The sequence below is a fragment of the Hordeum vulgare genome, chromosome 7H (assembly GCF_904849725.1).
Source record: "Hordeum vulgare subsp. vulgare chromosome 7H, MorexV3_pseudomolecules_assembly, whole genome shotgun sequence".
Lineage (NCBI taxonomy): Eukaryota > Viridiplantae > Streptophyta > Magnoliopsida > Poales > Poaceae > Hordeum > Hordeum vulgare.
In genome coordinates, this window is record NC_058524.1 from 166977883 (window position 1) to 167049971 (window position 72089).

Sequence of the window (72089 nt, forward strand, 5' to 3'; positions counted from 1 at the left end):
GGAGAAACTGACAAACTTTGTTGACAGCAAAGGATATATCAGGCCTTGTTAGAGTAAGATACTGAAGAGCCCCAACTAGGCTTCGATACCTGGTGCTATCTGTTGGAAATATGCCCTAGAGGCAATAATAAATTAGTTATTATTATATTTCTTAGTTCATGATAATCGTTTATTATCCATGCTATAATTGTATTGATTGGAAACACAATACTTGTGTGGATACATAGATAAAACACTGTCCATAGTAAGCCTCTAGTTGACTAGCTCGTTGATCAAAGATGGTCAAGGTTTCCTGGCCATAGGAAAGTGTTGTCACTTGATAACGGGATCACATCATTAGGAGAATCATGTGATGGACTAGACCCAAACTAATAGACGTAGCATGTTGATCGTGTCATTTTGTTGCTACTGTTTTCTGCGTGTCAAGTATTTATTCCTATGACCATGAGATCATATAACTCACTGACACCGGAGGAATGCTTTGTGTGTATCAAACGTCGCAACGTAACTGGGTGACTATAAAGATGCTCTACAGGTATCTTCGAAGGTGTTAGTTGAGTTAGTATGGATCAAGACTGGGATTTGTCACTCCGTGTGACGGAGAGGTATCTCGGGGCCCACTCGGTAATACAACATCACACACAAGCCTTGCAAGCAATGTAACTTAGTGTAAGTTGTGGGATCTTGTATTACGGAACGAGTAAAGATACTTGCCGGTAAACGAGATTGAAATAGGTATACGGATACTGACGATCGAATCTCGGGCAAGTAACATACCGAAGGACAAAGGGAATGACATACGGGATTATACGAATCCTTGGCACTGAGGTTCAAACGATAAGATCTTCGTAGAATATGTAGGATCCAATATGGGCATCCAGGTCCCGCTATTGGATATTGACCGAGGAATCTCTCGGGTCATGTCTACATAGTTCTCGAACCCGCAGGGTCTGCACACTTAAGGTTCGACATTGTTTTATGCGTATTTGAGTTATATGGTTGGTTACCGAATGTTGTTCGGAGTCCCGGATGAGATCACGGACGTCACGAGGGTTTCCGGAATGGTCCGGAAACGAAGATTGATATATAGGATGACCTCATTTGATTACCGGAAGGTTTTCGGAGTTACCAGGAATGTACCGGGAATGATGAATGGGTTCCGGGAGTTCACCGGGGGGGGCAACCCACCCCGGGGAAGCCCATAGGCCTTGGGGGAGACACACCAGCCCTTAGTGGGCTGGTGGGACAGCCCACAAGTGCCCTATGCGCCAAGGAGAAGAAAATCAAGAGAGAAAGAAAAAAAAAGGAGGAGGTGGGAAGGAAGGGGGACTCCCTCCCACCAAACCTAGTCCAACTCGGTTTGGGGGGGAGAGTCCTCCCCCTTGGCTCGGCCGACCCCCTTGAGGGTCCTTGGACCCCAAGGCAAGGCCCCCTCCCTCCCACCTATATATACGGAGGTTTTAGGGCTGATTTGAGACGACTTTTCCACGATAGCCCGACCACATACCTCCACGGTTTTTCCTCTAGATCGCGTTTCTGCGGAGCTCGGGCGGAGCCCTGGTGAGACAAGGTCATCACCAACCTCCGGAGCATCGTCACGCTGCCGGAGAACTCTTCTACCCCTCTGTCTCTCTTGTTGGATCAAGAAGGCCGAGATCATCGTCGAGCTGTACGTGTGCTGAACGCGGAGGTGTTGTCCGTTCGGTACTAGATCGTGGGACTGATCGCGGGATTGTTCGCGGGGCGGATCGAGGGACGTGAGGACGTTCCACTACATCAACCGCGTTCTCTAACGCTTCTGCTGTACGGTCTACAAGGGTACGTAGATCACTCATCCCCTCTCGTAGATGGACATCACCATGATAGGTCTTCGTGCGCGTAGGAAAATTTTTGTTTCCCATGCGACGTTTCCCAACAGAGGCATCATGAGCTAGGTTCATGCATAGATGTCTTCTCGAGTAGAACACAAAAGTTTTTGTGGGCGGTGATGTGCGTTTTGCTACCCTCCTTAGTCTTTTCTTGATTCCGCGGTATTGTTGGATTGAAGCGGCTTGGACCGACATTACTCGTACGCTTACGAGAGACTGGTTTCATCGTTACGAGTAACCCCCTTTGCTCAAAGATGACTCGCAAGTGACGGTTTCTCCAACTTTAGTTGAATCGGATTTGACCGAGGAGGTCCTTGGATGAGGTTAAATAGCAACTCATATATCTCCGTTGTGGTGTTTGCGTAAGTAAGATGCGATCCTACTAGATGCCCTTGGTCACCACGTAAAACATGCAACAACAAAATTAGAGAACGTCTAACTTGTTTTTGCAGGGTATACTTGTGATGTGATATGGCCAACGATGTGATGTGATATATTGGATGTATGAGATGATCATGTTGTAATAGAAATATCGACTTGCACGTCGATGGTACGGCAACCGGCAGGAGCCATAGGGTTGCCTTTATACTAACATTTGTGCTTGCAGATGCGTTTACTATTTTGCTAGGATGTAGCTTTGGTAGTAATAGCATGAGTAGCACGACAACCCCGATGGCAACATGTTGATGGATGATCATGTTGTGGCGCCGGTGACAAGAAGATCGTGCCGGTGCTTTGGTGATGGAGATCAAGAAGCACGTGATGATGGCCATATCATGTCACTTATGAATTGCATGTGATGTTAATCCTTTTATGCACCTTATTTTGCTTAGAACGACGGTAGCATTATGAGGTGATCTCTCACTAAAATTTCAAGACGAAATTGTGTTCTCCCCGACTGTGCACCGTTGCTACAGTTCGTCGTTTCGAGACACCACGTGATGATCGGGTGTGATAGACTCAACGTTCACATACAACGGGTGCAAAACAGTTGCGCACGCGGAACACTCGGGTTAAGCTTGACGAGCCTAGCATGTGCAGACATGGCCTCAGAACACATGAGACCGAAAGGTCGATCATGAATCATATAGTTGATATGATTAGCATAGGGATGCTTACCACTGAAACTATACTCAACTCACGTGATGATCGGACTTGGGATAGTGTAAGTGGATCATGAACCACTCAAATGACTAGAGAGATGTACGTTTTGAGTGGGAGTTTAGCATATAATTTGATTAAGTTGAACTCTAATTATCATGAACATAGTCTAATGGTCTTTGCGAATTACGATGTAGCTTCCGCTATAGCTCTACTGTTTTTATATGTTCCTAGAGAAAATTTAGTTGAAAGTTGATAGTAGCAAACTTTGCAGACTGAGTCTGTAAAACCGAGGATTGTCCTCGTTGCTGCGCAGAAGGCTTATGTCCTTGGTGCAACACTCGGTGTGCTGCACCTCGAGCGTCGTCTGTGGATGTTGTGAACATCCGACATACACGTTTCTGATGACTACATGATAGTTCAGTGCAAAATACTTAAATGGCTTAGAAGCAAGGTGCCAAAGACGATTTAAAACGTCACGGAACATAAGTGATGTTCTAAAGAGATGAAATTGTGATTTCATGCTTGTGCCCTTGTTAAGAGGTACGAGACCTCCAACAAGATTCTTTGTCCACAAAGTGAAGGAGAAAAGCTCAATCGTTGAGCATGTGCTCAGATTGTCTGAGTACGACAGTCACTTGAATCAAGTGGGAGTTAATCTTCCAGATGAGATAGTGATGGTTCTCCAAAGTCACTGCCACCAAGTTGTGAGAGCTTCGTGATGAACTATAACATATCAAGGATAGATACAATGATCCTTGAGCGATTCGCGATGTTTGACACTGCGAAAGTACAAATCAAGAAGGAGCGTCAATAGTTGATGGTTTGTAAAACCACTAAGTTTCAAGAAAGGCAAGGACTAGAAGGGATACTTCGTGAAACGGCAAAACAGTTGTTGCACTAATGAAGAGACCCAAGATTAAACCCAAACCCGAGACTAAGTGCTTTTGTAATGAGGGGAACAGTCACTGAGGCGGAGCAACTCTAGATACTTGGTAGATAAGAAGGCTGGCAAAAGTCGAAAGAAGTGTATTTGATATACATGATGTTGATGTGTACTTTACTAGTACTCCTAGTAGCATGAGGGTATTGGATACTGGTTCGGTTGCTATGTGATTAGTAACACGAAATGAAAGCTACGGCATAAACGGAGACTAGCTAAAGGCGAAATGACGATGCGTGTTGGAAGTGTTTCCAAGGTTGATATGATCAAACGTCGCACGCTCCCTCTACCATGGGGATTGGTATTAAACCTAAATAATTGTTATTTGGTGCTTGCGTTAAGCATGAACATGATTGGATCGTGTTTATTGCAATACGATTATTCATTTAAAGAGAATAATGGTTACTCTGTTTTCTTGAATAATCACCTTCAATGGTTTATTGAATCTCGATCGTAGTGTTACACATGTTCATGATATTGGTGCCAAAAGATACGAGTTGATGATGATAGTACCACTTACTTGCGGCATTGCCGCTTGAGTCATGTTAGTATAAATTGCATGAAGAGGCTCCATGCTGATGGATCTTTGTACTCACCTGATTTCGAATCACTAGTGACATGCAAATCATACCACATGAGCAAGGCCTTGTTTTCATTGAGATGAAATAAGATAGTAACTTGTTGGAAGTGATACATTTTGATGTATGCAGTCCAATGGGTGCTGAGGCACGCAGTGGATATCATTATGTTCTTACTTCACTGGCGATTTGAGTAGATACTAGAGTATTTACTTAATGAATCACAAGTCTGAAATATTGAAAAGTTCAATTCTGTTTCGGAGTGAAGTTCGTCGTAACAAGAGGATAAACTGTCTACGATATGATCATAGAAATGAATATCTGAGTTACGAGTTTTGGTACGCAGTTAAGACAATGTGGAAATTGTTTCGCAGTTCATGCCACCTGGAACATCATAGTGTGATGATGTGTCTAAACGTCATAGCCACGCACTATTTCATATGGTGCATACTATGATGTCTCTTATCGAATTACCACTATCGTTTATGGGTTATGCATTAGAGACAACCGCATTCACTTTAAATAGGGCACCACGTATTTCCGTTGAGATGACACAGTATAGACTGAGGTTTAGAGAAATCTAAACTGTCGTTTCTTGAAAGTTTGGGGCTTTGACACTTATGTGAAAAAGTTTCAGTATGATAAGCTCGAACCCAAAGCGGATAAATGCATCTTCATAGGATATCCAAAACAGTTGGGTACATCTCCTATCTCAGATCCAAAAGCAAAGTGTTTGTTTCTAGAAACGGATCCTTTCTCGAGGAAAGGTTTCTCTCGAAAGAATTGAGTGGGAGGGTAGTAGAACTTGATGAGGTTATTGAACCATCACTTCAACCAGTGTGTAGCAGGGCGCAGGAAGTTGTTCCTGTGGCGCCTACACCAATTGAAGTGGAAGCTGATGATGGTGATCATTGAGCTTCGAATCAAGTTACTACAAACCTCGTAGGTCGACAAGGTCGCGTACTGCTGCAGAGTAGTACGGTAACCCTGTCTTGGAGGTCATGTTGTTGAGCAACAGTGAACCTACGAGTTATGGAGAAAGCGATGGTGGGCCCAGACTCCGACAAATGGTTGGAAGCCATGAAATCCGAGAGAGGATCCATGGATGAAAATAAAGTGTAGACTTTGGAAGAATTACTTGATGGTCATAGGACTATTGAGTAAAGATGGATCTTTAAAGGAAAACAGACGATGATGGTGATAAGTCACTACTAAGAAAAGCTCGACTTGTCGCAAAGATGTTTTCGACAAGATCAAACAGTTGACTATGATGAGACTTTCTCACTCGTAGTGATGCTAAAGGTCTGGTAGAATTATGTTAGTTGTTGATGCATTATTTATGAAATATTGCACGTAGGATGTCAAAACATTGTTTCCTCGACGGTTTCCTTGAGCAAACATTGTATGTGATACAACCAGGAGGTTTTGTCGATCCTAAAGATACTAGCAAGTATGCGAGCTCCAGCGATCCTTCAATGGACTGGTGCAAGCATCTCGGAGTTGGAATATATATACTTTGATGAGATGATCAAAGATTTTGGGTTTGTACAAGGTTTATGAGAAACTTGTATTTCCAAAGAAGTGAGTGGGAGCACTATAGAATTTCTGATAAGTATATGTGGTTGACATATTGTGGATCAGAAGTAATGTAGAATTTCTGTAAAGCATACAAGGTTGTTTGAAAGGAGTTTTTCAAAGGAATACCTAGATTGCGCTACTTGAACGTTGAGCATCAAAGATCTATGGAGATAGATCGAAAGCGCTTAATAGAAGTTTCAACAAGATGCATGCCTTGACAAGTTTTGAAAGAGTTCAAAATAGATCAGTAAAGAAGGAGTTCTTGGTTGCGTTGTAAGGTGTAAATTTGAGTAAGACTCAAAACCCGACCACGGCAAAATAAAGAGAATAGACGAAGGTCGTCTTCTATGCCTTAGCCATAGAATCTAAAGTATGCCATGCTGTGTACTGCACCTGATGTGTGCCTTGACTCAAAGTCTGTTGAGAGGTACAGAGAGTGATCCATGATTAAATCACTAGCAGCGGTCAAAATTTATCCTTAGTAACTAATGGACTAAGGATTTTTTTTCTCGATTATGGAGGTGGTTAAAGAGTTCGTCGTAAAGGGTTACGTCGATGCAAGCTTTGACACTAATCCGAATAACTATGAGTAGTGAAACGGATTCGTATAGTAGAGTAGATATTTGGAGCTTTTCCGAATAGCACGTAGTAGCAGCATCTATAAGATGACATAAATATTTGTAAAAAACGTACGGATCTGAAAGTTTCAGAACCGTTGACTAAAACCTCTCTCACGAGCAAGACGTGATCGGACCCCATAACTATATGGGTGTTGGATTCGTTGGAATCACATGGTGATGTGAACTAGATTATTGACTCTAGTGCAAGTGGGAGACTGTTGGAAATATGCCCTAGAGGCAATAATAAATTAGTTATTATTATATTTCTTAGTTCATTATAATCGTTTATTATCCATGCTATAATTGTATTGATTGGAAACACAATACTTGTGTGGATACATAGACAAAACACTGTCCCTAGTAAGCCTCTAGTTGACTAGCTCGTTGATCAAAGATGGTCAAGGCTTCCTGGCCATAGGAAAGTGTTGTCACTTGATAACGGGATCACATCATTAGGAGAATCATGTGATGGACTAGACCCAAACTAATAGACGTAGCATGTTGATCGTGTCATTTTGTTGCTACTGTTTTCTGCGTGTCAAGTATTTATTCCTATGACCATGAGATCATATAACTCACTGACACCGGAGGAATGCTTTGTGTGTATCAAACGTCGCAACGTAACTGGGTGACTATAAAGATGCTCTACAGGTATCTTCGAAGGTGTTAGTTGAGTTAGTATGGATCAAGACTGGGATTTGTCACTCCGTGTGACGGAGAGGTATCTCGGGGCCCACTTGGTAATACAACATCACACACAAGCCTTGCAAGCAATGTAACTTAGTGTAAGTTGCGGGATCTTGTATTACGGAACGAGTAAAGAGACTTGCCGGTAAACGAGATTGAAATAGGTATACGGATACTGACGATCGAATCTCGGGCAAGTAACATACCGAAGGACAAAGGGAATGACATACGGGATTATACGAATCCTTGGCACTGAGGTTCAAACAATAAGATCTTCGTAGAATATGTAGGATCCAATATGGGCATCCAGGTCCCGCTATTGGATATTGACCGAGGAATCTCTCGGGTCATGTCTACATAGTTCTCGAACCCGCAGGGTCTGCACACTTAAGGTTCGACGTTGTTTTATGCGTATTTGAGTTATATGGTTGGTTACCGAATGTTGTTCGCAGTCCCGGATGAGATCACAGACGTCACGAGGGTTTCCGGAATGGTCCGAAAACGAAGATTGATATATAGGATGACCTCATTTGATTACCGGAAGGTTTTCGGAGTTACCGGGAATGTACCGGGAATGACGAATGGGTTCCGGGAGTTCACCGGGGGGCAACCCTCCCCGGGGAAGCCCATAGGCCTTGGGGGAGACACACCAGCCCTTAGTGGGCTGGTGGGACAGCCCACAAGTGCCCTATGCGCCAAGGAGAAGAAAATCAAGAGAGAAAGAAAAAAAAAGGAGGAGGTGGGAAGGAAGGGGGACTCCCTCCCACCAAACCTAGTCCAACTCGGTTTGGGGGGGAGAGTCCTCCCCCTTGGCTCGGCCGACCCCCTTGAGGGTCCTTGGACCCCAAGGCAAGGCCCCCTCCCTCCCACCTATATATACGGAGGTTTTAGGGCTGATTTGAGACGACTTTTCCACGATAGCCCGACCACATACCTCCACGGTTTTTCCTCTAGATCGCGTTTCTGCGGAGCTCGGGCGGAGCCCTGCTGAGACAAGGTCATCACCAACCTCCGGAGCGCCGTCACGCTGCCGGAGAACTCTTCTACCCCTCCGTCTCTCTTGCTGGATCAAGAAGGCCGAGATCATCGTCGAGCTGTACGTGTGCTGAACGCGGAGGTGCCGTCCGTTCGGTACTAGATCGTGGGACTGATCGCGGGATTGTTCGCGGGGCGGATCGAGGGACGTGAGGACGTTCCACTACATCAACCGCGTTCTCTAACGCTTCTGCTGTACGGTCTACAAGGGTACGTAGATCACTCATCCCCTCTCGTAGATGGACATCACCATGATAGGTCTTCGTGCGCGTAGGAAATTTTTTGTTTCCCATGCGACGTTCCCCAACACTATCCTCATGACCAGGAGGTGTTCCTTCTGCAAGAGACAGTTTTTTTGTACTAGACAGGGGAGTTGATGAGGGTTTGCATCCTTGCAAGCCAACTCTTCTTACCAGTACAGCAGCATACTTCTCTTGAGAAAGATGAAGCCTGTCTCCAAAATTCTTTACTTCAATGCCCAAAAAATAGTGCAAGTCTCCTAGATCTTTAAGTGCAAACTCAGCACTCAAGTCTTTCAGCAAGCCTGCTATTGCCTCATTAGATGAACTTGTTACAATAATATCATCAACATAAATGAGTACAAAAACAGCTGTATGTGACTTGTTGTAGATGAACAAAGAAGTATCAGACTTGGAAGGAACAAAACCAAGTGTTTGCAACTTTTTACTAAGACGAGAGTACCATGCTCTTGGGGCTTGTTTCAGTCCATATAAAGCTTTATCCAATTTGCACACATGAAAGGGTGAGTTTTTATCGACGAACCGAGGAGGTTGTTTCATATATACTTCCTCTTCCAGAACACCATGAAGAAACGCATTCTGTACATCTAGTTGTGTGAGACTCCATCCCCTGGAAGCAACAATAGATAGGACAAGACGAATGGTTGCAGCTTTAACAACAAGACTCAAAGTGTCCTCGTAGTCTATGCCACACCGTTGCTTGAAGCCTTTTGCAACAAGTCTTGCCTTATAGCGATCAATGGTTCCATCAGACTTTCTTTTGATGCGAAAAACCCATTTGCAGTCAATCAAATTTTTACCTCGTGGTGGAGGAACCAAGTGCCATGTTTTGTTTTTCTGGAGTGCCACATGTTCTTCTTCCATAGCCTTCTTCCAGTGTGTATCATGAAGGGCCTCATCTAAGGAGTTGGATTCACCTGTGGAGCATGCAAGACTAAATTTGGTGATGTGCTTGTAATCAACAGGTTTAATTACCCCTTTTTGGAGACGGGTTCGTGATTGGGACGGTGGTGCAAAAGATCCAGCTGCATCTGGTACGACAGCTTCTGGTGCGGCAGCGTCTGGTGGTGCAGAAGATCCGGCGCGCGCGACAGCCCCATCAGCCTCAGCGCATGCACCCTCGGTCGTGCCCCTGACCGAATCAGCCTGGGAAGGAGCACCTATTGGCTCAGCTGGAGGGCGCGGGCGCCGTTGGTAGCAGTGGGGACCACCTGCAGTAGGAGGGCGCCAGCGGTTTTCACCTGTCCGCGCGAGCCTCGATGCCGGAGGTTGGTGAGGACTGCATGGCGCGTTTGCATGTGCCTGAGGGGGCCCGGGGGCAGTTGCTGGTTCGACGCCACCGCGGCAGGTACCTGTCGGTGCTGAACCCAAGGTGGATACGCCCGCTCCTGGCCCTGGCGCGCCTGCCCGTGCTGATCCTGAGGCGGATATGCTCTCCCCCGGCGGACACATGAAATATTGCTGGGTGGAGGCAATTTCTTCACCATTTTCTTCACTTGTTTGTGCTGGAGATTGATCTGCATCATCACAAGGCTCATGCACAGGGTTATGAAGATTAGTGAACATGTGGTTATCACAGTTATTTTCCCCGATGAGATGATGTGGTAGGAGAAGGATTTCCTTGCGAAGCAAGGCATTAGCATTAGGATGGAGATCCGCAAAGGGAAACTTTGTTTCATCAAAAACGACATCACGAGAAATATAGACTCATCCAGTGGAGATATCAAGACACTTTACCCCTTTGTGTTGAGCACTATAACCAAGAAAGGCACATTATTTGGATCGGAACATAAGTTTGCGATTGTTATAGGGCCTAAGATTTGGCCAGCAAGCGCAATCAAACACACGAAGGGATGCATAGTTTGGTTTGATGTGGAGAAGTCTCTCAGTGGGTGTCTCATTGTTGATGACTCGACTAGGGAGGATATTTATGAGGTGGATTGCGGTGAGAAATGCCTCATCCCAGAATTTGAGGGGCATAGATGCACCTGCCAAAAGTGCAAGACCAACCTCTACAATGTGTCTGTGTTTGTGTTCAGCAGACCCATTTTGCTGGTGAGCATGGGGGCAAGAGATATGGTGAGATATGCCAAGTTCTTGAAAGAAGGAATTGAGTTTTTCATACTCTCCTCCCCAATCAAATTGGACAGCTATTATTTTGCTATCAAATTTTCGCTCAACGAGAGCTTGGAAATTATGAAACATTTGGAACACTTCGGATCTCTTTTTAAGAAGATAGATCCATGAGTATTTGTTGTAGTCATTAATGAAACTAACATAATAGGTGTGTCTACCAATAGAAGAAGGTGCATGACCCCATACATCACAGAAGATCAGTTGCAAGGGCTTGGTAGAAACACTTGTAGAAACAGGATAAGGTAATTGATGACTCTTAGCTTTTTGACATGAATCATAAATTGTTTCATTATTGCGCTCTCGAACAAATGGGAGCTTATTTTTCCTAAGCAAACTTTCAACTAAAGAAAAAAGAGGCATGTATTAATCGATCGTGCCACCTTGTAGAAGATAATTTGGTGGCACTAAAAACTTGTTTGTTGAATCTTCTAATCTCCGGGATCAAAGGGTAGAGCCCACGAACGCATCTACCTCGATATAGCACCTTCCTCATTGCCTGATCCTTGATCAAAAATAAGAAGGGGTGAAATTCAAGAAAGACATTGTTGTCAATAGCAATGCGATGAACAGAGAGGAGATTCTTTGAGGCTCTAGGGACATGCAAGATTCTTCTAAGATGTAATTTGCGGTGAGGGGTTTGAAAAACTGAGTGACCAATGTGATAAATCTTCATACCTTCTCCGCTAGCGGTGTGGATGTTGTCTTGCCCGCGGTATTTTTCCCGCATGATCACCTTGTCCAGCTCGCCGGTGATGTGGTTCGTGGCGCCGCTGTCCACGTACCAATTGGTGTCAACTCCATATGATCCATCAGTTGCACCTGCTACCTTCTCGTCTTGTGAGGAATCGCCATCCTCATCAAAACGATTCCAGCAGTCCTTGGCCGAATGACCAGGCTTGCCGCAGATCTGACAGCGGATGTTGTCAGGGCGCTTGGGGGAGTTTGAGCGACGGCCCCTGTTGTTTTTGGAGGAGGGCCATCCGCTGCCGTGGTCGTTGCTTCATCGCCGCGGGTGTTGGTGTTGTCGTGGCCGCCAGTGTTCTTCCCTTTGCCACGCGGGGATCCTCAGTGGTGTGAGCCATTGCAGCCACGCATGGCTGCGTTAGCAGAGGATTTAAACCCTCCGCCACCAGAGTTTGCCCCCTGGAACAACGCCACCCGTTGATGGAAATTGCTCATCTAAGCGAACAGATCGTCAAGGGTGATGGGCGCAGTGCGGGCGTCGAGAGCGGAGACGAGGGGCTGGTATTCCATATCCAGCCCGGCGAGGATGTAGGAGATGAGCTCGTCCTCCGGGAGTGGCTTGCCCGCCGCTGCCAACTCGTTGGCGAGGGAGCGCATGTGCGCGAAGAACGCGGCGACGGTCTGTGTCCCCTTCTGCGCGTTGGCGAGGGCGACCCGGATGTTGTTGATGTGGGACAGGGACTGTGACGAAAACATATGCGCCAGTGTTGTCCATAGCTCGTGTGCATGGGTGATCGATGTCACCTGCACGAGCACCTCCTTTGAGAGATTATTCAGGAGATAACCAAGTACCTGTTGATCCTCTCGGAACCAGATCGGATGAAGGGGGTTGGGTGCGGTCTCCTCCTTCCCGTCCTTGTCCTTGGTGACGACAACCTTGGCTGGCTCCGGCATGCTACCATCGACATAGCCGAAGACACCCGCACCGCGAAGTTGTGGCGTTATCTGTGTACGCCAGATGATGAAGTTGGTGCGTGTGAGTTTCTTGGTGATTTGGCCAGAGAGGCCGACATTGGTGGTGGAGGATGGAGCCATGGCGGCAACGGAAGCTTTGGTGGATGGCTAAATGAGATGGAAGAGTTAGGCTTTGTATACCATGTCGAAATAGGTTGGAACGTCGTACCCATCCTGGGCGACGGCTGCGTGTTTATATAGAAGGGGCGCGACTCCCTGATAGCGTACATTGGTTGAGATTACATCTTGGAGATAAAGGAAAGACTAGAGATAGAGATAGATAGATATTTAAGTTACAAACAAGATCTTATATCTAAACAACCTAGTCTATCTCCAACAACTTCTATCTCAACCGGTATAGGATCATCGCATGTTTAACAATTGGAGGCTCCATCTTACTGATTGGAGATTATTCTGTATGAAAAAGGAATTTGGAGGTTTAGGAATACCTATCCTTCAAGATATCAATCTTTGTCTCCTTGGCTCCTGAATTAAAAGGTACCAGGATGAAGAAGTGAAACCTTGGAAAATGATTGTTGATCATAAATACATGGCTAGGAAACCTAACCTCTTCTCCTGAAACCCTGACCAACCTACCTCCAAATTCCGGAAAGGTTTGAAATCCATCTTTCAAGCCTTGAAATTTGGATATAAATGGAAGGTTGGCACAGGGAGCAACATTATGTTCTAGGAGGACACCTGGTTTGGCTCCTCCCCCTTGGTTCCCATTTACACTATTTGTAATGAGACTACAAAGTGTATTAATGAGGTGTGGGATGGGCTCCAGCTAAAATTTAATTTTAGAAGAATTTTTCATTGGGAACCACTACGGATCAGACTACTGATCCCTAGCTATCTATCAGACCAGCGCACTGCCGTGCGATTGGAGCTGATTTAAATGACCGATCTAATGGACTAGCTGGACGTGGGCATGTGCCTTGTGGTAGTTAATCAGGTTATGGTAGTTTTCATCCATGATCCATCAGCGCTAGCTTTTTAACCCCTAAAAAAAACTGCTCCATGAAACATGCATAACCTGTACTTTCCATGCACCAGCTTTCATATCTAAAGAATCTCTGTCTGGTGATGCTTGCGATTGATTTCCTTTAATATTTTTGCTTCAAGCATTGCAAACCATGCTTCATAGCTGTATGTTTATTTTCGTTCTACATAAGTCATGCTTCCACCTTTCAACACTATCGTCGTGTTCATAATTTGTAGTAAATCGCAGCCCTATCAATATCGAGTGGCGTGCTTCATTCATTTCTTATATAAAATGCTTCCATGCATTATGCTCTTCCACGTCTTTGATTTACTAGTAATTCATTTGCTTCGTCCAAAATTTATTAAATTTGCATAACTTATTATTGTATTGCTTCGGCACCAACAAAATCAACGGATCATACATCCATGATTTAAATTAGATATGGTTCCAATTGTCATTGTATCAATATTTAAATGTTCATCACATATGCTTCCATGCTTCGAATTATTGTTTCAACCATTGTCAATGTATGCTCCCTTTTCTATTTCCGTATATGCTTAATATCTTATAATCAAAGTTACTTGCTTCCAACAGAATTTTACAGAGCTTCAAAGAATATCATTTAGTGCTTCGACAACATAAAAACAAGGAAAAAACATGCAACCTTTAGTTTCATTGCCTGCTTCAATAGTAGCACCGACACAAATGCACATCTTCCCGTTAGTTACTTCCTGATTGTATCAATATTGTTTTACTTCTCCAAGAGCATGCCAAGCATGGCCGCTGATGGGAGAGGGCGATGTTGTTGTTGTCGGTCGACGTCCTCGCCATTGCCGCCGCTACCACTAGCAGACGCCTCGTTGTCGTCGTCTCCATCTATACACTCGCCCTCGATAGTCCCAGAGAAGCCCTTGGTGAAGCGCAGGTCACCACTCTGCTATTGCCCATGACAATGTGCAATAAACATTGCTTCCTACATAAGAAGAGTATGCATCAAAGATTGCTTCCAAAGATATTAGAGTCCACACCATAAGTAAATAAGAAGCACATTGTAGTGAGAGCCAAAATATCTTAGCATTACTATCGAAGCACTATAGGAGCATGTACGAGCAAAGTATTAAAGAAGTATTATAGGAGCAAAGTTAGGAAGCACTTGTTCACGCAATAGAAGCATTATTTACATACAATAGAAACATTTTGTCTTGCTGATGAACTATTTTCCTTTGCACGGAAACAATCACGACAGATAGAGTGCGACATACAACATATTTCATATATATGAAGCACTGAATCTCTGTAGAAAAAATCTTCAAATCACAACACATGCGAGACCTAGTGGAAGCATAGAAACCTGAAAACGAAAGGCCGATTGCCGCAAAGATGTAGGCAAAATTTGTGATATGTAGGATCCAACATAAGTGGGAATTCGGTGACCCTACGTCTATTTGAACTAGGATAGATCACGATTTGAATAAAAAGCACGCTCTAGCAGCAAGCAATGTTTGCAGGTCTATATGTGCATATTGCAAAAGAACTGAACTAGGACATGCAGACTCATGTCGCATGCCAATGGTGGGTGGAGTGCCGCACATACTGCTGCCGGTGCCAAGTGTGCTTGCACACGCTGCAGTCAAGCTGCCGCAAGCACGCCCACCACGGTGCCTGCTGCAGCTGCTGGCTGCTCGTACTCCGTCCACCGAGTGATCCTAACGGTAGCCTGCTGAGGGGAGACGCGCTGCTGCGGTGGAATATAGGCTGCGTCGACGAGTGGGTTGGTGGAGTGGATCTGATCTGGGTGGTCATGGGTAATAGACCAAGGGCCACGCGGTGGAATCATGAGCTCCACTGTGAGTAGGTTGGGAGCATGGCGATTAATTAGGGGAGAGAGGAAGGGGCACGAGATTTGGGAGAAATAATAGGAAAGGGGTGCTTTGAATGAGATTTCTATGGGAGGCAATGACCGTGGGATGGAACACCAATGAACGTCCCACGATCGGTCTAAAGTTTCCCTCCTATCAGACGTATGATGGGGAGTGTTTCCCTTTTTCATTGCAAGTTAATGGAACAGTGGTATCAATTAGTTGAAATAGCTAGTAGCATCACTTTCAACACTGATCCTGACTCCCTGGTTTGGCAACTTGAAAATAATGGTAGATATTCTATCAGTTCTTTATATCATGTTATTAATTTCAGCGGGGTGCAACCAGTTTTCATTCCTAGTGTCCGGAAATTAAGGGTTCCCTCAAAGATTCATGTCCTCGTTAGTTTCTCATAACAAGCTAGTGACTAGAGATAGACATATTATCAAACCTCTGGATTGTATTTTGTAAAGAATACAAATCCATCACACATCTTTTCTTTGAATGTATGGTTGCAAAAGCTGTTTGGACTTTTGTTAAAGATCATTTTCAGATTGATGTTGGAAGAGACTTTGAATCTGTAGCTAGATTTTGGGTTTCCAACAACAAAAATTCCGCTCTGAACACCGTTACCTCTGTTGTTATCTGGGGGCTTTGGAAAATTAGAAACTCTACGATTTTTGATAATAATACTTGGACCTCTGTTAAGCAGGTCTTGAGACTGATCTTGAGAATGTCAAAATCATGGACTATCCTATCCCCAGAGCTGTGTGGAGCAAGGCTGGAGGCCTTCTCGATCCAGTTAGCCAGGTTTCTCCAACGTCCTCTATTGCTCACCAGTGGCTGAGCTCGTGCGCTGATGATGTTCAACAGTTCAAGACCCCTGAAGCTGGCTACTGAACGCCAACTCCAAAGAAACGGGATGCTGGTGATAAAATGTCGCTGCTCAGCCCGACATCGATGTTGAAGACTTGCTGGTTGCCACAAGCTGTGATGGCGCTTCCTCTGAAGACTGGGAAGCCAACACAGCCCCAGCACGCCTCCTCTGAAGACTGGGAAGCCAACACAGCCCCAGCACGCCTACTTTTTGCGAGTTCCTTCCCTATTTCCTGGCCTTATGGCAGATGTAATAAGCTAGATAAACTTTAGTTTGCTTTTGCTTTCTTTTTCGTGGAACTGCCCCTCTGAGTGGGTTGATGTCGTTTAACGCTGTTTTGGTTTCATTGATGAAATGGAACCGGGGGGAGTCCTCCCTGTTCTTCTAAAAAAAACTCTCCTTTTCCACCTGCCAACATTTACCTCAAGCAATTGCATCTGCAAACGGATAAAATTTAGACTTTGGACTCTATTGCCACTGCTCGTCGTCCAATACAAAGCTGCGAGAGTAATTTCTTCCTTTTTGACACAAATAGAAGCTGCGTTTTCTACAGAATACAGAGGCAGGACGTGACCACCGGCTCCACATCCAAACCCAAACACTGCTGAGCGCTGAATCCAACTTCTTAATTTGCATACGGAGTATTCAAGAGAGAAAAAAATGCATACGGAAAACATACAAAATTATCCAAATCAAGAAAATGCGGCCGACGGAAGCACCAAAAACAGAACAGAATGCAGTGTTTCGTTTGCCACAAAAAAACAGAGAGAAGGCATCAGCGCTTCTTTGAGTTGGGATGCATCCGAAGTGACCACAATAAATTCCAAAAGAAAGGGGCTAAAAAAATACTGTACAGCTGTACTTGGGGCTAAACCAGAAAGAATATCATCGAGGGTACCTCTCCGACAACAGGATTTGCTCTTCCACGGTGTACTCCCCACTTGGCTCCTCCGTGCCCCCTTCACTTGCCGTGTCGTCGGTAGAGAATTGGCCATCATCATCATACCTCCTAGATTTTGCATCACGCGCAGCTTGCTTCCTCTTGATCCGAAGGTTTTCGAGCGTCATCTCCACTTCTCTCATCGCCGGCCGGTCTTCTCCGTTCAAGCTCACGCACTTTGCTGCCAGCGCAGCTACCTCCTGGACCTCTCCGTCATCCTCTTCCATGACCTGAGGATCCAGCAAGTCAGCCAGCACACCTTGTGTGACCAGTGAGGCAAAATGCAGAACAAGACTATCGCCATCGACAGAATGATAGGCGAGTGGCCTCTTTCTGGTAAGCAGTTCTATGAGAACCACGCCAAAGCTGAAGACATCGCTCTTGTCTGTTAGACGGCCAGTGTAATAGTACATGGGATCCAAGTAGCCAATCGTTCCTTGAACCGCAGTAGTCACCCCCGTTTGATCAATAGGAATAAACTTTGAAGCCCCAAAGTCTGATACCTTGGCTGTTAAGCTTTCATCAAGAAGTATGTTGGCGGACTTAATGTCTCTGTGATACACTGGCGTTGAAGCGGCTGAATGTAGATAGGCCAGGGCTGTAGATATCTCAAGTGCAATCCTCAACCGGTCGTCCCATGATAGTGATACCGGTCCTTCAACATGCAGATGATGCTCAAGAGTTCCATTTGAAATGAACTCGTAAACCAACAATGGGACTTCTGCCTCGAGACAACATCCAATTAGCTTCACGACGTTCCGATGGTTGATTTGGGAAAGAATTGCAACCTCATTAATGAAGTCGTCGATTTCTCTCTGTACGATAATCTTTGATTTCTTGATGGCTACAACCTGTAGATCCAGAATTCCTTTATAAACAATGCCATGTCCTCCACCGCCAACCTCACGAGTTTTGTCAAAATTGTTTGTAGCCTTCTCTAGCTCTGCTAAGGTGATGATCATCCGTTCACCCATATCAGCTCTTTGTGAAACTAACTGCTGAAATAGCAACCCATGATTTTGCTTGAAAAACTTGTCTTTCCTTTTTTGGGCCTTCTGTTGCTTGATCTTCCGTGTTACAAAGGGAGCACCAAAAGCCAGAAGCACAAGAATTGACCCACCACTGGCTACTAGGCCCATGCTTAAACCTGCATTATTTTGAGAAATAGAATCAGATATTGCATACGTAGCCCATATCTTACTGAAAGGAAACGGTTTGCACAGAATTTATATATTTATTTACCAAGTCCGGCATCACAAGATTTAGAACCAAAGATTAATTTCTACCACCAACTAAAGGTTTGCAATATGCAATTAGATTTATTAAATAGATTTAAGCTGAGTACCATTCTTCTACGCAAATTGCCTACTTCAGCTATCTTTATATGTTTGGGACCATAGAGCTTTAGCAATTTTATTTGGTTAGCTAACTAAGCTCTTGTCACTACGATGCTATATTATCTTTATTAAAGCACATATGCGATTGCTAACCAAGCTAGTTTTCTTTACAGAAAAGCAACTTATCAAACTCTACTGAAAATTTCTGCCTAAAAGTGCTCTACTGAAGCAATAAGTTATCATAAAACTTCCCTCCCTGTAGAGGACTAGAATTTCTCTTAAAATAATCACTAGTGAATAGAGCTGTAATGACAAAATGATTACTGGAAACTATCTATTTGAACTCACGAAGATGATTAGAATGAGATTTTTTGGAACAAGGGAGTACTTTTTATAACAGAACGTATTCAGCAAGTAATATGACGGGTTATGTAAGCATTCTCATGTATAAACCAGTTCCTTGAAATTCCAGCTTTCCAATCTCATTAACAAGTTGTAGACAAGTAAAAATGTGAAGCTTTATGGTTACTGAATCTCATCAGACAAATGAAGGTGTACTACATAATTTAACTCACATATGGAGTTGTAATCAGATGAATACATAATTTACATAATTACTGATGTGTAGTTTTGTTACCTTGAGAGGATTTCTTGTTCTTGATGCACCCCCCTTTCATGAAGGGATTCCCGCTGGTCTCATCAGGGCATTGGCAGCGAAACGCTCCAGGCACATTTGTGCAGGTTCCGTAGCATGAGTGGAGTTCCCAATGCGCACACTCATCAATGTCTAATCAAACAACAATGAAGCACCGTAAACAGAAGTGATAAACTAGCCACATATGTGGCCCGTGAAATTATACCTAATTATAGGCACTAAGCTGTCCTCAGATCAACCTAATTTGCATAAGAACTGTGTAATAATATCAGGTTAAATCGACTTGCATACCTTGGCATCCATCCACAACATAGGGGTTGCCTTGATAGCCAGCAGAGCAGCGACAGCGGTACCCTTTGTAAGCAAAGCTCGTATAGTTCTGACAGGAGCTGCTGCTGCTGCGGCACCCAGATGCATGCGTGGCAGGCAGCTCCTTACCACATGTTGAATTGCTGATGACCCAGTCCAGCAAGACTGGGAGAGTATTTACAGTTTCAAATATCAGGCGTGTGACATTGTAGGAACCTTCCTCGGCTATGTAGACCGAAGATTCCGAATCAAATTCAGAAACATTGCCAGGGGGCTGGACCTGGATGCTGTAGGAAGTGTAGCCTTTGGGGATGGCAGCACTGCAGCAGCCAATGCCGGAGCACTCCTTGTTCAAGGGGAACTGAAAAGGCTGGCCCTTTCCTGGGGCTGGTGGGCAGTAAGTGGCACAGGCGTTGACGGTGCTGTTGTCCTCCGCGAGGAGGAGGACCTGGACGTTGCTGCAGGACAGCACCAGGAACTTGTTCTTCTCCGGCGAGACGAAGAACGGGCCGCCCCTTCTGAGCCCACTCCATGTGTGGTACTTTGCTGTGCCGTTGGCCTTCTTGCCTGGTGCCCCTGCTGCCGGTAAGAGCGCGATGCTGCTGCTGTTGGCGCGCACCGTGCCGCTGGGGATGGAGATCTCGAGCACCTCCAAGGTGCCGTCGCCGAGGAACAGCTTGGGCGGCCGGTACGAGTGGTCGCAGGTGAGGTTGAAGCCGTCGTGGTAGCAGCCGGCCTCGATCCCGAAAGGGTAGGAGAAGCCGATGCCGCCACAGCGGGCGCTGCAGTTAGCTGCTGCCGCGTCCAAAGGCTGCTGCAGCAGCAGCAGCAACGCTGCAGCTACAGCCACGGTGTGCACTACTCGCCTGCGCACTAACCTCTCCATGGATGCAGCTACGGCTATCTCAATCTCCAGAAAAAGATGGCGATGTTCGTGGACTGTTCTTCTCATCCCCATCCCTCAAGCCAATCAAGCACCACTTAGCCAATATACCCTCAGTCTACACCTACCGCATGCACCGTACCAGGAATTCAAGGCGGCGTAGACTATGGTTTGATTCGTTCGGGCTACCAACTAGGCGGCTAGTGCTTTCTTAAGAGAATAATAATGGTCAGCATTGGACATACTCCCATGCATATCTGTAGGAGTAGTAGCTAACAGCCTAACACCCAGGTTACGTGATTATAATAGCACGTTCCACATGACTTCCACTCAAAGATGGCCCCCGTGATTACGACACTACTGATGGGGAAGTCTAAATTAGGTGAGTAGCTACTGCAGGATTTGCCCTTGCTTGGTGTTGGTGGTCATAAAACATTTTACTACTACACTGATTTGGCTAAGGTTTGCCTGTTTGGGTAGGTTTGGTCTTGTGGTCAAGTGGAGGTGGAGCACGAGCAGGAGCTGTGACTTTTTGTTCTTTGGTTGGAAGATGCCATGGAACTTCCCTATTCACACATGTGGCTCAACTCCAAACAAATAAAAAATAAAGGGAAAATCTGAGTAAAGGCGCCGCATCATGTCCTTGCTGTGCGGCGGGCTGACGTGCACAGTACATATTGACAGAGGCGCAAAGTCACATTTCCATATGGTGTCTCCTTGTCATATTTTTGCACATGTCGGTGTGAAGCTACACTGTTTGTGCTAATCATTACAGTGTTGCACTACAGTATGCTTATTTTACTTTGCTACTCGCTTACTCGCATTTGCTAGCTGCATTTGTAAACGGGCATCATTTTTTTTACTATCATCTCTCAATCTGCATGCATACCAAAGATAGCTTTTTTGAAACAATGTCATAGGTGTACTTGTCAGTTTAACTATCTTGAATTGTCATTTTTATTATAAGTGATTGTCAAAAATGATTTGTTGTCCTTTGCTAGCTATAACTATGCAATTGTCCTTTTATTACGACACAACATAACAATCGAGGATAGAATTCAACAGATAAATACAGCAAACACCGTGACAACTTTTTTTTTACAATGACTCACAAGTTGTATGAGACAATATGATAACGAGGTACGATTAAAATGAAAAGCATAAAAAATATATGTGGCAACTGCGATTTTATAAGCACCTACAACCTTTGTGAGACCACATGACAACTTAGTAGAATAAAAATGACAAGCACATCAAAACATTTTGGAGACTGCATTTGTAAGCATTGATAATCTTTACACGAAACGACATCGGAAAATATGGTAATTAAGTTATTTTTATTGGACAAGTAGGTGGTTAATAATATAGCAAGTGAGTGGAACAATGTGGCAATTACGGAAGAAAAAAAAGTTTGTCGAAACATGTTGACATGGGATCTAGTTTCGAAGATCTTGTCGTGACAAAGCCAAGGTGAAAACAGATCATCAATTGAATTAACGGTTTTAAAGATAAAACACTTTAAATTTCGAGCATTGGAGAGAATCTTTGCGTCTATTTTTAGATGCATGTGCATGCGAGACGCCGCATCTGGTGAGTTGAATCAGCCTTTTTAATAGCGCAAGATAGCGACATGCATGCATATTAATATAAAAGCCGCCGTACGGCAACGCCCGGGTGCGGCGCCGCTCTGTAGCCGGGTCCAAAAATAAAAATCAATCTCTAGAAATGTGAATGCAAATCGAAGAAAGGAGACAGACAAGCAAGTGGATTAACGGAACCTTCGTCGATCCGGTGGAGACGACGTCGGTGCCGCCGGCCTGCTCGCCCGGCAGAGCTAGGCGCCGCCGCGTCCGCACCAGCCAAGAAGCGGCCGGACTTTGCCTTCCTACGCCGGGCCGCGGGTCCTTGGGAGCCATGAGTTCTGGCCAGCATCGCCGCACGCGGCTCCTCCTCCCGGTAGCTCTCTCCGCCGAGCGCCGATTTGGGGCCGGCACCGCGCGAGATGGTTCGTTCAACGTGATGTCCTCACGTGCAGCCCACCATGGCCAATTCTAGGAGCTCTCCGTCTTCTTTTTCTTCTTCCATGACTTGTGGGTCTACTATGTCAACAAGGTCGCCTTTTTTTTAGTGATGAGACGAAATGCGCAACAAGGCTGGCATCATTATCTGATCTATACATATATGGTTTCTCTATGAAATATGGACATTGAAGTAGCTGAGTGCAGATAGGCTAGAGCTCTGACAATCTCAAGTGCAATCCTTAAATGATCATCCCATGATAGTGATTTTGGTCCTTCAACATGAAGATGGTGGTATAGGGTTCCATTTAAAATGAACTCATAAAGCAACAGGGGCACTTCTGACTCAAGGCAGCATCCCAGGATCTTCACCATATTTCTATGGTTGATTTGAGAAAGAATAGCAACCTCGTTTATGAATTCATCGATTTCCCTTTGTACTACAATCTTTGATTTCTTGATGGCAACAACATATAGGTCTAGAAAGGCTTTGCAGTACTAACGAAGGGGCCGAAACCTAGCGCCAGCAGCCTCCCGTTCCTCCCCACTCCCTCCCCCTCCCAACCCTAGCTGCCCAACTCCCTCCCCCTCCCTTCCTCGCCGCCGCGTGAGGCAGCCACCGGGCCAGCCCGGGGAGCCAAGGATCGTGGCGGCGGGGCCTTGGCTGCCCTGCCTCTGCATGGGGAACTCCGGATCTGGAGCGGCGGCTCCATGGACGAGGCACGACAAGCTAGCAGTCGTGCGGGTGGTGGATCTAGTGTCCGAGCCGCGCGGGCGGCGGGATCCAGTGGTCGTTGGCGGCCGGCAGCGGCTTCTGCGGTGGTCGGTGCGCGCGATCTGGCGCATCCACTCCTCCCATGTTCGGCGTGCGGGCTAGCCTGGTCGGGCCGCGCTTACTTGGGTCGCCGATTCTGTACAAGAGGCGCTGCTGGTGACGGGGATCTAGTTCGGACGAAGTCCCTGGTCGGCCATGGTCGGCCGCGTCGACGGCGACGCCTGAGGGCACCGTTCCCCTCCTTGGAGGCATCGGTATGGACTGATCCCCTCACTTCCCCTTCCCCTAGGTCTTCCGAGCGGAAGCCCTAACTTTGTTGGGCGGCGACGGCGCTCACGGCGTCGTTCCCTTCTTGAAGACGCCGCTTTGGGAACCTTGGGGCTGGGTGGTGCTTGTGGGTGGTGGGCGACGGCGGTGGTGCGGCCCTATCCTAGCATGGATCTACGTCCGCTGCTTGGAGATGGACTCGCGTAGGTGGAGGTCGTCGTTTGGCGTCATGGTGGCGTCGATGACGGAGGCACCTGCCCAGGCTGGTACCTCAATCTGCTCTAAAGATGAACGAGTGGAAGATGGTGACGGCGACACATGTGAGTGCGTCAGGCCGGTTTAGTCTATTACTAGCACGCCATCCAAACCGGTTGAAGATAACTCGTGCAGCCATCTCCCATTGGTTGCACCCAGTATCCATAAACTCCCTGGAGTCCACATGACTGAGTAATGACCACGTACGGATCCAAGAGGTTACTCTGAATATGACCTGCAAAAAGTTATGAAATCTTTTGCCATTAAAAATGATGTCATTCCTCGTATTCCATATAGCCCAGAATAAAGCAGATATCCCAATTCTAATAGGTTTTGAAATTTTGACGTCCACTCCATTGAGCCACGTTGTAAATATTGAGCCCATACATGTAGGTGGGATCACATTAAAAGCTATATGAACAGTGCGCCAAAAATAGTTTTGCCAGAGTACATTCCAAGAACAAGTGTCTTATTGTTTCATTTTAATCACAATAACAACAATTAGATCTACCTCTCCAGCTACGTTTAATTAAGTTATATTTGGTTAATACCACACCTTTGTGTAGAAACCACATAAAATTTTTAATCCGTAGAGGTACTTTGATATTCCAGATATGTACTGATCTCGGTACTGGTCCTATGTTGATCAGATCCATGTACATGTACTTTACTGAGAATACACCAGTGACAGATAAAGTCCAACGAACACTATCTGGTTGATGAGATAATTGAACCTGCATAATTCTTCTAACCAGATGCAACCATGCCTTCCAGCGTACTCCTACTAAAGCTCGCCTTAATTGCATATTAAGAGGTATTGATTGTAAAACTGTGGATACATAGTTCTGTTTACGTTGTGTAATATTATAAAGCATGGGATAATGTAATGCTAGCGGTGTGTCCCCCAACCATGTATCTTTCCAAAATCTTGTTGAGGCACCATCCCCTACTATAAATTACACCCTCTGGAAAAAATTATTCTTTATCTTCATTAACCCTTTCGAGAATGGTGAGTCATGTGGTCTAGTAGTAACCTGGGCTAATGTTTGTGAAGTAAGGTATTTATTTTTAAGTATTTGAATCCACATTCCTTCTGTCTCTGTGGATAACCTATATAACCACTTGCTAAGCAAGCATTTGTTTTTTATTTCTAGATTTTCAATACCCAATCCCCCTGTTCCTTGGGTCTGCATATAATATCCCAACGTGTTAATCTGTATTTCTAAAAAAATGCAGGTCTAGAATTCCTTTATACACGACACCATGTCCGCCGCCACCAACCTCACGGGACTTGTCAAAATTGTTTGTGGCCTTCTCTATATCCCGTAAGGTAAAGATCATCCTTTCACCAATATCTGCCTTGTGTGACATTAACTGCTGCAATAGCAACCCACGATTTTGGTTGAATAACTTTTCTCTCATTTTCTTCACCTTCCTTAGCTTCATCATCTCCCCTAATAATAAAGCACGTAGTGCTTCTGCCGTACGTCCTTGGCTATTTTGCAAAAAAGTCCCTGTATTTTCTGGTATTCAACCCGCAGTCCTTTTGTAAGTGGATGTCTGTGATACCGTTTCAGTTTTACAAAAAAATCCGTTCGTTTCACACTATTCAACCCGCAATCCTCTATCCAGTCGCAACGAGGACGAGAAGATGAGGGGCGGTGCCCTTGTTGACGACGACGGAGGCGGCGGCTAAATCCGCGGTGGGGGACGAGAAGGTAGATGTCGTGGGTGCGTGCTGAGGCAAGGTAGGCCATCCTTGCTGCGCTCGTGTGCATTGATGGAGGGTGGAAGACGGGACAGCCGAACAGGTTCAGGTGGGTACTCGGCTGCCAGCGCCGGCCGCGAGCACGCGGCGCGGCATGGGCTTGATGGAGACGAGGCAAAGGAGCGCGGAGTAAGGGCGCCTTGGTGCTCGTGGTGGACCAGATCCAGTGAGGGGAGGTGGGATCCGTCGCCGCCGCGAATTCCGCCGGCGTCCACCCCACGCGCGCGTGCTCTGCGCCCCCGTGTTGGCCCCGGCGGACTCCAGGACCTCCGGATCGGAGCCCCACGTGCCTCTCTATAGCGGCCAACACACTCCAGGCCTAGCTCAACGCGCTCCTCGCCTCCATGTTCGCCACGGTGAGCCCCCTCTCCTGCCTCCCCATCTAGCCGCCGTTTGGAATTGCCGAGGATTCTCCTACCTCCCCATCTAGCCGCCGTTTGGAATTGTCGTGTTCTGGGTTTCGGTTTCGGCTGGCTGACTCTGGGGTTACGATCTAGGGTATGGTGGACGACCAGTTCCAGCAGCTGCAGTCGCTGGAGGAGGGGGCAGCGCGTCGGGCTTCGTCGCGGAGGTTTCCACCCTCTTCATCGACGACGCCGACCGGATCATCGCCGACATCGCCGCCCTGCTGTCTGTATCCTCTCTCTCTCTCTGTGTGTGTGTGTGTCTCCCTCTGCTTTTGCCGTCTCGGCTGTGGAGCCGCCTCTGATCCTGTCTGCCTTTGCCTTTGCTGCTTGTTCAGCGACCAGCCCGTCGTGGACTTCGACAAGGTGGACGCACACGTGCACCAGCTCAAGGGGAGCAGCTCCAGGTGACCATGCCAAAAATCCTTTCCCCCCTCAACCCCCACCCACTGCTCATTTTTAACTGTGCGTTTGTTTATCCATGGCGTCGTCGATCTTCGTACGATTCAGATGTGTCCCACCACGGTGTGTTAATTAGAGGAGCTGGGTTTAGTTAGTTTATTTCGCTGCCGCAACGGAATTGTCGGTATTACCGCCAGTAACGGCAATAATCCCGGCTCGGCGAGGAGATATCTGCTGTTTTCCGAGCATTTTCCGGTGGTAATGGTCCGGTATTCCGTGGAACAACCAGTGGTTGTTTTACTGGTTTGCCCGCAGCATTGATGTTGTTCCTATTCAGGTGTGCTGGTGTGGTGTCCGCGTCACGGGCATTCTGCTTGTGTCTTTTGCGGCGGGTGTCGTATATCCATAAGTAGAAAAATCTGAGTTTAGTTGTGTTCCCTGTAACGGAATTTGCGATGTTGTTTCTATTCAGGTGTGTCGGTGCATGCCGTTGTGTCATTTGTGCTGTCGTGTAGCCATAAATAGAAGAGCTGAGTTTAGTCGCAATTGGTGCAAAGGATTTGTCGGTATTGCGGCCAATGGCAATATCCTGGCCCGGCGAGGAAGTATCTGTCGTTTTGTGAACATTTCTGGTGTTGATCATGTGTTGTTCTGCGTAACACAGTGCTGGTTTGTCTGGTCTTTCTACGGCATCAATGTTGTTCTATTCGGATATGTCGGTGCAGTGTGTGTATGTCATGGGCATGCGGTTTCTGTCGTTTGCTGCTGTTGTATAGCTATAAGTAGGAGAGCCGAGTTTAGCTATGTTTCGTGCAATGGAACTGTGTACTCCCGCCGATGACAATTTTTTGTCAGTTTGCAAACAGTTCTGGTGTTAATGATCTGCTATTCTACGTAACCGAATGGTGGTTTTTTGGTCTGTCAACGGCATCGTTGTTGTTTCTGTTCAAGTGTGTCGGTGCAGTGGGCATGTTGTTTGTGTCAACTTGCGAACATTTCTGGTACGGATATACTATTTAGCCAATGGCATTAGTGTAGCTTGGCAAGGGAATAACTGTCGTTTTCCAGTTTTGCAAAATTTCTAGTATATAATGATCTGCTATTCTACATAACTCTGATGAATGTTTTTTCTGATCTGTCTGTGGCACCAATGTTGTTTCTATTTGGATTTGTTGGTGCTGGGTGTCGATGCCATGGGCACACGGTTCACGTCGTTTGCCCCACCCTATATCCATATGTAGAAGAGCCAAGTTTAGTAGTGTCTTGTGCAACAAAACTATCAGTTTTCTTGCCAATGGTTTATGGCCTGGGATCGAAAACTTCATCGTTTTGTGATCATTTATTTGTTGACTTGCTTCCGAGGCTCATAATATTTTGGCATTGCTTATGTGTATCAAGTATCAACATGCTCAGAGTTAAATGATTTTAGAAATTTCTAATTTCCTGATCGGCGCTTGTTTATCATTTTTCAGTGTTGGCGCTCAGAAAGTGAAGCTCGCCTCCATGCACTTCCGTCAGTTCTATGAGGCAAAAAGCAAAGAAGGGTGAGTACTCAGTACCTTACTATATATGTTGCAGAGTAATTATTCTCCACTGTCTGTATTGTTCAAATTCTTCATGTAAACCTGCCAGCTTACTTTGTCTTGTATGGCACTATATTTAGCTCATACCAAGAAATACTCTTAAGAACTGACCTACTTGTTCACTTTGTCTGCAATCATGTGATTTGTAGAACTTGGTTCATTGTCTAAATTCGCCTCCTATAACTCGTTGGTTATGGACTTCTGCTTATAGCATGACTGAATTTTGAGATGGCTTTAGTTATTCATTTATTTTGTTCCCAGACAAGGGGTTACAATTTCTGAAGCATTTCAGTTCAGTTCGCTTAGCCTTTCCAGAATTTGACGGTTGTTGTTATGTTCTTATTATTTCAGGTGCTTCATGGCGTTGGCCCTTGTTAGGAGTGAGTTCTGTGATGTGCGCAGCAAGTTCCACACCATGATGCAGGTAGCTCCTTACGGTCCTATGTTGGCCTTTGGCATTCAGCTTCTCACTATGTAGACCATAATCTACAGATTGGTATTGTCTTGATGATTGATCTGCGATTCTTGTTGTGATGCAGCTAGAGCAGCACATCGAGGCCTGCAGTCCCAAGTAGAGTAGCAGTAAAAACTGAAGCAGAAGGAGCTTAGCTCCATGTGATCCCTGACATGATGGTGGGGGGCAGTGTGTATGTATCCCTTAAACTTGTTTGTAGGCAGTGTAACGGGTGTCGGTGGCTTTGGAGGGCGTGTGTGTGCGGAACCGGACCGACCGATTCCCGCGGTGGAACTCCGGGCTTTTGCGACCCCTTGAAACGGAACGTGTTTGCCCTGTGTCGGATGTATGTGTCAATGCTATACATGTTTGTGTCGTGCCTGCCCTTAGGCTGCGTGTAAACTCTTACTAGTGACTTTGGTTTTTGTTCTTGTTGTTCTTGTTGTTCTTGTTGTTGTATGTTGTTGTGGTCTCTGGAAATGCTGGTGCCTCTCCCTTGCGCGAGGGGAAGGCTTGCCGCTCTCTTCAAAACAGTGCCGGAACTGCTTCTGTTGTTGTTGTCTGTTATCATTGTGTTGTGTGTTGTTGGCCGTATCGTTAGAACGTTGTTGCCCCTCCATAGGGGTGAACCATCGATCGTCGGAGAGCGAACCCCTATGCCGGCAAAGTAGAGGGGGAGATGTAAGCGGCACCATCGTTAGACATACGATCCACAAACAATCTCTGATGAGTGAGCCACCACTCAACACGTGGACGGACAGGCAGAGGACTTCGTTGTGGTTTTGTTTTATTTTAGGAAGAAGACGCCATGGCTGGCCACCCACGGGAAGATCCAACTGCACGCATGCGGCGCACACCGTCTACGAGCTCATCAATGGCGCCCTAACCCACCATTTGCTGCCAAAACGATGTCGTGCCTGCCGACACACAACCTCGTGAGCAGCCCAGCCATGTACTTTACTTACTAAGAGTGCTCCATCCATCTCCATCTCCTCCTAAGGACACTCCTCCTCCTCCTCTCTCCTCGTGACCCACGACAGCTTGGTCTCCCCTTCCCTCCAGACGTGCTCCGCCCGGTCCCGAAGCATTTTCGAACATCATTTTTGTTTGTCACAACTTCCACAAATGTGATTTCGTCGGCTTACAAGGCCAAGTTTTCATAACATCTCCATTCCCCCTTGCAGGATATGGTTTGAAAGGTTTGCTTAACACCCCCCTTCCTTCTGCACTTTTTTCTAGCCCGGTGCAACGCACGGGCATTTGTACTAGTTATTAATAATAAAGAAAATACTGCTTTTGGTCGCACGTCGTGGCTATTTTGCAGAAAAACCCCTGACATTATACATATTCAACCCGCACTACCAATTTAAGTGAAAAAAAAAACGATTCATTTTTACACAAACCCCTTTCTCCCCAGTTCACAGCCGCGCGTCTCCTTTTATCCATTCCGGTTGCTCACTGCAGTCTCCGGCGTGACACCGACGACCGCCACCGCCAGGCCAGGAACCGATGGATTTGCCCCGCGCCGCCATCGCTGTGTTCTTCTTCCCGTCTCCACCAGCCGTGAGAGGAGGAGCAGGAGGGGAGTCGCGGCGGGTCACGAGGCGGGGCTCCCGATCCAATCGGGAGAAGGACGACGATGGTGAGCACAGAAAGGGTCGTCATCGTCGTGTTCTTCTTCCCGTCCCCAGCAGACGTAAGAGGAGGAGCAGTAGGGGAATCGCGACGCGTCACGAGGCGGGGCTCCCGATCCAATCGGGAGCAGGACGACGATGACGAGCACAAGAAGGGCACGGGCCATGAGAGGAGGAGCCGGAGGGGAGTCGCGGAGGGTCACGAGGTCGTTGCCGCTTGCCACCACAGGACACTCGACCAGACCAGCTTTTGCGGCCCCATTGCAGAGTCGTCGTGGAACGCCCAGACACGAGTTATTTGCAGACCGTGCCCTTGTTTATATTCAAAGGAGGATAAATTAACCTTATCCAGGTACACATGAGTATTTATATTCATCTCAGATTGTTCACATGTAACTTGAGGTAGCAGAAAATCATGCAACACACACACTTCAATTAGCCACCTACTTATGCTTGCATATCTTTCGGTGGAGTACTGCATATCCTGATCTGCATATACTTGATGAGCCGATCCATAGATTATGTCGATTTGGTCGCCATTGAGTAGTTGGAGAGCTACCTTAAGACACAGGATGTACCAATGGCTTTACTTGATCAGTATTGTGCAAGGATAAGGCCACTGAATTTGGCGTGCCTGCCTTTTTGTTTTCCGAATAATGTGAGAACTTCTAGCCTTCTCGACCAAACATAGTGGCTTATTTAACTTTGTCTAATATAAATATCCTATATGGTCAATCTAGGATGAAAGTGTATTTATTTACTTGGATAATCTAGGTTGCAGTGTTCTTTGGTGCCTCTTTCACTTTTAATTTTTATCACACTGAAATTGGCAGCTCCTCATAGTACTCTGTTTGTACTAATTTTACCTTTTTTCTCCAAAATTGAGTAGTTCCATTGTTTTTACTTCTAACTCTATTGCTCTGCTGCAGACCACAACTACTAAAGTGGGCTTTTCGAACATTTGACAAACGTTTGGGAATTCAGTCCAGGTACATTTCCTGGAATTGTGACCTTTATTTGTTAGTGAATTTTAAGTTTCAGTCACCCCTGTGGCTATTTTAATAAAGAAAGCAAATATTAGGTTATCAGGAATTTTGCCTCTCCCATCTCATTGCGAACATGCTCTTCACCGCTACCATATCATTACCAGTATGCTTTTATTGCACTTCAGCAAGTTCAAACTTCAGTTCATACTGGAAATCTCTACCAACTTCCGAGCGATTCATTTTGTTAGAAGATGATAGTACACGGCAGAACACGCTTGCTTCTAGCAAGCTGCTGCGTTGTTTCCCTTGGAGGTTAGCTAGCCAAAGATACTCGTTGGATGGAAAACTCATACGTACAAACATAGCCGACCATCGTGGACACCGGTTAATCCTATTTGATGATTGCAGGAAGGTGACGATCTTTCAGGCCAACAACCAGGGGCATGAGTTGACGTCTTCACGTATGTATGCACATGATCAGCTAAAGTAGATGTTTATGCATCAATTGTTGTGATAACTTACATATTGATCGATCTGATTAGTGATATAGCACTATGCGGATTGTGTCGCTGCCACCCGATCGAAACCCTCACTCATTTCAGACACTTGAGCTGATGCCAGAGTATTGATACATTGTTGGACTCTATATGGTGCTGGTACATACAAACATATGTGTACTTCTATATGATGCTGGTACATACAAACATACGTGTACTTTTTGCTTCCTTGAATGCCGAGATATTTCTTTGGCAAATAGCTGGCTGGAAGCGTACATTTGGAAAGGAGAGGATTGGAGGAGATTATCATTGCTCTTTCATCTAACAGTACAAACTATTAATTACAAAGATCATAGGATCAAAGGTAGCGGTTATTTTTAATTCAATAATTATTTAAAATATTCAAGGATTCAATCAAATGTAGGATGCTAGGGTGGCTTCTTTACGTCCACACTTCATACTTCCTAAAGCGATAATAATATAAAATAATTACTAACGTTTATGAGAACTATATATAAGAAATGACACTTCATACTTCTATATAAGCAATGGCTCATACTTCGTAAAGCTATAACGGTATAAGATTATTACGGATGTTTATCAGAACTACATATAAGAAATGTCACGTACTATCACACGGAATAGATTTTACGATATTTTTTTGTCCGGTGCAACGTATGGGCATTTGTACTGGTACGTGTAACAAATGAAACGCTAAGTGCCAGAAGCAAAATTGAGTCACCGCTGAACCGACCCCTGAATCATCATGAAAGTCCAACGCAAGTGCTGGGTTAATCAACAAATTAACGACCCAAGCACATCAACAATGATGGTACTACACAGACAACGCAAAAGCCATCAAGTGGCGCCACCTTTGCAGGGGCATGCATGTGATGTGAGGAGCCACCTTTGCCCGGCACATACACTGCGATCTGCCTCATATCATCCTGACAGCTTCGCATTTCTTTTCCCTGCCTTTCTGCTTGCATTGCACTTTTATCTTATAGATTTGCTGCTGGCTGCAGATCTGCGCTGTACGTACGTGTTGGATCTCAATCCAGAAGCCAGATCCCATGGCTTTGTACTCCATCCACGGGATCCAAGCCCCATAAAAACACGAAATAACACTTCAAGGTACTAGGGGTGTACGCACGCACCGGGTGCCGGTGCTGGTCTTCTCTAGGACCACTGCAACTTAGATGTGTTTCTTTTCAAGGGACTAGACTTTTTTTAGTGGACTAAAGAAAAAAGTCCCTTCAACAAAGACATTTTTTAATTCTTAAAAAAAAAGTCATTTCTATTTCTTTACTTAGGGACTAAAAGGGACTTTTTAGTCTAGTCCCTAGGTAAAGAAACACCACCTTAGGGTGTGTTTGGTTGAAGGGATAGGTTAGGGTGGTTGTGGGTATCCCCAACCACGTGGCTGGGGATAGCCCTTTTTTTTGTTTGGTTGGAGGGTAGGGTTATCCTTTTTTTTGTTTGGCTAGGGTGGTTGGGAGGATGGATAACCACGTGGCTGGCGAGCTCCCGCGGCAGCGGCGCCCGCGCCGGCCAGCTCCCGCGCCGGCCTCCCGCGCCGGCCAGCTCCCGCGCCGGCCGCCTCCTGCGCCGGTCGCCCTCCCGCGCCGGCCGCCTCCCGCGGCGCCCGCGCCCGCGCCGGCCAGCTCCCGCGCCGGCCGCCCTCCCGCGCCGGCTGCCCCAGGGTGGTTGCCACCGCCCGTCCGTTTTTGGCGGTTGGCCACATCCCTTTTTTCTGGGAATATTCCCAGCATCTGGTTGACTCTGTCCCTCCTCGTTCCAGATCTAAACGCATGGCAACTACAGAAAAAAGTGGTTATCCCTGTCCCTGGGAGGATATCCCTCCAATCAAACGCACCCTTAATGCGTAACGCGTTTGTGGCAGCAGAGAGGAGTAGTAATCGTTTTGCCGGCGTGCATGTGAGCTGAGCCGTGCAACCAACTGCATGCCTCCTCTGCTCTGCTCTGGCTGCCTCGCTTCCTCTTTCCTTTCTATAAAGACCCCACACGCACGAATCATGAGCTAGCCGGAGCCAGCCGCGCTTACAAGTTACAAGTGAGTGAGAGCGGGAGCTAGCAGATCATACGGAGAAGAAGAAGCTCGCTGTGAGGAGAGAGCTCTAGACTCTATACTCCAGAGTGTGTAGTGAGAGAGAGACAGAGAGATAGAGAGAAATGGACTGGTACGCGTGGCTGTCCAAGGCGGGGCTGACGCCGGCGGCGACGTACGAGTACGGGCTGCTCTTCAGCGAGAACGAGCTGGAGCCCGGGGACGCGCCGGACTTCGACCACGACCTGCTCAAGAGCATGGGCATCGCCGTCGCCAAGCATAGGCTCGAGATCCTCAAGCTCGCCAGGAAGGACGCCGCCGCTGTTGCCTCGTCCCACTCTTCCGCCGCGGCTCAGCTCGCGCGCAGGGCCGGCAGGTGCATCGCCCGGTGCGCGCGCCGGCTGGGCGGCGGGAGGCGGTACTCCTCCTCCTCGGTCACCGTCGTGCCGAGGATCTGCAACGGCGCGGCGGGCGACGTGGTGGTCCGCGCCGGCGCGGTGCGGCGGAGGAGCAGCGTCAAGAAGATGGTGCTCATGATCACCGACGGCGGCGTCGCGAGCGGCGGCGGCGTCCGGTTCTCCGGGTCCCAGAAGGCCAGCCTCATCTTCCAGGACTGCGCATACGACGACGACAACGGCGCCGGGGAGGAGGGGGACGAGGAGCGGTGCTCCGAGGGCGGCACCGCCGGAGGCGAGAGCGAGATCAAGTGGGACTCCATGTTCCAGGACCTCAAGCCGACGTGAGCTGCGCTGCGTGACCACGCCGAGCATATCATTTTCTCTTGCTCCCTCGACCCCTTCTCGTGTTAGAGATTACTGTTTTCTTGGTGTGCCTGCGACTGCGAGAGTGTGGCCTCCGGTTCTGTCTTGTGTAAAATGAATGGGTTTGGAGTGATGATGAGTGAAGTTCAAGAACGATTGGCGCACCACATCTGAAACTATGTGCACACACCAACGGACGAAATGCATTGTGAATTTCTCTTCACAAACAGTAGTATACTGAAACTACTCCTTCTTTTCCTAAATATAAGTCTTTTTAAGATTTTATTAGGAGACTACATACGGATTAATATAGACACAGTTTAAAGGAAAGATTCATCTATTTTGCTTCATATGTACTCCCTCCGTTCATTAATATAAGACCTTTTAGAAATTTCACTATAGACTAGATACGAAGCAAAATGAGTGAATCTACATCCTAAAATATGACTACATACATCTATATGTAGTTCATAGTGAAATCTCTAAAAGGTCTTACATTTAGTAACGGATTGAGTAGTCTTCTAATGATTTTTTTTACAAAACTTATATTTAAGAATGAAGGGAATAGTTAGTTAGCCTACCAATAATGCTACACGTACATAAATTTACAGGGGTTTCTTCCCCTTAAAAATCAAGGGGGGAGATTAGTTAGGAAAAAATTTCTAATCAACGTGTAATCTTTTATAAGTCTTTGTATGGTTAATATTTTTGGTTAGCCTACCGAACTCAAGTACGCGAAAAAGACTCGCACCTTTTTTTTTTTATCAGATCAAAAGCGCAGAACTTGATGAGGAGCGACAACACCATCAACAGACGACAACCACATCAACTTCTATCCCGTGTGTTCAACAGACGACATCGTTATTGCTCATTTATAATTGTGTCCTACTATTCCTCCAAAAATAATTGTGTCCTTGCATGTCCACCGTACATAAGGACAAAGACGTCAAAGCAAATTATACAAACATGTTCTTTGATTTACAGTATATCCTTTTCTTGAGGTGTGCTTCGGTAGACCCCCTCGACAAAACGTACACAGGGAACATATACATTATACTCATATTGTATTGTACATTATAGATTGTCGTATGTATGTAATACGGTGTGAATATACATACGACGGTTTGTAGTGTACTCCCTCCGTTTATAAATATAAATCTTTTTAGATATTTCACTACGGGACTACATACGGAGTAAAATGAATAAATCTATATTTTAAAATATGTTTATATCTATTCGTATATAGTTTTGTAGTGGAACCTCTAAAAAACCTTATATTTAAGAATGAAGGAAGTATAATACTCTCTCCGTCCCAAAATTCTTGTCTTAGATTTGTATAGATATGAATGTATTCAATCACATTTTAATATTTAGGTACATCTATTTGTAGTCAAACTTAAGACACGAATTTTAGAACGGAGAGAATAGTATATAATACGAGGTGCGTTTTATGTGGAAGGGAGGGGGTCCTACCGAAGCAAAAAAGTGCTTTTTTTAAGTAGAGGCATCGTTTATTAACTGCAAACCTTAAAAAGGAATACAAATAATCTCGGACAAATCTAAGAGCAACACATGACACCCGGTAGAGAGAGTGGATGCCGCTTTGGCGAGGTTGTGAGCCTCTACATCAAACGGCCGTTTCTCATGGACAAATTTAACATGTCGAAACAAACTCCGTTGAAAAATGATCTCGCGCAGGATTGTAGCATAACGACACCGGGCTGCCGATGCAACATTAGCCACCACTTCTAGGCGAGAGCAGGCCTAACTGTAGTCCTTACTTATTCAGCTTCCTAGAAATGAAAGCCTCGCTGGCTAAAGGTTTTTTCTTCAAAGTGGACACCATTTGTGTGGGTCAGGTCAGATCTTGGGTCCCGCATGACAGTATCAGAACCAACATTCTATTAAAACACTTCAATTTTTTTTAGAACATTTAGGAGTTTCACATATCGCAAATTTCCAAAATTGTTCAACAATTTTTGAATATTCATGAATTTAAACAATAACCGTAAATTAAAAATTTATTCATAAATATGGAAATTCATGAATGTTAAAAAATGTTTGTGAGTTTTTTAAAACATCATGAATTTTAAAAAAGCTAGCATATTTAACGAAATGTATTTTATTGAAAAGTAATTACGTACATGCAAAAAACTTCATGGATTTTCTAAAAGTTTCACAATTTTCAAGAGAAACAAGTAATAATGTTATTTTTGAAATTATTAGCAATTTTCAAGAAACTTATTAATTTGCAAAACATTTAAATAGTTTAAATTTTGTTTTTATATTTTATAAAATAGAAAAGAAAATATCCCTTGAAGTTGAATGTAAGTGTGTGGTCAGGTCATGGGTCCCATGTATATCTGGCCATCGCTCGGGTCGGGCCAGAACAAGCCCGACGTATAAAGCCTGGGCTCGAGCCCGGTCCGGCCATGCCGTCGGGCCTAGATTTCAGGCCCAAGCCCGACCTGAAATTGCTAAATCTCGTCGGGCTCCGGGCCTGGCCCCTTCCCTAAAACGCGAAAACACCAAGCCCAGGCCCGGCCCAAAATACTCTTCGGGCTCAAAATTAAGGCTGGAGCCTGACCCATGGGCAAGGTCGGACCAAGCCCGTTCAGGATTTTTCGGGCTGGATCGGGCCGGGCTGCCCAAGGCCAGATATAGTCCCACATGAGAGTACCAAGACTAACATTTTATTGAAAAAAATGAAAAAATAAAAAGGTATTTTTAGTTGTTGTGAATTTACAAAAATGTTTCAAGTTTAATAATATTCGTGAATTTAATAAGCTTTGTAAATATAATAATTTTGTAAGAGTTTTACAAAAATTCATGACATGAATTTAGAGAGATGGTTGTGACTTGTAGAAAATTGATGGAAAATTATTTTTTGGTTATTTGAAACATTTCACTGTTTTTAAATGTTCATAATATGGAAGGAAAAATATTTAATAATATGAAAAATTTACTTAAAATCCCAAACTATGTTCCTGATTTTCAAATAATCATAAACTAAGTAAATTTCACCTTCTAATGGGCGTCATCTGTCAAAGTCTCTTCTGGTCACGGGTATCGCATTATAGTAGTGGAACAACCTTTCTATGAAAACCTTTTCTCAAGTAGGTTAAAAATATTTCGAATTTTATTTCATTTTGTTAAATCTGATAAATATTATGAAAAGTTTCATAAACATTTTTGATTTGAAATAGTGTTCATAAATTCAAATATTCATGACTTTAAAAAAATGTTCGATGCTTTTAACTTTTTTTTGATTTTTTAAAATTATCACTATTTTTTCTAAAATGATCGGGATTAAAAAATTGTGATTTCAAAACTTAACATGAATATTGAAAAAATGTTGATATACTTATATAAAATGGTAACAATTTTGAAGAAAATATTTATGAATTTGAAGAAATGCAAAAGAATATAGATTAAGTTGCTAAATGAAAAAAAATCATAATTTTTAAAAATATCAATTAATTAAAATAAAGGAAAAGAGAAAACAAATGTCAAAGCGGCGAGGAAAAATAATAAAAGAACCAGAGAGAAAAAAAAGAACGATCGTGTACGAAATGTACGTCTCGTGCAAGTCACCGAGAGGAATCATAGGAGCCCTCACTACCTATAGAGGCCTACACTCATTGATGACACCCTCAAGAGGGTCACGACGCTAACAGCCACCGGGGTCGAGCCAACCCGAGGTGTGCGAAGGTTTTCACCCTTTGTGTTGGAAGGTAGGAGAAGGAACAAAGTGGTGGCTCAAGAGGAGCACCAAACCCACAAATATCGCATCTACCGACACCGAGGCGCAAAGTTTTCCCCTAACCTCCTCCACCAACCATGTTACGGGGACAAGTACCCATAACTAGGAACCCCCACCATGAGCCAAGGACTCCAAATCCAAGTCACTACTTGGCCAGCACCGTTGGCCATAGATTCGCCAAGACCACTTGTAACAACAAACCTCGCCACCCCACATGGCCAAAGAACACAACCAACACATGCTACCACATTGGTGTTGAAGAGCCAATCTATGTAGTCTGCCATCCAATGCCATCACAACATCTTTGGCCCCGAGCCTACCCCAATGCCAAGCTTAACAATATCGCCCCTCGAAGGAGAGAGCGAAAAGGCCGCTCATCCCCACCCGTGGACAACACCCAACCCTATTTTTCACCCATGAGCACTAGCAAATCTGGACCTCCCTAGTCCATCCCAATGCCCGTCAATCATCACTACATTGGCAGCTGTCGATTCATGTGATCTAGCCCCGCCAACCGTGAAGGCCGGATCTGCATGGCACCCACCCGCACCATCGATCACACCCTGCCCCAACCGGGTAGAGGATACCTTCCGACAGTTCGAGCACATCCACACCCAAGAAATATATAATTGAAAATTGTTAGAATATCCCAAAATTTTTCTCGCTTCTTTTGGTTTTTCTTTCCTGTTTAATTAGTTATAGTATTAAAAAAATCAAAAAAGGTTACCTTTACTTGTTGGGAGGTTTTCCATGTGAATAGTTTTTCTAGATTTTGTTTTTTCCTTTGCTTGTTTGCTTTCTTCGAGAGGAAAGAACTTCAAAAATATTTCACCGTGTTTCTCTGAATTTCTTTTTTTCTTTGAGTCATCGAAAGGATAATACCACGATGAAAATGTTAAGTGGCTCTCATATGCATTAATGTGATCTAACGAAGAGCCAATATTGCCATGTCTTCTTCTTTGCATAAATACCTTGCAAATTCCAGCTTAGTCCACGACAATCTTGCACTATTATTATTATTAGCACGTCGTTCGGTCGTGCAAGTGAGAGGCAATAATGACGATACTTGATAAAGTGATCGTGGCAAAGGAAGTTGTATGAACTCTTCTTCTTTTCCGTTTTTGTAAATATGTTTACCTTGTCGATCTTGATTCAGTATATCATGAGTGAACATGTTTATAATGACAATTAGAGATTATAATATCTCATGCCATGCTTAAATAACTAGGAATTGTTAATGATTTATCTTATGTGTCAACATGCATTAAAATAGCCATGATGTGGTATGATAGTATGGTACTTCCCTCTGAGTAATTCGAGCGGCTTGACATGGCCCATGTGCGAACATGTAGTTGATTCAAAACAAATGCAACCTTCATGATGTTTAAATTCAGAGTGTTTATATCTTATTTGTGCTATTCCCTCCGTCACGGTTTAGAAGGCACAGTTAAACTTGCGCGCGTTTCCAAAATAGACAAGGTTTAAGGCGCGAAAGCAATTACTCTTATTAATTAGTACTAGTACTACTCATGCATGCGCCCTCCCAATTTGCTGCTCACGCATTAGTACTAGTATTTTCTCAGTTGATTAGGCGCATTAGCATCTACACATGCTACATCTCACAACCAATCAGTGACTATCTTGGTCTCAGAGATTTTCCAAGCGTGCCTTCTAAACCATGACGGAAGGAGTAATGTCCAATATTAATTATTCACAAGGCATGTTTATGACAGTTTTTACTCTCTAACTGATCGCTTTTCAATCTATTGCTAGCATTTACCTGTACTAAGCGAGAATGCTACCTGTGCCTCCAAATTCCTAAACTAAAGTTATTTCAAATGAGTTCATCATAGCTACCTATATGCGATATTACCTAACCATAGGACATGCACTCGCGGGCATGCATCCATGCATTAACGAGCCTTGATTTATTTTACTGCAAGCAAACAATTTGAATCCAACCAGCGTTATAAAAACGTACTAGCTCCGTCCTTTCATGGGACATTTAATCCCGGACGGGGGTAGTCTTTCATTGCCCTGTTTGGATACTCTAACTTAGCTAGAGGTTAGAGTTAGTTTCTAGCTCATGATTAACCTTAAACTAACTCTAGCTAAAGAGGTGTTTGCATGATAGGGTTAGATTGACAATAGTTGTACTTGATGGAGAGAGGAAAGTGATTTTTTAGTGGGTCCCATGAGAACCAGCTCCAATTAACACCTATTACCTGATGGATAGAGAAAGAAAAGTGACTTTTTAGTGGGCCCCATGAAAACTAGCTCCAATTAGCACCTCTTGGGTGGGCTAGTTTTTTTGGATGGGTTAGATGCAACTAGCTCCAATCTAACCCTCATGTTTGGATACTTTAGTGCTATTTGAGCCCCAACTAGCTCAAACTAACTCTAGCCTATGGATCCAAACAGGGCCATTAATTCATGTCCTTTCTATCCCTTTGGTAGGACATAGTACAGTCCAAATATTTAATTAAGCCTTGCCCTTCATGCATTGGCTGACACATAGAGTGAAAGTCCATGGTTAAGTTTTATCTTTCCATCCTTATGAGGACCAAACCTGGAGGCAAGATCAAGTCCTTTTTAAGGGTCAATTAAGTCCGTTGTTGCGGCCTGTTCTTTCATGGCGCTCCACCTCTGGCCACAGTAGTCTCTCGTCCGTTTCAAAGAGGCTGCAAAATTGAAAGTTGCAAAGTTCATATCTTCCTTCGTTGGTGATGACATATCTATTACCCAAGTGCACAATCATATTCGCAAATGGCCGAATAGGTGGACAAGGATTGCTTATTTGAAGGGTTTAAGTGGGGTTGTTTGGGATGATGACAAGAACATTGTATTGCTAGAAGAACAACACTATTTGGGCCACACTCAGGTCTGCATGTGCATGTAGAAACCCTTTTTTGTGTGCTGAAATGAGTTATCTTATTGCCGAACTGAAGTTGAAACGATGATAACATATCTGAAGTACCGGTGTTGCAGGATCATCCAACTGATGCTGAATTGTGCTCAATTCCCCACTTGACTACTACAATTATATGGAACTTTGCTTTGCTAATAAGCATGCCATCGGTAATTATGCAATGGGAGCCAGTGTGCCACTAGGAACGCCTATTGTTGTGGAAGGCAAGGATAAACCCAATGTCATGGAAACTTATGAAGTATTGCAAGATCTTCCTCGGTCTAACTTTAGAGTACCTAATGCTAGTGCCACTCAGGACACTTCACCCACTTCAAATAAGAAGAGAAAGAGGGCAGCTAGTTTGACTAAGGAGGACTCACTCCAGTGTAGAAGCATGACTGATGTTATGCGTGAGATTGCAAGTACTATCAACAACACTTGCCATGCTGAAACACACCCTGACTTGTACAAGGCCATCATGGACCTTACCGTGTTTGATCAAATTGAGGAGTTGGTTGTTTTATATTATCTCAAATTGAGCAGTTGGTTGTTTTAGATTATCTCACAGAACATAAGGCAAAAGGCCTTAACTTTATAAAGATGGATGATGAAGCCCGTCAAGCATAGTTTAAGCCTATCTTGAAAGCAAATCCTTATCTTCTTTGAGTTGATGTTAGTTGATGCTTGTTAAAACTATTCCTTTTGTAATGCCTACTGACGCAACTACCCCTTTTGTATTTCGAATGAGACTACTGATGGTTATTATGTCTTATGTAATATGAATTTACTCGCGCACCGCTATAATTTTTGGTTATTATGCAATATGAATCTACTTGTGTACCGCTACAAATTATGGTTATTACGTGTTATGTTAATTGCTGTTTTTTTCCTAATATAATCATTGTTCAGATTATGTTGGCATGGTAAATTTTTATTGCTGGAAGTGTTTAGTGAAATGTCGAAATGTTGTTTCAATATTGTCTTGGCGCCAAAAAAATGTTGATTCAGCCTAGCTCACATACAGGCTACCAAACACAGTCTCGGCATAACATGTCTCGTCTGATGCAGCCTATCAAACACAGTCCAAGCTCAGCATGCATCAATACATACACTACTACCAAACAACTATAGTTGCATATACTAAGCTTGTCTCAAATGAAAGGATGGAAACAAGTACCAAACACACCCGAAGTATAGGGTTTGAACCTTGTAGTTTAACAGAAAAAAAACAATTCAGACAATGGATCTCAAAATTGAAGGATTTTAGACAGTTTATCCTAAAACTTGGTACATGTGTCTTATCTGAAAAAACACATTATGTTTTTTTATGTATATAAACATAACCTGATTACAATTAAAAACATAATCTGATCTTAACATCGTGAACATACGTTACCTTATATAATGGTACACTCATCTAACTTAACCGATAAACTCAACGCATGTCGATCCTAATAGTTTGATGGTTTAAATAGCACCTGACTTTTACCTCTTGACACGTATCAAAATAACAAACCACTTGAACATGCGTCATATATTTATCATTGGTCCACTTGGTTTAGGCGGACCCAGCAAAGGGCAGCACCTCCGAGAGCGATGGGCGTACTCCTTATGCATACTACCTCATCTCATCGGTCATCAACCCCTAAGGCCTTGTTCAGTTACATGACAAATGGACCGGAATGACATGGGTCAAATTCCCTCCAAGTTCCTTCCAATCTACTCCAATCCATTTGGTGAATGACTTAATCAAACAAGGCCTAAAGCTAGAAGAGGTTGGCCCGAGAAAAGAAGAGAAGTTCGATCTTCATCACACCACATCGTAAATACATGATACTTTTTGACCCCCAATCACACGGATCGATTCAAGTAACCAACCAGAAGCCCAAACGTAGCCAGGGCCGGCGCGCGGCTCGGCCAGGTTAGTCGATGCAGGAGCCGCAGAGGCCGTAGCCGCCGCTGCAGTCGGGCCCGGTGCCGTCGCACAGGCGCTCGGCGCCGACGAAGACCTTGGTGTTCCGGCTGCCCCGACGACCTTTCCTCCTCCTTTCGCCGCCGCAGGTGAAGATGACCCACGACATGACACACAGCCACAGTATGATGGCGCAGTAGATCGCCTCCCCGCCGTCCCTCGCGCCCACGAACTCCACCGGCGCCAAAGCCATTCGATCCGATCGACCTCCGACGGCCCAGCCTGAACTTGCTGGTTGTGCTGGCAGAGGGTGGAGTGTGCGTCTCCCAGTGGTGTCGCCGGCTTTATAGAGCTAGCAACGTGACGTGACGTTCAGCCGCCACGGACGGAAACGCTCCGTCATACAGGTCCAGATTTTCGTGCAGGCTTCTTCATTTTTCTTTGATTTGAAAGAAAGCGCGGGACTAATCAATGCTACTCCAGTACATTTGTACAGCATTGAGCGTGCGATTGCTGGCCAAGTCAAGCCCGGGGAAGACTTATATAGGATGCGTGAGATCAATGAGATCTAATTTCTTGAAGATACAAGACATGTTTAAAAGTTCTGAAATTAAGCAGAGACACACATTCATGTAGGATGTACAAGCTCAAAAAGTTCCAGCTCCTGGTTCGAACTACACTTAGAGCATCTTCAACAGCCACATAAAAATTTCGTGTTCAATAAAAATTGTAGCGCGTCACTGTACCACTTTTTATGCATCGTGGCCAACATTGCTTTAGCAGACGCTCAAAAACGCGTGCCAAAAAAAACAAGCAGTGCAAATTGTGAAACACGCGCGATCCGGCGCCCCAAATATGCTGCGCGCGATACAACGTGTGCCCAAAATTTTTTAGAGCATGCATAATTTTACAGCCTCTGTAGGAGGTGTCCGGCATCCAAAAAACTAATTTTTTAGCGTGCGGAGCATTTTTTGGTCTCCTGTTGGAGATGCTCTTAAAGGACAAAAAAAATCAGATGTGAATAATGGCAAATACATACTATTCATCTCAAAGCTCGCACTATTCATAATTGAATTTGTCTTTTTTGAATCTCTAACTGTAGATCGAGTTTTGAGCTATTTTTTTTAAGTTGTAGCTATACCTCACATGAATGTTGTACATTTTTTTTAGAATTTTATGAATTGTCTAAATATGAAATGTTTAGGTTGATCCTACTATCTCCACCTAAAGGGTTGATCCTATACTAGTCTTCCCAGTCAAGCCCCGTGAGGTTCCCTCGAGACGCCACGAAATGTTTTCCTAGGGTAACCACAAAGCGATTGGGTAATTTTCCAATATCTTTAGTCCGAATGAATTGCTCGAAACCATCATTTTAAAAGCTAGGTTGCCCGAAAACACTATGATACAGTAATTTCTTTGCTAGAAAACATGACGTATTGTGTAATCGACCTGTAAAAACCAGTGATCAGCCGATCTAGCTCTAGATGCAGGACACCGTTACTCTGTTCGCCATTTTATCGAGCAGGTGCAGGCGTACAGGTGTTGAGAGCGAGGGAGTTTCGCGGAGGCAGTCTCCGATGACGCTGGAGCGGGCCGTGATGTCGGAGTACGGGGGCACGAGTGGCAGGGATGCGTTGCTGGAGTAATGTTTTGTTTTTTTTCTTTCAATGACAGGTGGACCCTATAGGGCCACACATGATGATAACGGTACCAAACGTTGCGATTACATGTGAGATGTTAACCGGTGCCACGGCAGCCTGATCGGCGGACCCCATCTGTCATAAACATACTCAACGGAAGCAAATCGACAATCAGTGTTTTTTGCAAAACGATTAGGCAAGACATGTTGTTTTCTGTCAAATAAATGTAACGTAGTGTTTTCTGCTAGCCTAGCCTTTAAAATTGGTGGTTTTCTACCAATTTACTCCTCGAGTCGGCTCCATCTTCTACTCTGGTGCCCTCTCTTCGTGGTGTGCTCGCTTTGGATGATCAAGGTTGGACCTCGTGTTCCTACACATTCTTTTTTCTAACTAGTAAACATGCCCGTGCAACGCACGTCTTGATCAAAGCAACCCATTAAATTTAATATGAGTATTGAATTCTGAATTCATATTTTAGAAATTTTGAAAAAAATGATAGAATACTATAGCATGATGATCTCTGCCTCTCGAAAGATCATGTTTAATACAAACCCCATTACTCATCATTTTACTATGTTATATGAGGTTCAATCAGACCAAACAGAAATCTAACCCATTTAGAAATCACAAAACTATGGTAAAGATTTGAGGAAGTTCTCTTGGGTTAAGGTAAAAGAAAAATGTGGGAATGTGAAAGAACGGATCTAAAGTGGACAACATATTGAATTAATGTGAAGATAACAATCGGAATCTAACTTTCAGTTCTAAAAATTATAAACTATGTAATCTGAAACATGTAAAGTATGCAATATAAAAAGTGTTAGTTCTATAGAGCGACCGAAATGGTGGCGGCACCCACATCCTCGCCGGCTACGGCACGACTCTCATGTCCCCTCCTGTTGCGGATGCACTCGGTACCCGTGTCAGTGCATAGTGGAACAAAGACTTCTGCATCCTCAACGGCGGTAGGAACCCGCGCTTCTCCCCATTATTAATAATCCTGTTTTCTAGACCAACCATTAGAAAAACATAATATCAATTGAAGAAACGGTTCACTTTTATCCAAGTCTATTCAGAGTACAAGTACTTACCTCAGCCTTTTGAGGATGTCTATATCTGATTGGGTTTGATGCTGTACTTCTAATCTCCTTGGCAATCTCCCTCTTTATGGTTAGTAGTCCTAATTTTCATGTCTCACTTTAAACTCTTCATACTGCGATTCTATCTTGTTTGAGGCCAAACTTCTCTACATTCACATGAGTATTTAGATCTACAATTAAACTGAGAAAGCAATTGCACAAAATGATAGAAATATAAATGATACATTTCTGAATACATATCAATCTAGTCCTTAGTAATGACCATAGCAGTTACTATATTTAGATGGCAACTGAGGTATATCACGACACTATAGGGGAAAAAGATCGCAAATTGCAAACGCAAAATACTTGAGTTTCCATGGTAACCGGAGTGACCCATCCTATGTGTAATTAAACTTCAAACTATACTTTAGAAATAAAATTATTCGATGCAGATGTCAAATACAGATACCGAATAGTCAAGTTACCTCGCATCATAGTAATCGAATTCACATAATGAAAATCATGGAAGTGCTAAGAAAAGTGATTCCATTAAGTATTGTGATATGAAATAGTTGTGCTAGCTAAGATATTTAAGTGTAAGAAATGAACACCGTTCCTTGCAGACTCTATACACAACATGCATGTTGTATGCTATTGAACTTTAGCTCCTCCTCCATCCATTTTATAGTCCTTATGCCTAAAAATAAAAAGCACATGGTTATTGTTCATGCATGAAAATCTGATGGTTCTCCAAGGGGGAGAGGTAATCAAACATCAATTCAGAAGCTATTATCAATATGAACATATCAAATAATAAGAAAAAAGAGAATATTGCTTATAAAAAATAATTTTATACAATATGAACTCATGATACCTGCATCCTCACTTTTGGCACAAGTAGATCATCTTTTAGTTGGCAACTATTATAAAAGTATTGTTAGACTACAGATTAAATCTACTTAACTGTTTAACACGTACGGACGCACATCCGAACTGCAAAAGAAAAAGAACAATAGTTGCTGCAGCTAATTGTCGCACCTGCATCTATGCGTAGAACAGAAAACAAATTTAGTCTGAAAACTAACTACTCATTTCTCCTCAAACCAAATAAAAGTGAAAGGATCATGGCCATATTTCCCCTATTGACAGGTTTAAATTGCTGTCAAAAAAGAAAGAATAGACTCACTTGATTGAGCAATGAACGACCAAAGAATCCAGCTGCAAATACTTCAGGAATAAGGGCACAAGCATGGTGTTATACATGATTTGTCCAGTTACAATTAACATGGGGATTGGGAAGCGCTAATAATTGGATAGTTTCATGGAGTTGCATCCAGCCACCTAACCAACCTGCCTGGTTAATGAATTGAGCATAATTTGGTGGGAAACCAAACCTTGGCCCCAAAGCCAAAACGCAAAATCAACACGAACAGATCAGAGGAGGCAGAGGAGAGGAGTCGGGGAATGGGATGGAGGCGCGAGGTTCGTACCGAGATCTTATCGGCGAGGTGGGCGAGGTCGTGGAGGCCACCGGGATCACTGTCGCTGCTGCCGCGCGAGTCCCCGCCTCCGCCGCCGCCGCCCTCGAGGAAGTCGCTAACGAGCATGGCCAGGTCCATGTCACTCTCGTGGCTCCTGTGTTGGCTCGCACTCCCGGGCCCGTCCCCCTCCCCGCGTCTGCAGCCACAGGTCCCCCACCGCGACAGGCGACCCGCCCCTCGAAGAAACCCTCGCCATGGACGGCGGGGCCCACCTCCGCTGCGCCGCCTCCACCTCCGCTGCGCCACCTCCACCACCGCGCCCGGCGGCGACAGCGCCCCGAACTCCTTGGCCACCAGCATCATCCCAACGACAAACTGCTGGTAGAACGTGCCCCGTCGGCAATGGTGACGACGATGGTGCGACGTTTTGGTGCACTTCGGCGAGGTCGGCGTGCAGGCAGGATATGGTGCTGGTGGCGACGGAGGTTAAGAGGATGTGGGCGCCAATCACAGAAGACAGGTGCAGGATGCAGGTGGAGTTTTGTATTCTCCTCTGCGGTGGGGTATGGTCAGCCAATGCTAATTGCTAAGTCCACCGAGTAAAGCTATTACATCAGTGAGGGCTGTTAGATTAAGATTTGTGGGTTTAATCCTGAGGTGCTGATTGGTTGGTGTGTGTTGTGAGGCGTTTTATGGGGTGCGCGTCGTGAAATTCTTGTTTGCTTGTTTATTAGTAGTATAGATGAAAATGATCCAAATCTATTATCAAAATTTACTCGAGTTAGAAGACACTATTTGTCGTGATCATATTCATTGTATTGGTCTGTTTATATGGTACACATACATGCTCAGTTACAAGTACGTGGATAATAAAGGTCTCTAGACCTTCTGCATTCTAGCACTAAGCAATAATTGCTAAACGTTATAACTCTTGATGCTAGACAGCACTAACTCGTTCACATTTGACACGCCCCCTCAATCTCAACCGACACAAACAAGATTGAGGTTGCGACGACATCGGTTTAGCATCCGCTTTGTGCACGGTTTGGTAAACACATCCTCAACCTAATCTTCTGAAGCAATGAATCGGACCTCTAGAGCTCCTAGTGCCACCTTATCTCGAACAAAGTGGAAGTCGACCTCGATGTATTTTGTCCTTGCATGAAACACTGGGTTCGCTGTAAGATAGGTAGCTCCGATTGTCACACCATAGTACAGGAGGGCGCGCCTGCGATATGTTCAACTTCTTGAGTAATGAATGTACCCAAGTAACTTCGGCGGTCCCGTTTGTGAGTGCCTTGTATTCTGCCTCTGTAGATGAGCGTGATACGGTTGTTTGTTTTTGTGCACTCCAGGCTATTAAGGTTGGTCCAAAGAAGACCGCAAAACCACCGATTGAGCGTCGATCATTAGGACATCCAGCCCAATCCGCGTCTGTGAAAACACTCAAGTGTGTAGATGTTGATCTCCGTATACTAAGTCCAGTGGATATTGTCCCTTTGACATAGCGTAGAATTCGTTTTACAGCTTCCCAATGATCCTCCATTGGTTGAGCCAAGAACTAACAAACCTTGTTAACGGCGAATGAGATGTCAGGTCTTGTGAGCGTAAAGTATTGCAAACCGCCTACGGTACTGCGATAGACAAAGGCATCCTCATCATTGAGAGCTTGGGCAACGTCCTGTGTTAACTTGTGTTGCACATTCATGGGGGTTGACACTGACTTGCAATTTTCCATGTATGTACGTCGAAGTAGGTCAGTAGCATATTTCTTCTGAGTAAGACTCAACCCCCAGAATTGGAAGTCACTTCAATGCTCAGGAAGTACTGTAGTGGCCCAAGGTCCTTGACTGGAAAGGACTGAGCTAATTGATCCAATAGACGTGGAACAACAGTTGGGCAGGAAGTGGCAACAACGATGTCATCGGCGTACATGAGCATATACATGGTGATGCCGGCATGAGAGAAGATGAATAGGGACGTATCTGCTATTGATGGAGCAAAACCAAGTTAGTGGAGACGATCACTAAGCCGGGAGTACCATGCCCGCGACGACTGTTTGAGACCATAGAGAGCCTGCTGAAGTTTGCAAACATGACCCGTGTACCGAGGATCCTTAAAGCCGGAAGGTTGCTGCATATAGGCTGCCTCAGAGAGTTCGCCGTGGAGAAAAGCATTGCTAACATCAAGTTGGCGAAGGCTCCAACCGCGTGAGAGGATAAGAGTGAGGACGAATCCTACGGTTGCCGGCTTAACAACCGGACTAAAGGTGTCGAGGTAGTCAACGCCATAACGCTGAGTGAAGCCCTTGACCACAAGACGAGCCTTATACTTGTCGATGCTGCCATCAGCATGTTCTTTAACCTTGAAAAACCATTTGCACCCAATGATGCTATGTCCCCGCAGTCGAGAGACGAGGGTTGGTGCGGTTTTCCAGTAGAGCGGCAAACTCGAGCTCCATGGCCTTACGCCACAAGGAATCCTTCATCCCGGAGCGGTAGGAGTTGGGCGCTGCAAGGAAGGCCCGACGACGTGAGTCGTATATAGGACCGTGCCATCAGTAGGCACTCGACGCTTAATGATGTTGTTACGGAGCCGGGTGGTGAGTGGTGACACCACGCTGCTCGGGCTGCTGTGGAGCGGCTGCAACGGGACATGTTGTAGAGGCACGTGAAGTCGCCGTGTCAGACAACACCGTATTGGACGAACCAGAGGTGGCCGGCTGGGATGGAGTAGGCGAATGCACAACCACAAGAGGAGAGGCCGGTGGAGCAGGCGAGGCGGGCTCGTCCAGACCCACGTCGGGCTGCATGGCACTGCTGGCATCAACACAGGATGTCAATAAGCGTAGATGAAGAGGTAGGTCCACCTCAGCTGGGAGATGATCATCGTCTATGGCCCGGCGGACCATGCCCGCTCGACAGAATTCCTCGCCGAGCTAAAGAATAAGTTGGAAAGGTGCACCACCCCTGTGGTGGTGGCCGGTGATTTTAATCTTATTCGGTGGGCTTCTGATAAAAGCTCTCCGAATGTAGATCGACCCCGGATGCGTCTTTTCAATGACTGCATTGCGGACTTGGCGCTACGTGAGATAGCTCGCGTAGGGGCCAGGTTCACGTGGTCGAACAAGCAGGCGAACCCCATCCGGAGTGTTCTAGATCGGGTCTTTGTGTCGCCCCAATGGGAAGTGATGTTCCCCTTGTGCGGGCTTAGGGCGATCACTCAGATTGGCTCAGACCATACGACTCTGCTCTTCTCGTCGGGGGAAGGTTCCCCCGCAAGATCTCGTCGCTTTCGCTTTGAGACTTTTTGGCTGGATCAACCTGGTTTCCGCGAGTTGGTCCGCGACCGTTGGCATCGGGCTGCCGCTTCCCCGCCGCGTGTCTATTGTGCGGTAGACATTTGGCATCACTGTTCCAAGATGGCGCGCCATGCCATGAAGGGTTGGGGTGCTAACTTGGGTGCTGATCTCCGAGCCCATAAAGGGGCCCTGCTAGGCCAGATTAAGACCCTTGATGACTTGGCGGACGGAACGGGTTTGTCCCGGATGGCTGGACCCGAAGATACTCCCTCGATGCCGAGCTCATGGGCATTTTTAGGTCCGAGGAACTATTCTGGCAACGTCGAGGTGGCCAAAACTGGCTCCTCAAGGGGGACGCAAACACCGCGTACTTTCAGGCCATCGCCAACGGCCGTAGGCGGAAATGTGTCATCCCGTTCCTCCGGGATGGGGATGCTCTCCTGGAAAACCCTGAAGACATCTCATCCCATATTTACTCCTTCTATAAGGAGTTATTCTCGGCTGATCTGCGGGGAGGCTCCTCTCTTTGTGAGGACTTCTGGCCGCTAGATGATCAGGTGTCCGACGTGGAGAATGCGGAACTCACTCTCCCATTTTCCGCGGAGGAAGTTGGCCAGGCAATCGCTTCTATGAAGGCATGCTCGGCCCCGGGACCAGACGGCCTCCCGGTGGTTTTTTTCCAGCGATTCTGGGAGACCGTGCGCCCAGTTATCATGCCCATGTTCCATGAATTTTATATAGGCACACTGGACATGGGCAGGATTAACTATGGAGTCATTGCTCTCATCCCCAAACTAGTTGGGGCCGCAGAGATTCGGCAATTCAGGCCTATTACGGTGAGTAACGTGGTGGCGCGTATTTTTGCTAAAGTCTGCGCCACGCGCCTGACCCCTGTGGCCGAACGGATTGCTCACCCCCTTCAGTCCGCATTCCTGAAGGGCAGGAAGATTCATGACGGGATTCTTGCCCTTCACGAGATTGTCCATGATGTGGCGTCCAAGGGACCGAAGGGGGTCTTTCTCAAATTGGATTTCCAGAAGGCGTATGCCCGTCTTGATTGGTCCTTCTTGAGGTTAGTGCTGCAGCGTCGCGGTTTTGACAAGAGGTGGTGCTCCTCGATCATGCAGCTAGTTCGATCTGGTAGCACTGCCGTCAATATAGATGGTGAAGTTGGCCCCTTTTTCCGGGATTCCAGGGGGTAAAGCAGGGAGACCCTATCTCCCCCCTGCTTTTTAATCTCGCCGTGGACGCTCTTGCTGGCATCCTGGATAAGGCCAGATTAGCCGGGCATATCCAGAGGGTGGTTGGTCACCTCATCCCGAGGGGTGGGGTTTCCCACCTCCAGTATGCAGACGTCACCATGATCATGGTCTCAGGCTCGGACTCGGACATTGCTAATCTTAAGTTCCTTTTGCTCTGCTTCGAGGAAATGTCTGGACTTAAGATTAACTTTGATAAGAGTGAGGTGGTGGTCCTGGGCTACTCTGAGGCTGAGCAACACTGGATTGCAGACAACCTTAACTGCAAGCTGGCTACTTTCCCTATCTCGTATTTGGGAATGCCCCTGGTGGAGTCCAGGATTCTGGTTAGTGGGTTTGATCCACTTGTGGGACGAGTAGCGTCCCGTGCAGAACCCTGGTGTGGCAGGTTCACTTCTAAAGGTTGCAAATCCATCCTCATTAGCTCTAACCTCGCAAGCCTCCTCATGTATATGATGGGGATGTACATCCTGCCCGAAGGTGTGCACAGCGCCTTCGACAAGGAACTGGCTAGATTCTTTTGGCAGACAGGGGATGGTAGGCCCAAGTACCACATGGTGAAATGGGCTGACATCTGCGTGCCAAAAGACCGAGGGGGCCTAGGCATCTTTGCGTCCCGCCGCATGAACGTGGCCCTGATGCTCCGTTGGGTTTGGCGGATCCTGCAGGGAGATGGGGGTTTGTGGCTTCAATTGATTGAGGCCAAGTACCTTCGAGGCAGACCCCTCCTGGCTTGCTCACTCGCGAATGGTTCGCAGTTCTGGAAGTCTATCCAGAGCATTAAGCATGAGATTAGGTTGGGCTTGTGGATCTCGGTGGGCGACGGGTCTGGGACCCAGTTTGGTTTAGATCCCTGGTTGGAGGGAGAGCCTCTACGATTCCGGTTCCCGAGGCTCTTTGCTATCTGCGCCGACCCTGCTGTCCTTGTTTCTGCTTCTGCTCTGGAAGATGGATGGCATGTGGCATTCCGCCGTCCCCTTGGCCCTGCGGAGGTCCAGGACTGGGAATTACTCTTGGCAGAGATTCCCCTCCCGGCCTCGGCGGTTAGTGACAGTGTCTCTTGGAGTCTCTCTTCCTCGGGAGAATTCTCTGTTAGTTTGGCCTACCTGGCGCTGTGCAGGATGCCGGTCCTCCCGTGGCTATCCCCACTTTGGAAGGCCCCGCTGCCCTTGATGATCAAGATTTTCGTTTGGCAACTTCTCCGAGACCGTTTACCTTCAGGGACCGAGGTGCTGAAACGCCATGGTCCGGGTAACGGCATATGTCCCCTATGCCATGTCCCAGAGACCGGTTCTCACATTCTGTTCTCATGCGTTGCGGCACAGGCACTATGGCGCTTTGTATGCGAGGCTCTGGGTCCGGAGTGGGAGGCCTCTGACTTTGCAGATTTTCTGCAGGTGCGGGCCATCCAGGTCGGCCATAAACGCCGACTGTTTTGGATGGTCTTCGCGGCTATGATGTGGACCCTCTGGACCACTCGTAATAAAATGGTGATTGAGAAGGTGTTTCAGCGGCGTGCGTCTGACTCGTTCTTCAAATTCCTTGCCTTCTTGCAGCATTGGCATCCGCTCGTTAGGACCCGGGACCAGGGCCGGCTTCAGCACTACCTGGACGCGTTGATGGCGGCCGCCCTACGGCTCTCCTCTTCCTTGCCGACGGCCTAGCCTGTCCCCGTGAGGGCATTTTTTGTTTCTTCTCTTTTATTGGGCTGGACTGTGTTGTTGCCCCAGCGGACTCTCTTTTTATTTCGTTGTTCGGACATGTTGGTTGGATTCTGGTCGTTGTGCTTTATCTATAAAACGGGGTGAAAGCCTGTTTCGAGGAGGTCTAATTGTCCCTATTGTGAGCAAAATGGAACAATAAGACACCTTTTCATAGAATGCTCTTTTGCAAAACTATTATGGAAAACTATTCAAATAGCTTTTAATATCATCCCACCTACATGTATTAGTTCAATATTTACAACGTGGCTAAACGGAGTTGACGTTAAAATATCGAAACTTATCCGAATTGGGATCTGTGCTCTGCTTTGGGCTATATGGAATACCAGGAATGGCATGATCTTTAATGGCAAGAACTTCAACAATTTTTTGCAGGTAATCTTCAGAGCAACGTCTTGGATCCGTACGTGGTCGTTACTCAGCCATGCGGACTCCAGGGGGCTTATGGATATTGGGTGCAACCGATGAGAGATGGCCGCACGGGTTATCTTCAACCAACTTGGATGACGTGTTAATAACAGGCTAAGTGTATAGGCATCATAGTCTACTTTTAGATACGTCGGATGTGGCAGTTTTTAAAATTTCATCTTTAATTTCATTTGCACTTTGGGCTTTTGAGCTCTGTGGACCTAAAACACTATTTTAAATTATCTTTAATAATATGGCTGCATGCATCGATTGATGCAGAGGCCGGGGCTCGTTTCCTTCTTTTTCAAAAATAAAAATAAAAAATCAACACAAGATGTATGTGAGCCGGCTGGAGATGTACCTGCACCAGAAAAATCGCTCGACGCAGGATGGTTAGTATCTAACAAATAGAGAGGTAGCAAAATCTCTTACGTGATCAACCTGTGCTACTGGCTGTGAATGTGACAAAGGAATAGATGTTGTTACAGGCTGAATAGGTGTTGGCAGAATGGAATTAGCAAATGGATATACATGTTCATTAAAGATAACATCACGTGAGACATAAACGCTTGTGGAGGATCTATCCAAACATTTATATCCTTTGTGCATGTTGCTATATATATCCGAGAAAAACACATTGACGAGATCGAAATTCAAGCTTATGATTGTTGTAGGGTCGTAAATTATGCCAGCATGCGCAACCAAAAATACGCAAACGAGAATAATCAGGATTTTCATTGAAGAGCATAGCATGGGGTGTTGAGTTTTGAATGGTGGGGCTCGGCATGCGATTAATTAGATAGCAGGCAGTGAGGAAAGCTTCGTCCCAAAAACGAAGGGGGAGCGAGGAGTGAGCGAGGTGAGAAATGCCAATTTCAACAATGTGACGATGCTTTCGCTCCGCGATGCCATCTTACTGGGAGGTGTGCGGGCACGTAACACGGTGAGCGATGCCGGCACGGGAAATATATCGATGGAGCCGGCAATATGCACCACCCCAGTCTGACTGCACTCTACGAATTTTGGTGTTAAAAAGTTGCTCAGCATGGTTTTGAAAAACATGAAATGTGTTTTCAACATCGGATTTTTGCTTAATGAGATAAATCCAAGCGACTAAGATCATGCAAGAAACTCACGTAATACTTAAATCCACCAACATAGGTACGAGTTGGCCCCCACACATCAGTGTGAACTAGCTCAAGCGGTGAGTTGGTTACATGAGAGGAATTATTATAGGAAAGGTGACGCATTTTGCCACGTTGGCAAGCATAGCAAACTAAGGACTCACGAGACGGTGCACAAGCTAGTTTATTCAACCTAATGATGGAATCGACAACGGTGGATGAAGGATGGCCGAGCCTCTTGTGCCAATGTACAGAGGTGAGCTTGACAGCGGAGAGGACGTGCCGACTGGACTGTCTGAACAATGAAGACGCACTCGAGCTTGGCACCGGGTAGAGACCGCCTCAACTTCTACCTTGTAGAAGGACCCTCTGATACATCCCGTGGATCTTAGGCTAGATGTGTTCGGTATGATGTGGAGATTTATTACCTTGTAGCGTGCTTCATGAGCTCCCTTCGGCTACCGTCGTGAGGTGGTGACGACGGTGGGGAAGAAGAGAGAGATGCGGTAGCGGCGGCGGTGGACTTCCCATCGCTTCAGTGCATCCCTCTAGATCGGATTAGGGTTAGAGAGTGGGGAACCAGTGGCTCCGGCGAACCTTGTATCTTGTGCCATGGTCCCAACCTCTTCTTTATAGCACTGCGCGACAGGGGCCCACCAGCCTTGCTTGGGCTGGACGCCCCTGATCAGGGCGTGAGTCAAGGTCCAATGGGCCGTTGGGCCCATTGGGAAATAGATCAATCTAACATTCTCCCCATTGATCTCATCATATACTTTTAACTTTACCCGTTTCGTAACAGATCAATACATAGGGCATGTTTCATCGTCACGGCTCAATTGCCGATGGAATCAGAAAGGCACAATGTACCTCTCTATTTTAAGACAGATTCTTTAACCTTGGGCCATTTATTGTCCAAAAATATTAGACTATACCATAAAACCCATGTCGACTGTGTTCTCCGAACACACTGGGCGGTAAGCCTTTGATAAGCAGATCTGCAAACACTTGTTTGTTACTTTTATGCTTCAAGCATTTTTCCATAATTCCGGACTTTCTCTTTCACAACACGTAACTCTTTGTCAGTGTGTTTGGCATCAACACTTGACTCGTTGTGACAGGAGCGAAAGAACTTAAAATGGTTATCATTGTTGTCAACCATTATCAACTCCGGGTACATGTAGCCTGAACAATTTTCCTGTCCCTCAGCCTCATATCAAGCTATAACATATCATTGCATCACATTGATGACAATCGTTTCACTCATTTGGAGATTTTCCACATAAAACCCGAGTATGAAAGTTAGCGACAATTGTGGATTTCACTATACATTTCCACAAGTCCTGCCTTTGTACTCGCAATCTTTTGAGAGTACTTATTTCTTTCAGCATGAGGCCGATATCTTTGACTCCATTCCATTGATTTATATATGGACTGGACATTGCCAAAACAACCCGGATATATACATGAACTGTGTCAGGGTAATACATTGAGCTTCCAACAGTTGAAGCATATGGTACCATATCCGTTTACAATCTTATCTTATTAACTTTTGAAACACCATAGTTTCCAGTTCCATTACCCTTGACTATAAGAACAGGCGTAGGTTTTCTCGTATGCATACTTTAGAGATCTTTCTCAGCATGTCCATGCGACATTCCTAATACCCCTTTTATTCTTTTGAACTTTGAGGACGAGAACTTCTTTTCTCCTCCTGCAGTAGATTGACATCACCACTAGCAAGTAGGACATCATCCACATGCATAGGAATTGGGAAACGAATTTCCCATTCTATAACTTTGCATGAATGCAATTGTCCTCTCATTTTCTTTGCACAAAATCTTTCGATTTAAGTCATGTTTTACATCTTTACATATTTCCTTTTGGAGTCACATTTGCCTTGTAGACCCTTCATAAAGTCTGTGTTAGTGAAATTCAAATGGTGGAATTTCACTAACATAGACTTTATAGTAATCATAAGTATCTGATTTTCACATTCCTAGAGACCATCAAAATCTCAGGTACTGGCACTTCTTTCATATGGGGTTGTTATTGCTCTATCATTGCCAAGAGGCAAATTAATTCTATAGTCACCCATTTCCAAAAGGCAACAGGTTTTACACGGACCTGTATCACAAGATCCCTTGTAGAGCTAACAACAGGTGTTGTATAGGTCATACAACATGGTCCCCCAGATTACTCCATCTTCACTAAAGAAATGGCGTATCTTTAAACTTTCTTCTTTATGGTACTTTAAGCACCATTGTTGTATTCCTTAGTCTGCTTTCGGAACTATAAAAGATCCGGAAATACAACGGTTTCTTTACTTTAGGGGTATCATAATAACGATATTATAATGACTATCGTACTCTCCTTGACAATCACATTCTTCATTAATAGATCACTTTAGATGCATAATGTGCATCACATCATCTAAAGTACAGAGGAGTAATGTGCATCACATCATCTAAAGTACAGAGGAGTCAGTGTATTTCATGTCTCTATCTCCCCCTCGAAATGTGGCAAGAACTTTTCTATCACAATTTCGAAACCCATTCATAGTTCTTGTGAAATGTGGAAACTTCGATTATCTAGCTCATTCATCTTATCACTTCATGTAAAATGAAGTTATAAGTTAACTAGTATGGGAGTACTTTTTCCTCATTTGATTTCAGAAACTCAACGGAGTTCTTTATAGTTGTCACTTTTGCAAGTCACACTTGCATATCGTTCTTGTCTTTAGGTTCGTCTGTTATTTTTATCCTTTCTGGATTTAGTGGTTGCATAATGACCGTTACACATAAGGTGTACGGTCGATACTAGGAAAGCTTAATAGCTACTCCATACTTTTCTCTCATAGTGGGACACATTAACCGCACATGAGTCATCATAACTTTCTCATGTCATACAGGATAAGGCCTTTGCCAAAATTTCTCCTGCCATACATGGATTGTTGACATAATACAATGTCAACTTTACCCGGTTACGCATGCATTTTTCCCTGACTTTTTCCGCCATGCGGGTAATTCCATGTAAGGGACATAAATGCCATAATTGGCTCTTTTGACTGCATCAAATTCAGAAATAAATCTGAATTATCTTTGACACACATGTTTGATCCTACGTTGGTCAAATTAAACATGCATGTTGCTTGTTTCATTTCAATCATGTTGAATGAAAAAAGGAGACTTCATCATAGAGAGTACATGAAAGACATTCGTCAACCAAGACTCTCAATGATATATCTCTTTTCTTTTCTTGAATTAATATCCAAGAGTTCCTTTCTTGTGAAGCCATTCTTTAGAGAGAATTTATTCCCTCAAGTTATGACCTTTCTTTTTCATCTTTCGGGTCAATAGTACCCAAAACATTCGCTTTCATGAGTGAAAGCTTGAATAACTTTTAGTCTGAGAAAACTTAGCCAATAAACAACGGTAATGAGCATAAAAATAACCCTACGTTGGTCTGATTAAAATCATGCACATTAAACCTTTTTAAACTTTCTGGAATATTCTAAATCACCATGGTGACAGAATTAGAATAAAACATCATCCTTCTACATTAATTCCATATCACCGTTGGGCAAAAATGGAAATAATGCATATAACTCATATACAATGTGATGATTGTATTCTTATTGAACAAATTTGCTAAGAAATAATCATCATCATTAACCATATTGCATCAGAAATATGTGAAATATGCATTTCTTTATCTGTGCTCTAAAATCGATCACTTTGATACAAGATTTATCACAGATTTAAGCTTTGAACATAAGATGACTCATACAATTATAGTATTTTTATCATCAACGTTGGTCAGAAAATAACAATATCATATTTAACTTTAAAACAAACAACAATATCATATTTAACTTTAAAACAAACATCATTCTATTGTCACAGCGGAAACTGTTTGAATCTTATTTCACCCACAAGAGAAAAACTTTTCTAATAACAGTTCTTCCAATTAAATTTTCCCGTTGGTTCCAATTTAATTGAAGGACTAAACCTTTTTACTTTGCAGCGGAAAAACATGAATATAAAAATTCATGCACCTTTACAGAAAAATATTCAAATCAAAGTTTCATGAACTTTATAATTACTTTTATAAAATCCATGAACTTTTCTTTTTTTGAAAAAATATTGTATTTTCAGAAACTTTTATTTTTCTTTGCAGAAAAATAATGTCACTATTACAGAAAAATATATTCTGTCATAATGCAAAATAAAATAAAATTCATGAACTTCATAATCCCTTCTTATAAAATCCATGAAATTTTCTTTTTCTGAAAATCTTCTTTTATTTTCAGAACCTTTTAATTTTCTTTTCAGAAAAATAATATTACAATTCTATCTTCATTTACACAAACTTTGAACTTTTCTTTTCTATTTTCTAAACATATTTTCGTATGAAAAAAATCCATAGAAAAACCATTTTAAATCTGCCTAAAATAGACAGAAATAAAAAATTCCTTTAAAAGAAAAGGACAGCATGGGCCGGCCTGGGGTTTGGCGCGGCCTTCCTCGGCCTGGCGGCCTGCCTTTGGCCTAGTACTTCGGGGGCGCCTCCCTGCGCCCGTGTGTGCCTCGCCTGGGGGCTCGCATCGGCCGGCCTGAGGCCTGCCGCGACGCGCCTTTGTGTGGCCCATCGGCCCGCGTCGGCCTAGGTCTTTGCCCTGGACCGTCGGATTAGATCCGACGGCCGGGCGCAACGCTCGCTGGGATAAAACTCCCTCTCGCCACCGAGCCAAAAACCCTAGCGTTCATTTTCTTCCTGCCGCGCCGTTTTCTCTCGCCCTATTCTCTGGCGTGGAGGCCCTCTGTGCCGCCGACGAGACCCACAGCAGTGGCCACCTTCCCTCACCCCTCTTGGCTCTCGCGAGCTCCTACGGCCAGTCGGCCTCTCCTTGCGCGGCGGCCACCTTGCCCCGTCGAGGTGAGCTCGGATCTGGCCGTCCCTTCTCCTTTACTCCTCGCTCACAGCAACCTCTCCTCGCGCAGAGGCTCTGTGCCCCGCCGGAGGGCTCTTGGGATGGCCGCCGGCAGCGGCGACCTACGGTCCCGCCCGTGCGAGCCGACTAGTACTTTCTCTCCCGTGGCTGTTCCAAGCCGGAGCCGTGGCCTTCCCCTCGCCGGCTGCGCACACGCCTTGCGGTGGGTGCGCCGCTGTCGAGCGGTTGGCTGCGGTTTTGTTTTCTTTTCCGTATTGACGTTCACCACCACGACCAAAAAGAGGCCCGGATGCGTGACTCGTCGGCGCCATCCCCGTCCCCTTTGGTAGCAGCGCGAGCACCTCTAGGGTGAACGCGCCGCCGTCAAACGGCTCGGTGGTGGAGCCCTTTGCCCCGGGAGAGTATAACTGTGGCCTTTGCACCGTTTCACCTTTTGCGTCGTTGCCTCCCCTTCGCCGGTGGCGCGTTTCCCTTAGCGGAAGCGCGCCGCCGTCGAACGGCGTGGTCGCGGTGCATGTACTTTGTCCCATAGGGGTTCTTTGCTTGGCATGTTCCCTTTCTTCTTTGCCTTTTTTGTATGCCTTTTGGATCTCATAGGATCCGATCTTTGCCTCCGAGGAGGTAGGTTCTTCTTCCCCACACCTCGGCATGCCGATGCGTGTGGGGATCGAGAGGAATAGGCGCGGTCTTGCGGCGGCGCTTCTTTGCCGGATTGGAATCCAGTGACTTTCCTTTTCTTTTGCTTTTCATCTTGATCTTTGCCCTCTTCTAGGGTTCTTAATGGAGAGGAAAAACTTTTCTGTACATGTTTCATCCGAAAACACATCTAATGCCAACTTGGCTCATGATACCATTGATAGATCCCGTGGATCTTAGGCTAGATGTGTTCGGTATGATGTGGAGATTTATTACCTTGTTGCGTGCTCCATGAGCTCCCTCCGGCTACCGTCGTGAGGTGGTGACGACGGTGGGGAAGGAGAGAGAGATGCGGTAGCGGCTGCGGTGGTCTTCCCATCGCTTCAGTGCATCCCTCTAGATCGGATTAGGGTTAGAGAGTGGGGAACCAGTGGCTGCGGCGAACCTCGTATCTTGTGCCATGGTCCCCGCCTCTTCTTTATAGCACTGCGCGACAGGGGCCCGTAAGGCTGGACGCCCCCGATCAGGGCGTGAGTCAAGGTCCAATGGGCCGTTGGGCCCATTAGGAAAGAGATCAATCTAACACCCTCCTCGTGACTTGATCCTTGAGACGAAAAAAGTCAGGGTACATCTCAGCAAATGCGCGGTTATCGGAAACAAGTTTATGAGTTGAAATAAGGTGTTTGTGCAAGTTTGGAACGTGAAGAGCATCTTTTAGGAGGAGGGGTTTGTGTGAGCCAGCAAGCATGGATTGACCAACTTGAGAGTTGCAAACCTGCTCCATTGGCGACATAGACCTTTTCCTTGCCGGTGTAGCGATCATGAACGGTGAGGCGATCAAGGTCACTTGTGAGGTCGCGCAAGAGTCAAGGTACCAGCTGGTGTCGACGGAGTAGCCGCCATGGCCGCCGGTGTTGGCAGCGTTCCTGTCGCGCTCGGTGTTACCGTAATGCTTACGGTTGTTCTCAGCCCGATAGGCATGGTTAAAACGCCGCCTGCACCTCAATGCATCATGCCCATGATAGATCCCGTGGATCTTAGGCTAGATGTGTTCGGTGGTAGTAGTAGATTAATACCTTGTAGCGTGTTCGATGAGCTTCCTCCGGCTACCGTCGTGCGGTGGTGACGACGGTGGGGAAGAAGAGAGAGATGCAGTAGCGGCTGTGATAAACTTTCCATCGCTTCAGTGTTACCCTGTGGATCGGATTATGTTTGAAAGTGGAAAACCAATGACGACGACGAACCTCGTGTCATGTGCCATGGTCCCACCTCCTCTATATAACACTGCACGACAAGGACCCACCAGCCTTGTTTGGGCTGAACGCCCCTGATCAGGGCGTGGATCAAGGTTTCAATGGGCCGTTGGGTCCATTGAACAAGAGATCAACCTAACAGCCCATACTTCTGACAGACTTTACAGCTGGGTATGTTGCGAGTTTGCGACTACGGCCTCCACGGCCACGGCCCTGCCCCTGGCCACCACGACCACCACCGCGAGTTCCTCCATTGGCGGAGGAGAAGATCTCGCCAGTGGAAGTCTGCTGCTCAAGACGAAGCTCAGCACTAAGCAAATATGCATAGAAGCTAGCAAGGCTCACTGTTTCATCACGTGCTGTGATTGAAGCAACAAGGGGCTCATATTCCGAGCCCAGACTAGTGAGCATGTAGCCAAGAACCTCCTCGTCGGAAAGGGGCTTGCCAACGGACGCCATAGGGTCATCGCACTCCTTCATCTTGTTGTAGTACGCACTGTTGGGCAATAAGCCGCGGCGATGCATCGGACGCGCCGGGCGCGTGTGTGGGCGCGCGCCGGACGATTTGGACGCGTCGGGTTCGCGGCAGGTCGCGTGTGTGCGTACGTGGGTAACGTTTGAGCGTGCGTGTGCATGTACACAGAACGCGTCGTTGGAGGCCTGACCGTTGTCGAGCGGGGGTGCGCGCGTTGAGCTGGTCCATCGTGGGCTCGCCGCGCCCAGACGTGTATGTGCATGTCGGAGGGGGCGCGGGCAGAGCGGGCGGGACGGGCACTCGACGTGGGCTGGGACGTGGATGCGTGCCCGGCGCGTCCCTAGTATAAAGCCCCCGTGTACGCTGTAATGCCGGTGTGGATGTCGAGTTCGTGTTCGGAATACAAGCCGTGGTTGCGGGGGTGGCGTACGTGCGCCGGGAGTAAATCCCCACCGTGTCCCTATGCTCTCCTTCCTCCTTTCTTCTCTGTTTGCGGTGGCCTAGCGCGGTGAGAGGCAGTGCGTGAGCGAGCGAGAGGTGCCGGGACAACAACACCCAGCAGCAGATAAATCCTTCTTCTTCTGGTTGGATAGCATGTAGCGGATTTGCATCATGCGTGCGCGACTCTCCGTGGAAAACATCGCGTGCAGCGCATCCCAGACGGCACGAGAGGTGTGGAGCTGCGTCAGTTGCCCGATGATATCCTCGATCATGGAGGAGAGCTGGGCGATGAGGACCACCTGGTCCTGTTGATACCAGCGAAGGTACTCCGGATTTACCACCACACGTGCAGCATCGCAATGCCCTCGGTGATGCTCTCCGCCGGTGCAGGGATGGTGCCATCGACGTAGCCGTAGGTGCCCTGAGCGTGAAGGACAGGGACGGCCTGAGTTTTCCAAAGAAGAAAATTCTCCCTTGTGAGGCGTATGGTGATTAGGTTGGCGATGGCAGCAATGGAGGCGGAGTCGGACGAGACGATCGCGCCCGAGGTGCCATCACTAGAAGCAGGAGCGGTGGACATGGTGACGAAAGAGATCGTGCTCTCATAGCAAGTCAGAAGACACTATTTGATGTGATCATACTCACTGAATTGGTTTGTTTATATAGTACACATACATGTCCAGTTTTTTTTGTTTTTTTTAAACGAGGAAGGCCAGGTTGGCCCTTATATTGCATGTGATAATATGGTTACATCATCCGCTAGGGTATCAATGAGGAAGCCAGGGGCTCCTTCATCCACTTTATAGTTCTAGCGGATTCGGCAAATCTAGCTAAAGTATGAGCAACTATGTTTGCTTTCCTAGGACAGTAAGCAAAGTGGATAGAACTAAAATTCTTAGCAAAGAAAGAGCATTCTTCGTAAACAGCAGCCGTAGGTCCGAGGGAATTACCATCTTGCATCATGGTGTCTATCACCTCCATGCAGTTCGACTCGACGACAAGATTCTGTACTCCCACCTCAGTAGCCAGGATAAGACCATCTCTGAGTGCTCTTGCTTCGGCCGAACTGGCGTCTTCGGCAAACGGAATCCCACTGCAAGAGGCGGCGATGAAGGTACCTCTGTCGTTCCGCAACACGGCCCCTGTGCTGCCCGTCCCCGAATCGCTAGAAAACCCAGCGTCGATATTAAGCTTGTACAGACCCTCAGGTGGCCGCTGCCATCCGTGCCGAATTACCCCCTTCTTCTTCTCCCTAGCCCTGACAAAGTTCTTCGCGAGAGCTGTTATTGCATGCGCTAATCTGGGAGCCTCAAAAATTCCCTCGCCATGGGTAAAGTTCCTCCTTTCCCACCATACATACCAGACGGTAGTTGCAATTAGTTCACCACGACCGACATCCGATAGGTGTGAGCTGATTTTGCTTTTAGATAATAGCAGTTCCGAGAGGATGGCACTCCCATCTCGTTCCATTGTACATGTCTGTTGCACAAGGTTGTCAAGCCCCAAGATTCTCCAGATATCTTGCACTCTCGGGCATTGGAAAAAGACATGTTTAATGCTCTCACAGTCTGTTGTGCACAGTGGGCATTGGGAGCTAGTCATGATATGACGATTTGCCAATACACCATAGCAGGGTATTGCTCCCAACAAAGACTTCCATAGATGTATTTTAATCTTTGTAGGGATCCGCAATTTCCATATGGTTCTCCAAATTGGACTATTACCTGAGGATTGGTTTGTGTTTGTTCTCCTCAACTTTCGCCCATGTTGGAATTCCCATTCTTCATGGTAGGCCGATCTAACAGAGAAGATCCCATGCTTGTCTGGGTGCCAAGAAACAAAATCAGACATCATCCCCAAAGCCAGTGGGATATTCATAATACGTTGGGCATCTACCGGCCAGAATAGATCGTTGATGAGCTCCTGGTCCCACGCTCTGCTATCTGCATCTATTAGTTGAGAAACTTTAGTAAGAACGATATTGTTCCTTGGCGTCATGAGCTTCTTTCTCGGGCTGCTCGGTATCCACGGATCTTCCCAGATGTTAATGGACGAGCCATCACCCACCCGCCATATGATACCTTTCTTGAAAGTTTGCAGGCCACTCCAGAGGCTCTGCCAAGTGTATGAACTTCCTTTCTTCAGAGAACAGTTCATGAGATCGCCGTCAGGGAAATACTTCGCTCGAAGCACTCTTGCACATAGTGTGTCCGGGTAGCTTAGGAGTCTCCATGATTGTTTGGCTAGTAGGGTAAGGTTAAAACAATGGATGTCCCTAAAACCCATTCCTCCCTTACCTTTCGGTACACACATTTTCCACCATGCAAACCAGTGCATATGTTTCTTGTGGTCATCGTCCCCCCACCAATATTTTGACATTGCCGAGGTGATATCATTGCAGATCTCCTTCGGTAGTTTGAACACTGACATCGCATAGGAGGGAATGGCTTGTATAACAGCTTTGAGCAGGATTTCTCTTCCCCCCAAAGAGAGGAGCTTTTCCTTCCATCCTCTTATTTTGCTCAAGACTCTTTCAACCAGATGTTGGAAGCAATCAGATCTATCTACCCCCACAATTGGTGGTAGCCCAAGGTATTTTCCAGAAAGAGCTTCGGCCATGATATTCAGGGTGGTACAAGCCTGCGCTCTAACATGGACATGTGTGCAAGGGCTGAAAAAGATTGCAGACTTAGCCTCGCTGATTTGTTGACCTGATGCCAAGCAATATTCGTCCAGGGCTTGCCGAAGGCTTGCAACATTTCCTTGATCAGCACGCATCAGGTTGGGGGAATCATCCGCAAATAATAGGTGGGACACCGACGGAGCATCACGGCACACCTTTATACCAGTGATATTGCATGCAGTCTCTTCGAACGCTAGTGAACTTGATAAACCCTTTGCACAAAGGAGGAATAGATAGGGAGAAATAGGATCACCTTGACGGAGGCCCCTTGTTGGGGTGAAGGGGTCCGAGAGCTCGTCGTTAATCCGGACTTGATACTGCACCGATGATATACATTCCATGATTAGGGCTACCCAATCATCTGAAAACCCTAGTCTGGTCATCATCCTTTGGAGAAAAGGCCACTCTACCCGGTCGTAAGCCTTATGCATATCAAGCTTAACCGCACATGTTCCATAACCGGAGTTCTTCCTCTTTATTGCATGATATGACTCGAAAGCCACGAGGAAGTTGTCCGTGATTAGCCGTCCAGGAACAAAGGTGCTCTGGTTCTGAGATATGATGTCAGACAGCACAAGATTCAGTCTCCCTGCTAGAACTTTGGAAATCACATTGTAGAGGACATTGCAGAGGCTAATTGGTCTGAACCGCGTTACATATTCTGGATTCTCCACCTTGGATATAAGGACAATGGTGGTGTTATTCCATCCCACCGGGATTTTCTTACTATGTATAGCATCTAAGACCTCATCCACCAAGTCCTCGCCAATGATGTGCCAAAACCGCTTGTAAAACACAACATGTAGTCCATCAGGTCCCGGGGCCTTAAGATCACCAATACTGTATAGGGCTTTCTTCACTTCTTCCCTAGTGTAGGGTTTGTTTAAATCGGCATTCATCGCTGATGTAACCCTTGGAATCACCTTCTGGATAAGGCTGGCATCATCCCCCTGTATTCCAGAGGTAAAGAGCTGTGAGAAATAGGACGAGATATTCTCTTGTATGTCATCAAGGTTGTCCACCCAGTCGCCATTAGAGTCTTGGATTTTAACAATTAAGTTCCGCTTCTTCCTGCCATTAGCTGCCCGGTGAAAATATCCAGTGTTCTGGTCCCCTTTTGTAAGCCAATCGACTCTACCTCTTTGCATCCAATAAAGTTCTTCCTTCTCAAGCATCTCCTCGATCTCAATGTGAAGCTTATGTTGTTTGATTATCGCCTCGTCGGTTAGAGGTCCTGATAGCACATAGTTGAGTTTGGCTTGTAGCTTTCGTAGCTTCGTCCTTGGCCCCTTCAGAGTTTCCTTGTCCCATCGATGGAGATCAGCGTGCACCCCAGCAACGATTTTTGCTAATGGACCCAAGCCTTCGGCCTTCCTCTTGTTCCATGCCGTTTGGACGATAGTCTCCACGTTTTCCTCTGCCAACCATCGTGATTCGAACTTACGGGTACCTGGAGCCCTTCTCTGCACCATCGAGCTATACTCCATATCAATAAGAATAGGGCGATGATCCGATTTGTCGTACTCTTCGTTGGAGACACCATGATCAGGGAACATATCCGCCCACTGCACGTTGCTTACAGCTCGATCGAGGCGCTCGCGGATAGTGCCACGATGCCAGGTAAATATATCGCCCACAAAGCCCAGATCATCAAGCCCGCAGTCCGTCAGTGCATCACTGAATCCACGAAGACACCGAAGCGGTCGTGGCACTACTAGGAAAAGGGCTATAGATGATATAGACACTAATGGCGCACCAGACAAGTAGTACGCCACTACTATATAGTAGTGGCGCACCATGTGCAGGTGTGCCATTAGTGTGATGGACACTAATGGTGCACCACACACTCGGTGCGCCACTACTATATTTTTTTTTTGCAAAACTATTAATGGAACACCACAAGCTGGTGCACCATTAGTAACCAGGGTTACTAATGACGCATCTGTAGGTGGTGCGCCACTACTATTTTTTTTTTTGCAAAACTACTAATGGCGCACCACCAGCTGGTGCGCCATTAGAGACCAGGGTTACTAATGAAGCATCTGTAGGTGGTGCGCCACTACTATATATATATATATATATATATATATATATATATATATATTTGCAAAACTACTAATGGCGCACCACCTGCTGGTGCGCCATTACTAACCAGGGTTACTAATGGCGCATATGTAGGTGGTGTGCCATTAGTAACCTAGGACCAGCTAGATATTTTGGACAACCACCTACCACACTCACTTTCCCCATTTTCATTCTCTCCACCTCCTGCTCCAAGCTTGTCTCGGGTGCCTCCTCCTCCTCACCTCATTTGCATCAAAGTGTCCCAATAGTGTCACCCCCGCACCCTCCCCCGCTCCACCGACGCCGAGCACCCACCGCACCCTCCCCCGCTCCACCGCCGCCGACGACCCCACGCACCCTCCCCGGCCCGCACCACCGTCGCCGCCGACCCCCGCACCCTCCCCCGCTCCACCGCCGCTGCCGACCCCCAGCACCCTCCCCCGCTCCACCGCCGCTGCCGACCCCCAGCACCCTCCCCCGCTCCACCGCCGCCGATGACCCCCCGCACCCTCCCCGGCCAGCTCCACCGCCAACGACGACCTCCCGCACCCTCCCCGTTCCACCGTCGCCGCCGACCCCCCGCAGCCTCCCCGCTCCACCGCCAACGACGACCTCCCGCACCCTCCCCGTTCCACCGTCGCCGCCGACCCCCCGCAGCCTCCCCGCTCCACCGCCGCCGACGACCCCCCGCACCCTCCCCCGCTCCACCGCCGCCGCCGACCCCCCGCACCCTCCCGTGTCTCTTCGCTCGGTTCCCCCGAACGGAATCGGCCGAGCGCACCACCCACCCCCTCCCTCCCACCCGAGCGCCATTGCTATCCAAAAAAAATTACTAATGGCGCACCTCTCTGGGGTGCGCCATTGCTATAAAAAAAACCGGATTACTAATGGCGCACCTCTCTGGGATGCGCCATTGCTATATAAATTTTTTTTACTAATGACGCACTCCATGAGGATGCGCCATTGCTATAGAAAAACATTCTAATGGTGCACCGCTCGGGGTGCGCCATTCCTAACCCCTATGCCCTCGCCTCTCCTGTGCCCTCGCCCTCGTCAACGGAGACGCCGCCTGCCCCCTCTCCCAGCCTCGTCCACGGAGACGCCGCCCACGGAGACGCTGCCGCCGCCGCCCTCCCCCTCCCCCACCCTCGTCCACGGAGACACCGCCCACCCCCTCCCCCACCCTCGCCTATCCTCTGCCCTCGCCCTCGTCCACGGAGATGCCGCTCCTCCTCGTCGCCGCCTGCGCCGCCACCTCCGCGCGCGATGCCTTCCACGTCCCCTCCGTCGAGGCCCAAGCCCACGTACGTATGCCGTCCGCCCCTCCCTTCTCCTGGCCTCTCTCTAGAGAGGTCTTCTGCAGTTGAGCCCTCTGAAACGCAAGTGCTCGCCTGAATCTATCATGCGATTCGCGGAGGTGGTGTCGCTAGTAGTAACGCCGGAATTTCGCGATCCCGTGAGGAGCCCAGTAGTAGGGTTCGGGGTTCGACGTCGCCGGTGGGGGTGAGCTTTTGGGGATCTGGCCGGTTCTCTGTCCGTGAATTCGCCGATCTTCCCGGATGCATCTTGGCAGGGCAGGTTCATTATACCAGGATATTCGTTTACCTAGTATTCTATACGAGTACAAGTGTTTAGGCTCTTACGAGTTGTATGAAAGTTGGGTTCAGATTCCATGGCTTGTTCCTTGCGGTCACCGGAAAGTATGTTGCTTTATCAGACATGATTTTCTCGTTGTTGTGGAACGCACGCCTTCAACTCCCCTGCTTGTTCCTGTTTTATACATGTAGTAAAGCCTGATTATTGATTCTCTTGTGCTCCCGTAGGTAACGAAGATAAATCAATTCCACAAACAGATCAATGGGAACGACAAGGTTTGTGCTATTACGCCGCCCTGTTTCAAAACGAACGGAGGGAGTACTTCTATTGTAGCACCACTCACAAATTTCTGAAAACAAATGTGAGGTGACCTTGACCTTCAGTCTATCTGCAAATTTGGAATCACTTTTCACGTGGAACACAAAGCAGGTGATATTTTCATTCTAGTAGGATGTGCAATGCTAAACTATTCTCTAAATGTGTATATGCCCAGTAATCGGTCGAGCGCACCACCCACCCCCTCCCTCCCCCTGAGCGCCATTGCTATCCAAAAAATATATATTACTAATGGCGCACCTCTCTGGGGTGCGCCATTGCTATAAAAAAAGATTACTAATGGCGTACCTCTCTGGAATGCGCCATTGCTATATAAAAAAAGATTACTAATGGCGCACTGCATGGGGATGCGCCATTGCTATCAAAAAAAATTCTAATGGCGCACCGCTCGGGGATGCGCCATTGCTAACCCGCACTGCTCTCTGCCTCTGCCCTTGCCTCTCCTCTCCCAAATCCAACCGAGATCCCGCCTCGCTCGTCCACGCCCCGGAGAGATCCCGCTCATCCACGCCCCGGAGAGATCCCACTCGTCCACGCCCCGGATTTCTCTCGCTCTTTCCTCCCCTCCCTCCCCCGCGTCTCCGGTTGATCGGCGAGGGTCCCGCTTGGCGATGTGTGGTGGTGGTTGGCGGGGCGGGCAGCGCAGGGCCTTGACCGTCGTCCGTGCAAGCCAGGACGGATAGGCGGCAGCGGCGACCACGACTGCAAAGCCGAGGAATTCCCCACCAAAGGTTAGAGATTTTTCGAGTCTTGCTGGATTGCGCCCTTGCCTGGCGGGTGTTCGGCGGATTGTGCCTTTGCGCCGGAGGAAGGGGAGGGGGAGATGGCCAGCAAGGCGGAGACGGCGACCTGGGAGGAGATGCTGCGGCGGATGCTGCCGCCCGGGGCCACCATCCCGGAGGGCGCGACAGGGAACCCCGTGCGCCACTACTCTATTTTTTTTGCAAAACTACTAATGACACAAGGTTACTAATGACGCATTTGTAGGTGGTGCGCCATTAGTAGTTTTGCAAAAAAAACACGGGACATAGCCGAAATATCAGGCGGCCTTTCCCCAAATCGACCGTGCGCTGATGTTTTTTTTCCCAAATCGACCGCGCGCTATCCCCTGCCCTCTCCCTCCCGCAGCCTCCCCAGATCTCAGTGGCGCCCTGAACAGAGCCTGCTCCACCGACGCCCCACCCCAACCTCTACCGGCTCCCCCCACCCGCTCGACCGGTGCCCTGTCGAGCCCGCCAAGGAGGGGCCGCCTCGTCCCCACCAGCCGCCGCGCGGGAGGATAGCGACGCCGGGCGGCGTGCCGAGGGTGGCGCACACGATGCGCCACCTGGCGAAGGAGGGGAAGAAGCGGGCCGTGCTGCTCCTCGTCTTCGCCTTCGGGCTCGCCTTCCTCATGTCCCGTGAGCCCCCTCCCCACCCCCAAACCCTAGGCTACCTACACCCCCGCCGGCGGTCTCGGCCTCACGTCGGGCCGCGCGCCCTTGATTTCGGTCGGTCGGTCGGTCGGTTGTCGTCGGTGCCGCGGCTAGGTTTTATGCCTCTTGCCCCTGATGCGCGGGCGCTGATTTGGGGAGGCATCATTTCAGGCGCATCCGCGGAGTAGCAGTATTGGTTTGTTCAATTGGTGCTGTGATTTGTTGCATTGGGAATCGGTAGGCTCGACTTAGCTTGCTTGCTTCCATTCTAGATGATTGGTGTGAGTTCTCTGGCTTGTCGTGGGAAATTTTACTGCTATTTCAAGATGCCTGGAACCTGTAGTGAGTTTTAGATGTTGCATTGGGAATTTTTAGACTGGACTTAGCTCCGAGTAGGTTGTTTGCTTTTCCATTCTAGATGATTGGTGAATTCTTTGGGGCATCATAATTTTTACTGCTACCTCAGGATGATTCAAGTTTGTGATGAAATTGTATAAGGTGGGTATATTTGCCGATAGTTGTAGCCGGATTATACCATGGAATACACGGTGTAGTCTAAAGACTAGGAACATACGAGCTAGACATGTAGGTTCCATGTTAAATTGAAATATGACTAGCAATTTTATCAAGCCTTTCTAAAAGTTGCCAAAAACGAAAGGCTCTACATATCAAGGCAGATTTATATTGCAGTCACACAATTTTTTTAACTCTGTTTAAATATTATTGCTCCCTCATGGCTGTGCTGAATGCCTGACTTTCTCCATTGCAGTGACATGCTCTTCAGTTTGGATTAATTTCCCATTCGCCATATCTTTGATAGTTCTGTTTCGCTACCTATCACTTGATTATGACTTCCGTAGAAAGAGCACAACTGCCACATACCATGGTACCATTCGCCCACTTGCCAAAACAAAAAGTATTGAACTAAGAAAACCCTCCCCTGACAAGAAGAGTGGAAGTACTGGTTGGAGGAGCAAGCTCAATTCGCCTCGAGTTGAAGCAGCATTTGAACAGTTCACAAGGCATCTTGTCACAGAGTGGGTAATAGATCTTTGGTACTCCCGTATAACACCTGACAAGGACGGACCGGAGGAACTCATCAACATAGTTAATTCCGTCCTTGGAGAGATTTCTAAATGAGCAAGAAGCATTAACATCATCACTCTGCTAACCAGGTTAGAAAGCTTCTTTTATCTCATGAAATGCATGAACAGTTGTATCTTTATATTTTCAGAACGTTGGGTGTCTTACGAAGACTTTATCTACCTTATGCACGGACCTGGTTGATCTCGTGAATTATGTTCAGATAATGCAGAGCTCGCCAAGGAGGCCACTGATGTGTTCATCTGGTGCCTGACTCAGAGTCCAGGTATCCACCATCTGTTTAGCCCAATCACATATCCAAGCTTGAAAACCTTG

The 72089-nt window shown here is 46.4% G+C and overlaps 3 protein-coding genes, 1 non-coding gene and 1 pseudogene across 4 annotated transcripts; 2 read left to right on the top strand and 3 right to left on the bottom strand.

The window, feature by feature from the left end:
- Nucleotides 1–16946: 16946 nt before the first annotated feature.
- On the bottom strand, nucleotides 16947–20891 carry LOC123409910 (wall-associated receptor kinase 5-like). The gene is made up of 3 exons (XM_045102784.1): nucleotides 19449–20891; nucleotides 19140–19289; nucleotides 16947–18312 (listed from the first exon to the last, which is right to left on the bottom strand). The coding sequence occupies exons 1-3, from the start codon at nucleotides 20422–20424 to the stop codon at nucleotides 17111–17113; spliced, it is 2328 nt and encodes a 775-aa protein (XP_044958719.1). The 5' UTR covers nucleotides 20425–20891; the 3' UTR covers nucleotides 16947–17110.
- Nucleotides 20892–25444: 4553 nt separating this feature from the next.
- LOC123408555 lies at nucleotides 25445–28396 on the top strand (annotated as a pseudogene).
- A 4892-nt stretch (nucleotides 28397–33288) lies between these two features.
- LOC123410592 lies at nucleotides 33289–34423 on the top strand. The gene has a single exon (XM_045103536.1). The coding sequence runs from the start codon at nucleotides 33586–33588 to the stop codon at nucleotides 34201–34203; it is 618 nt and encodes a 205-aa protein (XP_044959471.1). The 5' UTR covers nucleotides 33289–33585; the 3' UTR covers nucleotides 34204–34423.
- A 7977-nt stretch (nucleotides 34424–42400) lies between these two features.
- LOC123412167 lies at nucleotides 42401–43103 on the bottom strand. The gene has a single exon (XM_045105107.1). It carries the CDS (start codon nucleotides 43055–43057, stop codon nucleotides 42815–42817), a length of 243 nt encoding a protein of 80 aa, XP_044961042.1. The 5' UTR covers nucleotides 43058–43103; the 3' UTR covers nucleotides 42401–42814.
- Nucleotides 43104–61962: 18859 nt separating this feature from the next.
- On the bottom strand, nucleotides 61963–62101 carry LOC123414466. Its single transcript, XR_006614429.1, has one exon. It is a non-coding gene; the product is annotated as a small nucleolar RNA Z247 (small nucleolar RNA).
- Between the last annotated feature and the right edge of the window lie 9988 nt (nucleotides 62102–72089).

What these genes read in the sequence shown, in the direction of transcription:
- LOC123409910 (XM_045102784.1), bottom strand. Translation starts at nt 20,424, where the DNA reads ATGGGGATGAGAAGAACAGTCCACGAACATCGCCATCTTTTTCTGGAG. An exon ending in TGTTGTGGATGGATGCCAAG is followed by an intron (nt 19,290 to 19,448) that starts GTATGCAAGTCG and finishes TTGTTTGATTAG; the next exon opens with ACATTGATGAGTGTGCGCAT. An exon ending in GAACAAGAAATCCTCTCAAG is followed by an intron (nt 18,313 to 19,139) that starts GTAACAAAACTA and finishes AAAATAATGCAG; the next exon opens with GTTTAAGCATGGGCCTAGTA.
- LOC123410592 (XM_045103536.1), top strand. Translation starts at nt 33,586, where the DNA reads ATGGACTGGTACGCGTGGCTGTCCAAGGCGGGGCTGACGCCGGCGGCG.
- LOC123412167 (XM_045105107.1), bottom strand. Translation starts at nt 43,057, where the DNA reads ATGGCTTTGGCGCCGGTGGAGTTCGTGGGCGCGAGGGACGGCGGGGAG.